Below are 72089 nucleotides of genomic sequence, written 5' to 3'. Positions count from 1 at the left end.
GTTTCCCGATTTTTGGCCAAAACCGGGAACCGAAACCAGGGTACCCCAGTTCTCGGTTTTGAGAAACCAGAACTGGAACCGGGACCCCAGTTAAGCAGGGTCCCGGTTACCGGCCGGTTCCTGTTTTACCCGGTCCGGTAACCGGTTTTTTAAGAAAAAAAAAATTTTGGCTTATTTTAGGTATTGGGCCTAAAATAAGCCCATTGTTTTCATAAGTAGGCTCATTTTAAAAAAAAAAAATCTATTAGTCTTTTTGTTTCAATTAAATGAGCTTTGTTGTGATTGTTCCAAATAATTATTACAACAATAAATATAAACTGCCAACAATAAATACTTTATATATATTCAAACAGTATATTTCATTATGAGCCTAAAAAATTGTAAGAACCAAACTTTATGCAAAAAAAAGGCATCAAATAAGTGACCCAATTGACCAAATTTTCAGATGCTTAAGACCCCAACATCAGAAAATGAACAACTACTACAATCAACCCAATAAACCCAACATCAGAATTCCATCAAATCTTGTTTAGATATTAATATTATACACTAAAGTAACAATATATATAAATATTACAACAATAAATATAAACTATTAACAATAAATATATATGTATATAAATATATTCAAACAATATATTTCTTTGTTTTTCATTTTTCCTACTCTCCAAACTGACTTTCTGAAAATTTCAACTTAGTATAATAATATATATATTAATATATAAATATTATTAAATAAAATGGGAACCCAATTCCCGGTTTCCTGGTAAAAACCGGGTACCAAAAACTAGGTACCGAAACTGGGGTACTCGGCTTTTAGATTTTTCAAACCGGAACCGGAACCGGCTCCCCGGTTTCCCGGTTCCGGTTTCGGTTTCCCGGTTCTGGTTTCGGTTTCCTGGTAATTTTTGACACCCCTAGTCAAAACATGTTTTTCATAGTTCAATGATTACGTCATTAGGTGTTAGCCGAAACACTTGCTGCCTCAAAAAAAACAGCCTCACTTGATTTAGTGTTTGGCCAAAATTTCACATCACACACATCTCTTCTCATTCATGGTTTCTCCAAGCAGCAACTTTTTCACATTTTATTCAAAAAATCCAGCATCTCTCTCACTCTCTCTCAATAATTACTTTTATGGCAAGTGTTGTCAACACCAGCCAGCATATCATCATCTACGGCTATTAAGTATTAAACCTTCCTACGTACTCATAACTAAAACCTAAAATTTGAGAATCATATATTAATGGCCCAACCCTATTAAATGGTTCAACAAATATCCGTACAAGCTTTTTACCACATCATGACCTTCTCTCCTTAATAAAACCAGCAAGCCAATAAGGGAAAAACCCTAGCTTTTCTCTATAGCGCCGCACAGATAAGGTAAACTCAAGTTTGGGGAGGAGGGATGGCCGCCAACTGCCTCCCTCCTCCCCTCGCCCCTCCGCGTGGTGAGCTAGCTTATTTACTTAATGCCCCTAACTTCGTTGCCTCCTCCCTCCTCCTTCTCCACCGTGCCGTCTTTTTTCACCGCCATCTGTCTCTGCCTTGCCTTCCTACTCTTCGCATCCGTCAATGTCCATCCCACCTTTTGCATTGGATCTGTCGCTTCGGTTGTGGTTTGTTTCTATTCTTTTTTGTGGCTTTTTTCCCTTCCTCATTTTGCCTGTTATTTGCCATTTGCTTCTCGTGGTGTTTGTGTTTGTTTCTTGTTGTTTTTGCTTGTTTGGCACACTTTGTGGGTGTTGCTCTTGGGGGATTCACTCAAACTCTCCCCCCAATTGCTTTAAGTGCGCCACCAATCTCCCCCACGCCTGCTTTGCCGTCCACTGTCCACTACTGGGTCTTTGCACGTGTCCCCCCACGATGAGCTTCTAATGCCACCCTCTGCGTTAGTTTTCAACCAACACGCGATCAGCCTTCTTTCAGCTATTGTCATCCACTTTGTGTGCTTCTCCTATTATTTTCCTTGTATTGTGGTTTTCATTTTGTTGCATTTTCATTTTCCATGTATTTGTTATTTACTTTCGTGTTTTATTTCCTTGTACGTTTTTTCTCTTCTGTTTTTATTTGTGATAAGGCTCTGTCCTCCCTGTATGATCTGCCCGTTTGCTTTTGATCTAGACCTTTGGGTTGTAGATGTAAATGTCATCCTGGCTTTCGGGTCAAGGATGATGAGTTTCGGCATGGGGTTCTTTGCTCTCAGGGCCGAAGAATAAGCGCTACCTATACATTGGATTGTGTCTCTTTAGTGTAGATTTGAACTTAAACCTGATTAATAGTCATGGTTTAGCGGATGTTGTTGCCTTTGTTTGGCCTATTTGGTTGATGCTTGTAACTTTAGCTTCGTCTATGATTTGTTTCAGAGCTTTTTGCTCTCTTTATAAGAGCTCTTGCTCGCGACCTTTTATCAATGAATGAGTATAGAATGTTTTCCCTTTCAAAAAAAAAAAAAAAAAAAAAAACCAGCAAGCCAACTCAATAACATTTCAACTTTAAGGACACGTCACTTTATTATACTAGTTTGTATAAATTAGCTAATTTCTGTAATAATTCTAGAAGTTACTCTTGTGCCACCCCATGAATGAAATGGCTTTTAATTTTAAAATCACAATTTGATTAAAATTCAATAATGATCAATCACAAGCTAGCGGAATGGTGATTTTAGAAGCTACATCATTTTTAGAGTGACACGAGTGACTATTGCATTATTCTAATTTATGTCCTATGTCTATGTCTAGTTTATTTTCTAAATTACCATTAAACAGCAACCTAACCTTATTCTATATTTCAATTGGACAGAAAGTTTTGGGCTTTGTATTTAACATCAAATTTTGGCTGGAACGCCGATTAGGTTTGGTGGCCGAATGCATCCTTTCTTACCCGGACAACAAGGTTTATTTCAAGTTCGAAAATGTTCGACCCTTTCCCAATTCAAGCTATCAATATCCTATCAAAATTTCAGAGTTTGACTAGGATTCCTAATTTAAATAGGATTTAATTGGAAATAGTGGGTTAGGGCAACATCAAAATTGCGATTGGATTACAATTGGTTTAAGAAAACTTATATTATTTCAAAACATCAAGTGAGAGAGAGAGAGAGAGTCAAGAGTTGAGTCTCATGACCTCCTTCATTGTTGACTAAGTTAAGGTGATAATCTCCCTACTGGTACTGAAGTTCTCGTTTTATCATAACTCGGAATGGCAAATTATTATTGTTTGGTATGTGATACCAAGATGACATTAATATTGAGAATAATTCTCTCCTAGTTATTAATAAACAAAAATATGGTGCTCTCTTTCATGAATTAATTACTATAACTAGGTTTCTGAGAATAATGGTCGCAGAACACACGGCTGCTATTTAAATGATGCTTATTTTAAGGCCTCATTGAGAGATAAGTCGTAAGAACTTAACACAAGTTCTTGAGTGCGAGTATACGTAGTTTGTTCGTGTGAAACACTGAAACTGAAGAATCAAGCTACGGGTTTAACATGTTAATTATGTGACTACACAAAACATACACAATTAAGTCTATTGATAATGATTGCACTCTCAGCTAACATGTTCACTTGTTGGAAGTCACCATCTCAATAGAGCATTAAACGGCAAAATTACGACCTAGATATATAAAGCAACGGAAAATACCCTACACTTGCATTACATTACACAGCAACACGAAGATAAAAGGTTAATCAAGAATTGTTAATATAAATATAGATGATGGTGATCACCAGAATCAAATTGAAATAACGCTAGCTAGCTCTTTAATTACCGTAAGGAATTCCTAGTCTCCATATATATATATATATATAATAGATATGGTATCTGATGAGAAAGTCTCTTCTGAAAAAAATGAGAGAGGAGAGAAGGAAGAAATGAATTAGTTACCACAAAGAGCTACAGAAAGATCTAAGTTAATGGCACGCTTTCCGGAAGAAGTGGAGCAGTCTTTATAGTTAGACCTTGAGTATGACGAGATTGCCTCGCTCATCTCGCTCATGGAATTAGAAGCATTAGTTCTGTGGGAGGGATTTGGCAATGACAGCGATAATGACAACTCGCATCCACCGCCTCCTTCTTCTGCTGCTGCCGTCTGCTTTTCATACCCCCGGCGGTATACCTGCATCTTTGATATCTACCCACCAATAATATATTACTTTTTGTATCAACCATGGACAAAAAGAATAACAAAAGAAAAAGAAAGACAATAAATTGATGAAATGCCTAGTCACTGACTGAAGAAAGGGACAAAAGGAGAAAAAGAAAAGAATAAAAAGGGTTTCCAACTGACGATCCCATCGGATCAGCTGGGGGGAGAAGGGAGCATAGAACGTACTACTACAAACACTCTTTCCCAAAAGCTGTGTGACAATACAAGTGACGCTGTTGACCTAAAAAGCATGGATATATATTCCATGCTTTGACAGATTCATATAATCTTGCTTGAAATTTGAAACCAAGAACCAACATTACACTCAATCCATTAAAAAAGCTGGCAAAAAGGAAAATGGCACAGAGAGAGAGAGAGAGAGATGTGGTGTACCTTAAGGAAATCAGACTCCTGCAGTGCGTATTTGAAAGGGTTTTGTTGTGGCAGAAAGAAGCTGGGTGTGGATTGAGGCTGTTGTTGTGTCTGCCATCTTGAACCACCACAACCCTCCTTTATTCCCTTGCGCTCACTCATGGCCCGCATATAATCATCAAAATAGTACGGATTCGGAACTGTCTCCCTTATTCTTTCGCTGCATTGCAGGCTTTCACAGATTGAACTCATCGTTTCAATTCTAGCTCTGAGGGAGAGAAAAGATATTCATTCATTCAATATATATATAAGAGAAAAAGCATAAATCATGCAAAAAAATCCCTTTTCTTTTTGTTTCTTTCTTGACATTTTGAAAAAAGTCTGAAACCCATATAAAGCAAAGCTGACCTTTTTGGGGGAAGAGGACTACTGTAGCTGAAGTGAGAATCCGATTCTTTCTCAAAGGCTTTTTTTGAAGATGGGTAAAAACCCACATCATTCTCTTCATCAACGCACCCATCATCATGCTCCTCAAAAGCTTGTGTTCTTTGCTGGGTACAACTCTTATCTGTCGCAGGACACCAGCATATACACATTTCAAGCACACAAAAAAGTTGTTTCAAAACAAATGGGTCACTAGCTAGCATTTAACAACCCTTTGATTTGAAAAATATAAAAATAAAGAAATAAATGCCCCGATTTCATCGGAAATGCCAATACTAGAAGATGTGATATTATAATGGTTCTCTTATGATATCGTCTATTTTGGCATAAATTAAATAAGAAAGGGAATAATAAATGAGGTTCATGCAGGCTACAAAAGCCACTCATTACCAAAAGATATTCTACCAGGCGAGTCCATTAACGAGTACCAATTGAGGAAAATATATAATGTAAATATAATAGGATGGATCTAAACGTAATTTTAGAAGGAGATAAGGAGCTACATATTTCTGCCAAAAGAGGAGAGGGAAGGGAGGATACCTTGTCTGCCCAGGTCACCCCTCATGCTTCTATACATCTGTTGGAACAAAGAGAAGCATGTAAACCAACCAAAAGAAGAAATTTTATTTATTTGTTTTACGTAAAAAATATTAAGGATTGAAAAATTAGAACCAGCACAAAAGAAAATGAAGATAACCTGGAGATGGCTCTTGACATGTGAGATTGTTAGTCCTTTGACATCCATTAATTGAAGAACAAGCTTGGGTGTAGCCTCTACACACACCCAAAAAAAAAAAGGAAATCAGTGAAAGAAACAAAGAAAAGGAGAGAGAGAGACAGAGAGAGAGAGAGTTACTTACTGTGCTGGCCACCAAGCCTCTCAATGGCCTGAACAAAACAGCGATGGAGCTCAGGAGTCCATCTCAAACGAGGTACCTTTGATCTTATATACTGCCTCACCGCTCCATTTCTCCCACAACTCATTCTATCTTCTTGATTTTAAAATTGCTCTTTCTCTCCTTTTTAATCGAAATGGGTACTCCGATTTCCTCCTCTATAAAAAAAAGCTTAGATCCCCCCGAAAAGCTCCACCTTTTTCACCTTCTCTTTGATCGTCTCCCCAAAAAGTGAAAACAAAAAAAACGCCGCCTTTGGTGTTTGCTTTGTCTTCTCGAACGAGTGCTACCTATATACTCTTTTCAAACCCTTTGGGACAGTCTCGCTTCAGAAGCAGCAAAGCAATATATATTGCACACAAAGGGCTTGAAAAGTAAGAGGAAAAAGTAAGAGAGAGAGAGAGAGAGACGATATGAGAAAAGGAAAAGACGAAGGGTGAGGGTGGGAGAGGGTCTGCAAATTCCTTAAAGGCTTCTGAAAATACCTGCCGGCTTCTGATTCTACCCCCCTCCTGCTTGCACTGCAAAAAAAGAAAATATAATGGACACTCGTAGTTGAAGAAAATGAAAAAGAATAAAAATTCTGTTTGAAAATATTTACATATATCACGAGCTTCTGAATTCTCATCCTGCCATTCCAACCAAAATCATTACCCCTGTACAGTGCCAAAACTGCCTTGCTTTGACCTTTGTTCCTTTTTTTTTCTCTCTCTCTCTTATAAAGTCTATCTCATCTATCGTACGCCAACGTCGTCATGATCACCAAAAGCCCCATGAAATTATTCTCAACACATTCATTTTCCAAATGAGGGGTGCCCATATCTTTTTCCAAAAGACGATCCTACCCCTTTGTTGGATCTCCGATAAATTTTTTCTTTTTTTTTTTTTTTTTTAAGGATTTATGCTCTCTTATTTGAAGACAAAGAAAAATAAAAAAAAAATGAATGAAAGATTTGAATTAATGATATTCGCTTTTTGAGATGTAATTTTTAGTTAATTAAACTATCTTTTAAGAACTAGATCTTCAATAACTAAGCTCTCTTAAATGCTCTTAATCTTACTTATTCAACTAAATCACAAAACACGTGGATATTTATATTATATTAATGGCACATTAATATAAATACGGGAGGGGGTGCGCAGTTTAGCTTAACCTACGCCTCTCTCTCGTTCCTTTTTGAAAGAAATGGTCAAAAGCCGGAAACCATTGCCCCTTGCTGTCTGTCTTGGATTCTTGGGGCTTTCATGTCAAACTAAAGCTAACAAAAAGTCAACCATTACATGCAAAGGTAAAGGTGTATTCCATGAAAGCCAAACAAGACAAGCTACAAAAATGACAACGATTTCCAGCGCAAAATCCTGGCCGTCCACTCACACTCTATATTAGCTGCGGGGTTTCCAAGGTAGATCAACGGTTGGGACCGTAGGAAAGACGAGCACGTCAAGTGGGACAGGAGGATAATAACTAGTTTCCGTACGTGGAATTTTGGAATGCAATTTAGAAATCTGAATCACGTTTGCTCTATTTTATTTTATTTATATTCCTCTCTCTCTTTCTACACATACACATATGCATATTTAGATTTGTAGACTTGTAGCCGGTGCCGACTATTGAAAATGCTACAACTGAGTCTCAGTGTGCTACAAGCTATTAAAAACTAGGCCGTATATATATATTATGAAAAATTATAGGCATACAAAAATATATTTTATAAAAAAAAATTTACAAATTGTTATGGTATAACATGTTTGAGTTTTTTAAAATTTAAATTGATCTCATATTTAATTATATTGTGTCACATTAATTTGTAAATTTTTTTTCAAAATATATTTATAAGCATTCAATTGCAGTTTCACTTATGTATCTCATTTATCATTCTAATTTTATTTATCAGAAAATTTCATATATCTACTTTAATAACAAAAATACTCTTATTAAAAATAAAAAATAAAAAATAAAAAAACTTATCGACACCAGTTCCTTATATTTTTTTGAAAAACAATATTCACATAAGATGAGGAAAACACTAAGAGGAACCGTAACATTTCCCTTGTCAATTGGGTAATAGTTTAAAGAGGATTCATAGATTTTTTCCTTTATTTATGTGGTATAACCTTGGACTATCTCTTAATTAAAGAGTTTATAGGGGCATATTAACCTAATTTTCAAAACTTTCTAAATATATGTCAACAATTTTGATCAATTAATACACGGGTTATATGTGTCAATTTCTCCTAGTACTACGGAAATAAGAGGACACTGATTATAGTTTGGTATTTTGATAGTCATGTGCCAAACTCTCAAATTTATTCTAGCTTTGAAAAATATGTGCCGAGTTCTATTTCGTTTTGAAGTTTGTATCTATTTTCAAAACTTGCAACCAAGGTGACTGACAAATAAAGGTATTATAATTTGCTGAAAACAATTCCTTTATTTTTGTTTATATATATATATATATATATATATGTGTGTGTGTCTACATCTAAGATATGAATAATTTATGTTTTAAACAAGTCAAGGTGTTTCCTTTATGTTGTTACCGTGCACAATAATTGATGAACAATATAAAATCGAAAAGAGAGATTAGGGTTTGTTTGGCAAACCTCAACACACACCCCAAGACCCAGGGCACTGTTCTTTGTTTGACTATCATGTTGTTGCCTACCTGCAGCCACTGGCGTGTGGGAGAACCCAATTGTCTTAAAAGACAAAAATGCCCATACAGCACAATAGAAAACAAATGAACTAAAGAGTGTTTTGAAGGGACAAAATAGGCATTGTTTACAATGATAAGGGGTAAAATAGGAAATGTTGGTAATAAACCCAACCACTGTCAGCGTGCAGCAGTCTTTTCTTCAGACTGTCTTCGGCTCAATCACTTAAAGCGCTACAGTACCGTGGAAGGTGAACAGTGCAAAGGGGTTTGCCAAACAACCCCTAAGAGAGAGAATCGAGACACAAATTTAACGTAGTTTGGTAATTTGCCTACGTCCACAAAGAGGCAGCTATTTTTTTTTTTTTTTTTCTCTTAATGATTCAAGGTTACATCATAACATATATATAGAAAAAAATTCTAAGCCCAACTTGTATGAACATATTAAGGAAATTGCAACATTCATTCTACTCCCATCTACTTGGCCTTCCACTGGTATTAATATGACCTTCTAGTTCTAACATTTTTCTATGACTTATGGCTATTGGTTTTCCTGTTTTGGTGAAACAAAATATCCGTGTCCAACTTTATTCTATAATTGACATTACAACATGGAACTTGGAATTGTGGGTGGGGTCAAACACCGTTTACATGTTTTCCTCTCAGCCTAGGATGGGGATATCGTCCTAATTCTCTAATTATTAGTTTGGTATACTTTTTCTTTTATTTATATAATCAATTATACTATTATATTTCTCTTCAAAGCCAATGATTTTCTAAAACTTATGAACTTACTTTTGTTTTTCAAGATTTATCACATTTTTATTCAGTTGTTATAAGTTTTGGTTAATGTTCGATACGTGTTAAGTAGGAGTTTTAGAGTTTTACATGCATTTTGATGCTCATCGAACGTTCCATGATATTTAGTTGAATGTTCGATATTGAGACAAAACATTTGATAGTACCCAAAATATATGAATTAGGGTTTTTAATAATGGTTTAGCTTTATGTGAATGAAATAGGTTTTTCAAGGTATTGTGAATAATGATAGATTATGTTTTGCAATAGAGGGAGTTTGAGATGTTCAAGTTTATGGAGAAATGGATGAGGTATGAAAATATTTGTAACTGTGTAACGCCCCCAAAATCGGCCTTAACCAGTTTAGTAGGGTTACTGGCAATTACCTCAATTTAACTAACTAGTAGCTAACTGGGGAACTGCACATCTAAGTATAATCAAAGTATATGCATAGGAATATTAAATAAATACGAAGAATCTATATATATAAACCGAATCACTCTTTAGATGTAGTCTATAATTATGATATGTGGCGTGAACCCATTTTTTTTAAAGATATGCTAGAATCTAATACAAACTCCATATTTTGTCCATAAAAATCCATGTGGCAAGATGCACATCTTCTTTTTGTATTGTCTTTTTCCCTCCACCAAAAATATGATGTAGCATCTAGCCACATGAACTTTTATGGGTAAAATATGAAGTTTTTATTATATTCTAGCATTTTTTTTTTTCCTTTTTTTAAGGCTAGACCGGTTTTTTAAAACATAATTTTTTAACTTGTTTTTTAGGTAAAAAATCGGTCATTAATTAGCGTAATAATTGCGTTAATTATATTCAAGAGTTTTTCATATATAAATTATTCAATAAATTAAGTATTGTTAATGTAAGAATCAAATAAGGAAAAAAAAAAATATACATCAAATTATTATGTATTAATATGTTTAGTCAATTTAATATGTATATTAATGGGTTTAGGATTCTCAAAAAAAAAAAAAAAGAAAAAAAAAGAGTCATATATATTGGCCTAAACGTCCCTTAGAAGTGCCTTAAAATGACAACATGTAGCGTAAACCCGTATTTTTTAATGAGTGAACTGATTCTTTAAGTAAAATTGAACCGGACTATATATAGATAATAGCATCAAGGATTATATGTGTTAATACATTACTTAAAAAACCATAAATAGACATATATAGAAAAATAACCAATATATAAAATTTTAAAAATAATCATATAAAAGCCGAAACCTCTTAAGAATGACTTAAAATTGTGTCTACATCTTCTACCTAATATATGCTCAGGGCCGGCTCAATGGCTAGGCCATTGAGGCGGTCGCCTAGGGCCCCTAGTTAGTAAGGCCCAAAAATTTTTTTAATAAGGCCCAAAAATTTTTTAATTAATATTTAAATATTTAAAAAAAATAAGGCCCAACTTCAAAATTTCGCCTAAAGCCTTCAAATACATTGAGCCGGCCCTGTATATGCTTCGTGATTGTGTTTGTTGAAAATACAACATACAGATTTGCACCATCTCCAGAAAACAGAAAAAAAAATTGTTGTTAAGGAAAGACAGTCTTTTATGCAAATTTCCGAAATTCTTATAGTAAGTGCATATTTTTGTCAATACTTTGATCTTTTTCACTAATTTTTTTTTTTTTTTTTTTCACTAAGGTTTTCTTCTCTTTCTTTTTCTTTTTGTGCTTCATAAGGAAAATAAGGCTCACATCCGTACTGTTGTTTTTCCCCCACCAAGCATAAACATCCTATACTACAACAAACAAAAAGAAAATCATCTTTGTTAACATGGTTCTCTTCTCTTTCTTTTTCTTTTTTTCTCTTGCGTCCTGTTTCTATTGAAGTGTTTTGATCACCGTTTTCTTTCTAAATGGTTTTAATATATATATGACGTGATGTGAACCCGTATTTCTTAGAAATGCCTTAAAATTGCGACATGCAATGTGAATCTATATTTTTTAGTGAGTGAACCGGTCTTTTAAGTAGTGAACCGGCTTTGACTAAAATTGAACCAGTCTATTTAATATATATATATTAATACTTAGGATTTTAAAAGAAAATCATATATAGAAACAATTGTAGTATATAAAATTAAGAGTTATATGTGTTAATGCGTTAGTTAAAAAACCATATATAGAAAAAAAAATTTAAAAAAATTGGAGAACAACTATACAACTTTCTAAATGTGATTTTACAACTACAAATACAACTTTTATAAAATGTATTTTACTACTCCTATGGAAACAAAGATTTTAACAAGTTTTTACTTATATGAATTAAACTAAAATTAAGGGTTGTATGTTTAATTCATTTGAATATTTTATGTATGATTTACTCGAATTTTCAGGCATGTTTTAGAAATGATTTTTCTACTTTTGAAAGCAAAAAAAAAAGTAAAAACTTATTTGATTATTGTGTAGAAATGAATATAAGCACTTATAAAACACCAAAGAGATAATTAAGTATTGAATTTAAGGTGAGAGGATCTATTTGATTTCATTAAATGTAAAATAGAAATGCGTTTTTTTTTTTTTTTTTTTTTTTTTTAACATGTCCGCACAAGAGAGAGAAAGGAGATTCGAACTAGTGACCTCCGCTTCATTAGGCGTGGTCCAAGCCGATTGAGCTACCTCTTAGGAACTAGAAATGCGTTTTTTCACCTATAATGAAAGCACGATGATTTTAAATTATAATAAAGAATTATGTGCATTCCGCGAGTTATGAGCTAGTAATCATAATAATAGCACCCACTATCCCCAATCATAGATATTGAGCTACTAATAATAACACATAGAATATAATCAAACCTGATATCAACAAGTGAGTCTCTACTCAACTTAATCAATCAACCCGAAGTGGCAACCTTGCCACTTCCCTCTTCCTAGAAAGAGGTTTCCTACAAGATGTAATAACCGCATAAATCTAAAGACTTAATAAGTAAATCTCAAAGTTGAGTATTAAATGATCCAGTTATTAATGAGCAAAAATAAATGTTTAGTTTGACAAGAATTTAAAAAAGAGATGTTGTCTGTGTTAATACACTATAAAAGTATCGTTTTATTTAAAATAAAAAGTTGTAATTCCAGCAGAAATTCCCTAAAAGTTTTAATGCATAAAACTAATGTTTTAATAGATCATAACTATCATATATGGTCTATCCGAAATATTATCCATTTTCAGCAGGATTAGCGCTGTCCCGAAGGACCTGTAATACAATGTTGGTGCCCCGCCTATTGTACGCTACCGTTCATATGTTAGTAGCCCAACCGAGTCCGACCTCGAGTGGCCCATGCTACTAATAATGTACGTCTTATAGTGACCCGCCAATTATGGTTGCACCGGTCACGAAACAACCATTGGATCAGAGACCCATATATCACATCCACACACACGTTTGATCCTATAATCAAGTATATATAGTAAGTTCCTAGCCATTATATATACTGCACACACCGGTCGCCTCCGATTCTCGGCATAACTCTTCTGCTGACTCTGGCCGCACTCATCCTTTGTCTAATCATAAGAACCTTGTCTCGAGTATCCTGAAATAGTTCCGGCCCCAACGTCTGCCTCTCACCAACATTGTCCCAATCCAAGGGCAACTAACACTTACATCTGTAAAGTGCTTCATGAGGCAGCATTTCAATAGTCGCGTGATAACTGTTGTTGTAGGCAAACTCGATCAAAGTCAGATACTGAATCTAACTACCCTTAAAGTCCAATATGCAAGCCGGTAACATATCCTCCAAGCTTTGGTTAGTGCTTTCCAACTGACCATCCATCTGCGAGTGAAAATTGGTGCTAAACTTCAACTCCGTCCCCATCTCCTTTTACAAGCTTTGCCAAAATCTTGAAATAAAACGAGAATCTCTATCTGAAACGATTGTCGATGGTACTCCATGTAATCGGACTATATTCTGAACATATAGTCTGGCCAAGTTGTTCATCGGATCCTTGACCTTCATGGGAATAAAGTGAGCACTTTTCGTCAGACGATTGACTACTACCCAAATGGAATCTTCTCCAATGGGCGCCTTGGGTAACCCCAAAATAAAATCTATGGCGATCTCGTCCCACCTCCATTTTGGTATAAGCAGCGGCTTGAGCGTTCTTGCCAACCTTTGATGCTCCGCCTTCACTTGTTGGCAGATTGGGCATTGTTCCACAAACCTTGCAATGTCCCGCTTCATATTGTTCCACCAATATGACTCTTTCACGTCCTTGTACATCTTTGTACTTCTAGGATGTACAGTATACAGAGAGCAATGAGCCACGCTTATTGTCTCCTTCCTTAACCCTCCTCCTTCCGGTACACACACTTGTTTAAAATTGGTGAGCAACCCATCCTCCTTAAGGAAAAATTCATGTGACCTTCCTTCTTCTAACAATTGCTTGATCTTAGCACACTCAACGTCCTCCAGCTGAGCGGTCTGAATCCTTACAAGCAAATCCGACAAAATCACCAGGTTAGACAAGTGTGCAGGCGCACCCTCGTCTATTTTGTATACCATGTCAGACGATGTAATTTATCTTATCTGTATTTTACATGCATGCTTTACAAGTCTCACTTTCGGTAACATGTTCAATACAGCATTTTTCACAAATGCTAGAGTTCATGTGCAGCAGAAAATATGTTTCAGTGAGAATTTCAAATATGCATGTTTTGGTACACAAAATAGACGTGCAAATGTGAAAAAATAAATGGCCGAGCATTATGTAAGTTAAAACTCACCTGGGTCAATTAAAGTCTCTGAGTAATCCTCCAACAAGTTCGGGTTCTCCAAATCTTTGGAAAATCCTCTCATTAGTCCTAAGTTTGCTAAAAACAAATCCTAGCTTGGAAACAGGGGGTGTTAGGTGCTTGGTCAAAAAGGCCATCTCCAGAATGTCCTTGGGCCAGCGCTCGACCTAGGGACGAGCGTTCATCTAGTGAGATTCAGGTGGAAACCTCATTTGACTCACTTATTTCCCGAACTTTCTAACGGTCTCTTATGCTATCAAAACGATTTCTAACACTATTCTAAGAATAACAACGTTTCTAACAGTAAGATTAAGTCTAAATAAGAGGAAACACTAACCAACAATAAAGCTTACAACAACTAAGCTATTAGAACGAAACTCAAAGAAAATGGTAAAGATTACCTCAACCGAGCAAGACCTCCAAGTGACTCCACCAAACACTCACAAAATCTCACTCCTCTCACAAAACCAAAATAACAGAGTTTCCCTAAGCTTTCGGGGTGAAAGAAATCGAATGGGGTAGAGTGGTATTTATAGGGATGAGTCTGACGGAAAAATGGTGAATAACAGGAAAGGGGTGAGCGCTCGTGGTACTACAAAGAGCAAGCGCTCGTGTACTGTTGCTCAGAGGGGTCAAGTGGCAGGTGACACGCTTGGGTAAAAACTAGCGGTCAATAAAAGCTCAACGAGCGCTTGTTGTTCACAATTACCTACCTAAATTAATAGGCAAATAACTTGATGTTTTACCCGCAAGTGCACGAGGTCAACATAGTAGTATAGTGTGCAAATACGAGGTCATTCCCATGCGGATTGCTGAATCTTGTCTTAAAATCAATTCCAAAGTAAAATAAAACGAGAGATTGGATTTAAATTAATAATGATAAAAAGGTAGGGCTTTGATATCCACCACTAATTATATTAAGCTAATATATCAATATGCCAATGCTTTGATTAAGTTATGTTTATCTAATGTTTGTCAACCTAAGGGCATTTGGGTATACTCCTTAAGTTATAGATTTTCCTAAGCAACGAGTTAGGCATGGGTGTATACTCTAACTCTTTTCTTCCCTAAAGGATTTAGCATGGTGTATACTAAGTTGTTATCTAGGAAAGCATATATTCTGTGAAAATCGACAAACACATGAGGCCTAGGGCATAGGTGTATACTCCCGGTTTCCCATGTTGATTAACCTAAGAACCCGATGTGGATTACTTTTGTTACTTATGTTAAACACAGGACTCAGTCATCCAAATTGATTTCACTAACTAGTCCATACCACATGCACATATTGATCAAGCATATACATATGAGGAATTCATGAAACTAGGTATTAATCAAGTTAGATATCACAACAAGATCATCACAAAGATGTCAATATTGAATATTAACAAAACATAACTAGGACTTCAATCTAGTCCTACAAATAAAATTAGTTACACATAAAGTTGATGTTAAACATCTTCATAAAATAAAATAAAAGAAAGGAAAAGAATAAACCCGAAACTTGAACTTGAAGAGCTCCAATTCTTCTCTTTACAGAGCATACCTACTCTAGAGGCTTAATGGTCTATTTATCTTGAACTTGAAGAGCTCCAATTCTTCTCTTTACATAGCATACCTACTCTAGAGGCTTAATGGTCTATTTATAAGCTTTAGAAGTCCTTGACAAACTAGTAAACTTAGGAATTTCGTAGGGTTTCAAAACCTATAACAATTGGGAGTTGGAAAACCATAATATGAAAAGAATGACAATCTGGCCGCCGCTTGATATGTCCTTTGCGCATGGGTGCGATCGATCGCAACTGTGTGCGCTCGATCGCAGGTTTGCGATTGAGCCTCATCTGTTGTGCGCTCGAGCGCTCGTGGCCTGCTTCATACTTTGTCTTCTCTGGTACTGTACTCGATCGCAGGGAACCTATGATCGATTGTAGTGTCAGGGCTCCCACTTTTCCCATCTTCTCTCTTTGAGCCCAAATCTTTCAGATTTACTTCATTTTCTTCCAAAAGCCTACAAAAGTATAGAAAACACAAAAATGAATTAAAATGACCTAATTAACTAAAACCAAAGGATTAAAACATGTAAATTAAGGGCTGAAAATATGAATATTTTAGTATTTAATAACGCTCAACCTGGTCCCCACATGAGCGTTCGTATACGGTTGCTAGGCGAGTGCTCGTATGTGGTCCCCCACATGAGCATTCGTCTACTGTAGCTCAAAGATCCAAAAATTCTAAAAATGCCCCTTCAGGTGTCCCTAGTGACCCAAAGCTTAATTAACCTTCTAATTAAGCTGTTTTAAGCCTAATTGATTATTTGGGTCACTACAACTAGCCATTCTTCTTGAAAACTTTCATCACTAATTTTCTTCCTTTGATGAAAAGGCAATTGGGCTCGTGTAATGTCCTCTAACTCCAATGGCTCATTCCCCCGTGTCAAAGTTGTAACCAAATTCTCATACGTAGGAAAAGTTGTGAGTGAATTTAATAACATCAACACCTTCTCTTCATCTTCGAACTTCCCATCAACCCTTTTCAAATTGCCAATTACTTGATTGAACACGTTGATGTGTTTGCTCAAATCTAAGCCTTCCGCCATCTTCAAGCCTTACAACCGTTGTTTTAGATATAGTTTGTTCATCAACAACTTTGACATATACCAACTTTCCAGTTTCAATCAAACTGCAGGCGTAAATTCTTTATCCTTGAAATGATACATCATGTCATCCCCCAAACAAAGCCGAATAGTAGCTACCACTTTAGCCTCAAATTCCTTACAATCTATGTCTGACATACCTTCTAGTTTCATCCCATATAACGCCTTCACCATCTCTTGTTGCACCAACAAATTCTTGACACGTCTCTGCCATAATCCAAAATTACCGGTTCCGTCAAACTTCATCAAGTCGAATTTCACAAAAGATGTGTCAAACCCAACCATCGTAGAACTAGTCTTTGATGCCAATTGTTGTTACCATGCACAACAATGATGAATAATATGTAATCAAAAAAAGAGATCAAGAGAGAGTTGAGACACAAATTTACTTGGTCTAACAATGTGCCTACGTCTACAGGAGAATGCGGCTATATTTTACTATTCAATGATTTAGGGTTACAACATAACATATTTATAGGAAAACCCTAATTGTAAGTATTTTGAAAAATCTCAAAATACCCCTCACAACTTATTTGTCCACAGGCCCACATAAACTAATTACACCCAATGAGCTAGTCGTAGAATATGAGCCACTTGTTTCAACATTCGCCAACACGTTGAACAAGCTCTTTTGTCTAAAGTGTTAATTGTTTTGCAAGTTATTATTTGTTCGGTTTGCACAATTCATTAAGCGGGAAAATGTCGTAACAATGTCCATGAGTGTGGAGAAAAGAGAAGAAAAGTAAGGTCCTAATAAGGCTTGGATGAGGTCAAGGCGTTCAAGCATCGTTAATGAGTGGTCTATAGGGTTCATTCATAGGCGGTGGACGGCGAATAGCTTTAATTTGAGGAGTCAGTAATGGGAGTTTTGTGGGATCGCCGATGTTTGTGTTGCAGTTGTGATGGATTATAATGCTTATAAAATGAGTAATGCTATAACTCTTTTTTTTATCTTTTAAAAGTTGATGTGACTTTTAAAATTATTATTAAATTTTAAATGAATCATATTTAAATTTTGATCTAACGTGATTTTAAAAGTTATATCAATTTTTGAGTAAAAAAATAACCCTTTTCATTACTCGTAATGATATGGCTTAGTTGACCACCACACCCAAAAAGTTTCTTAAATGATCAAATAATGTTGAAGCCTGAAGGAGGATAAATTTTATTTGGGCACTCCCGGTGAACCTTCGCCACAGAAAGAAACAAATTTAACAATTTCAAGAAATCAAAAAGTAGGGAAAAGGAATCAGAGGTGCCAGAAAGTGCAGAGTTGGATGGGATTATGGGGGTAGGGGAGAAAAGGAGCCCCCCTCTCTCTTTCTCTTTCTCTGTGTGTCTGTTTGTGGCAGCATGATAATGATGGAAATGGCAGAGGAATGATGGAAATTCCTGCACAAATGGAATGATGAATACAGAAAAGTCCAACCCAAATGGTTAAATATGAAATCAATACTTATTCTGATGAATCTGGTTGCAGAGTAGAAGGGGCTTTTTATCCCACAAAGTTAAAAAGAAAAAAGAAAAAAAGAAAACAACAGTGCAAAAATATTAAATACTGGGGTTGGGGGCGGCTTCGAGGACGCCGGTATTTTTGGCGTGTGCAGGTAATGTTTTGTGTTTTACTAACATGCCTCGACAACTGCGCTTCTCTCTCCCCCTCCCTCCCTCCCTCCATGCATGATCCTGTCGCATGTGCCTCCCTTCATTCATATTATTTATTTAAAATAACTTAAAGAATGCAATGCAAAATGAAGCAATTAATTAATTCCCCTCAGCAAAAACACCAAAAAGAGAATGTGAACATGAATGAACGAAATTAACAAACAACCATCTCTCTATCTTTGATAGGTCTCATAGGATTCAAGATCCACCTTATCATTATAGGTAAAGATATGAGTGATAGTTCGTAGCTTCAATTATTAAATTTATTCTTTAATATTAATATTTGTTAACATGAGTAGTGGGTAGTTATCTTTAATTTTTGACATGCTCGCAGAAGAAGGGGGAGAGGAATTCGAACTTGTGACTTCCACTTCATTAAGTGTGGTCTCAACCGATTGAGCTACCTCTTGGGGACGGTAGTTATCTTTAATTAAGTGGGTAATTTACTTAGATTGTGAATAGTTTACTTTAATAAAAGTAGTAGCCGTTGTTGTATTAAGTTTATATACATTTATGTCATTAGAATGAGAAGGGTAAAGAAAAAAGTGTTTGTATTGTGGTATTCCTCCAACTCCAAGTGAAGATTATCAATCTATCTTATTGACTCTGACTGAAACTATTAATTGGTATCAGAGCCAAACCTTCATCATTCCAAACAATCTTACATCTTAGCCATGACCATGTGGGAAGAAATTGAAGCTATCTTTGATAAGATAGAGGAAATGCACCATGAATTCCAGCTTCAATTTTCCCAGCCCTTCTATCCACTCACCAAAAAATGGCCCAAAATCAGCCATTGTAGAAACCACTGCACTCTTCGCCAAACAGCCACACACTGCAGCTCCAACCATTCCGCTGCACCGATGGATTTTGCACCGCAGCAAAATCGTCTCCTCATCCCAGTTCCACATCTTCCTTTGTGGCTCAGCAATTGCAAAAAATAGACTGTGCTTTCTTTATTTGGCTCGGAACAAAAAAAAAAAAAAAGTTGACGATGATCTCAGATGTACCTTTCACCATAGCAGTTACCGCACCAATTTCTGCACATCAACCTTGCAGAGAAGGTTCCTCTTCAAGGGAGGGCGAATGATAGGTCTCATAGGACTCAACATCCACCTCATCATCATGAATTAAGACATGGGTGGTAGTTCTTAACTTCAATTGTTAACTTTGTCTTTTAATATCAATATTTGTTAACATGAATTGTGGGTAGTTTACTTAGATTGTGAGTAGTTATCTTTAGTTAAGTGGATAGTTTACTAAGATTATGTGTAATTTTTTTTAATAAAAATAATAATTATTATTGTATTAAGTTTATATATATTTATGTCATTAAAATAAGAAAAATAAAAAATAAAGTGTTTGTATTATTCCTCCTACCCAAGTTATAGGATTGGGGCCTATCACCCTTTCTCTTCTTTGACTGACTGAGTGGCTCAGTGATTTCTAGAGATGGAGAAAGACATGTTGAATAATATGTTTTGTTATTTAATGTTTTGTCATGAGTTGAGAAGTCTCGTCAAAAGGAAAAGAAATGACGTATATATGTAGGAGCCTCACCCCCAGCCTATTCCTAAAATCTCATTCTATACTTTTTTTTTTTTCTTTTCTATTCATTCCATGGACCACACACCCAATAATAATACGGATACCCACTTGCTTCCCTGCCTCCCTACTCACTACACCCCTTTATTTTTATTTAAAAAAAAAAAAAAAAAAAAACTATTAAGATATTTTCCCGACAACAATTTGGAAGATTCAAAATCTGATCTGCTATTCGTAGCTAGGGAACAGCAGGAGTATTTAATTCTTAGTAAAGGCCTCTGAATATATAATCTAAATACATGAAAAAAAACACAAAAACAAAAAAACAAAACAAAAATATTTGTCAAACTAGATGGTACTAATGAATGGTTTAATGCATATAAGTTTTGGGTGGTCCTCACCCTCACCAACCACCTCCCCATTATCTTGTCGCAGAAGAAATTTTATTTTGTCGGTCGACAATTAACCGATTTCTCAAGTAAAGTCTGAATTTATATAATAGATTTTTTTTTTTTCTAAATTTATTTTTATTGTTTTGTCCTACTAATTTGTGGTTATTTTTTTGTCCGTGTTTCATGAATTTACCTTATTTTTTTATTTTTTTTTTCATTTATAATGCATATGCTTTACTAATTCTGTAATTATAAGAAAAATTGATAAATTTTAATATAAAAACTTATAACTGACAATTAACTATAGCCTCAAATGGAATGACTCTTCTGAATGTGGTCCACCATCTCCCAAAACACTCTTTTCTAATGAGAGATGACCGATGACTAGGCTCGGACACACTATATTATGCATCTTGTAATGAAATGTATTATTCATTTTCGGATTAAAACATGATTTACAAAAGAAAATTGAAATGGTGTTTCATTTTTAAAATAGTCTACAATTTACATTAAAAGTGCATATCGTTTTTTATTTTATTTTATAGAAGTATTATTTCGTTTTTCTAAACAAGATTATAGTAATTTAAAAATATTAAAGTAAATTTTCATTTTTAAGAAATTAATATTCATTTTCAGATATCTTCAAAGAGAAAAATAAAACTTTAGTTAGAGTAGAGAAAACACAACATAATTGAGATGAAAAAAAATGTGAAATCCATCCAGAACTGTTGTGTTAGGGGTCTAGTAATAGAAGTATTTTAGGATTAGAATACCTTAGGATAATATGTTATCTATATAGATAATGTTGGAATTAGGGATTATAATTTAAATATTAAAGATAAGTATTATCATTAGAGTAGTTTATTCTACTTAGTCTTTTATTTTCACTATACATTGTAATTGTCTATTTAAAGACATCATGCTCATTAAATAAACTAAGCAGAATTAATCTCAAACCTTGAGTTTGAAAATGAATTTTTAGGTCTCTTCAAAATCTAAAAGATTTAAGTTCTCTCAGAACCTAAATTTTATCCTCGTTACGTATTCACGTAACATTTGGTATCAGAGCCTCGTGCGTTCGTGTTCAATGGCTGACCCAAGATTGGATCAACTTGAGTAGCAGCTTGGAAACCTGATAACTATGTGTGAAGGCTTGATGAAGAAGATGGAAGAAAATAATGAGACGATGAATGCAAATAATGCCAAATTATATGTATTAATTGCCAGATTCGACGATTATTCAGATGATAACAACGATGAACTTCATTGCTATGAGTAGCCACAAATGGTGCTATGTTATGCCAAATACCCACTTAAATTAATATGCGAATACTCGGTACGTTTTACTCGCAAATGTACAAGATCAAACGATATTATAGCAGGCAAATACAAGATCATTCCCACGAGATTGATAAATTATGCTTAGAGTTGATTTCCTATTTAATAACAGATTATCACAAATAGAATTGAAATAAAGGAATAAAATAAAAGATAAACTACGACTAAAAAGGATTAGGGTTTTGATATCCACCATTAATCAGACTAATTAAGATAACAATACGCCAATATTTCAATCATATGGTATATCTAATACTTATCAACCTAACGACATGGTATCTACTCCTTAAGTTATAGATCTCCATAGGCAATAAATTAGGCATGATATCTACTTTAATTTTTTACTTCCCTAAAAGATTTAGCATGGTATTTACTACGTTGTTCTTTAGGGAAGCATAAATTTATGAAAATCGACAAACATATGAGTCTTAGGGCATGATATCTACTCTTATTTCCTATGTTGATTAAGCCAAGAACCCGTGATGAGGTTCTTTTGTCACTCTATTAAACCCAAGATTCGGTCATCTAAATTGACTTAACTAACAAATCCATGCCATAAAATATGAGGAATTCAATAAACCAGAAATTAATCAATTAAAATACCAAAATATGTTTGAAACAAAGGCATAATTGAAATCCTAAGAAGACATTATTAGGGCTTGAATCTAGCCCTAATTAAAATACTAACTACATAACAAAATAAAAGGTGGAAGAGAAGAAAAACCTAAACTCCTCTTGATCTAGCTTTCAGTTTATTTCCAGAACTTGTGCATTTTTCTTCACACTTTTTTTTAGAGGCTTAGAGGTCTATTTATAGGCTCAAGGAAGACCTAGAAACCCTAATACAATTGTAGGTTAGTCTAATCCAACTAGGAGACTAGAAACCTAAACTGAGGTGGAACATGACACTTTCCGCATCTAGGCTGCATGAGTATGCTCGTTCTCAGGTCGTTGCGCTCGATCGTACGCCTATGTTCGATCCTTGTGTTGGGCATTTGAACGTATGCTACGCTCGCGCTTGCTTGATATGTGATCGAGCGCTGGTGCGCTCGATCCTGGCTATCTTGCGCTCAAGCCTAGATTGGGCTGCGATCGATTCTATGACTTCTAACGTTTTTTCAATTTATCTTTTAAGTTTGAAACTTGCTGGAAATACTTGCTTTTCTTCAAAAGCCCTAAAAACATAAGAAAACACAAGAAGAAAGCAAAACATCAAATAATAACAAAACTAAGAGCTTAACATATGTAAATTAAGGGGCTAAAATATGTATATTTTAGTACTTATCATGCTACCACCATATCCCATGGCATCGCTGAATTTCCAGCCAACAGAAAACATCCACAACCTTATCAAACCGATATCTTCATCACACTCCTATCCAACAAACCAATTGTTAGCTAGAGAAAATTCAATGTGCAGCCCACAAAAACAGTTGACCAAGAACCAGAGACCCACCACATCGGAACCACCGAGAGTCCCAGCACAAAATCGTTTGCATCTCAGCAACCCACCTCCCAACAAACCCGTTTCTCATCGAGAAAATGCATCAAACCCACTCAATACAAAAGCTCTACCTCGTGACCCAGAGAGCAACCACCGTCTCCAACCCACACAGAACCATCGAAAGGCGCCGAATGGTGCATATGTGGATTCTTGATGACAGAGAAGTGATTTCCCCTCCTAAATGGCCACCAAGGGAATGCCTGAAGCAAGCGACAAAGAAAGAAGTGAAAATCGGCCCTATTAAAAAATTAAGTAGAATTAATTTCAAACTTTGAGTTTGAAAAATGAATTTTAGGTTTTCTCAAAATCTAAAAGGTTTACGTTTCCTCAGAACCTAAATTCTATCACCGTTATCTATTCACATAACATGTTGTCTCTCTCTCATTAGTTCATACTCATCACATAATGATCGTAAACTTTTTCTAAACTATTCTTAAACTCATTTTTTATTCTTTTTAAGGATATATGTATCTACTAATTATGAAACAGAAAATGAAAATTTCAGAGCTAGTTCTACATTTTACAAAATTTAAAAAGCTCAAAAAAATTAAAAATCTGTTTATATATACTATTTATGGTTGTACGAGTTGAGATTTGCTAAACATTTTATTTTATTTTTAAAAATACTGTTAATTTTATTGGCTGACAAGCCACCATGACCGAAATATACAAAGCCACCCACTAACTCGATTTTACCTCTCTCTCTCTCTCTCTCTCTCTCTCTCTCTCTATATATATATATATATATATATAGGGAGAAGAAAATTCGAATTAGTGACCTCCGTTTCATTAGGCATGGTCTCAGTCGATTGAGCTAACTCTTGGGAACACCAAATATACTACTACTAGTGGCGCCTATGCCAGAATTTTGGTTCAGGGGCTCAATATTTTAAAAATAAAGTTGAACAAAGTTTTATTAAAAATAGGGGAAACTTCACTTTGACCCCCTGAATTTCTATTCGATTTTACAAACCTCCGAACTTCCGAATTTCTCATTTTGGATCCCTGAACTTTCAATTACTCTCAATGTGGACCCCTCCGTCAGATTTTAAACGTTACATGACGTTTATACCCTTAACTTTTGTATAAAATTTCAACTTCCAAATTGTTTTTTTTTTTAAATGAAAATCAAGAACATTTTGGTCTTTTTTTTTTTTTTTTTTTTTGTATTTTTAACGGCTAAAATTAACTGAAGAGTTATAATTGAGAGTAATTGAAAGTTTAGGGGTTCAAAATGAGAGATTTGAAAGTTCATGGTGGAAGTTTAGGGAGCCAAAATGAAGTTTTTCCTTAAAAATATAAATAACGAAATAAATAAATAGGAAAAATTCACTTTACCTCCTGAAGTTTCAGGGGTTTTTCAATTGGAACCTTAATGTTTAAAAATTGGCAATGTACCCCCTAATGTTTCACAAATTTTCAATTCAGACCCTCTGTTACTAATTGCCATCTAATTGGACGGAAATCATCCCACGTGTGTCTCACGTGGGATTTTGATGCTCACGTAATTTCATAGGTTTTAATGAGGGAAAAAAATTGAAATAGAGAGCATCAAAATCCCACGTGAGACAGACGTGGGATGATTTCCGTCTAATTAGACGAAAATTAGTAATAGATGGTCTAAATTGAAAATTTTTGAAACATTTATGGGGGTACATTACCAATATTTAAACATTGGGGTTCGAATTGAAAAACTTCTGAAACTTCAGGGGGTAAAGTGAATTTAATCCTAAATAAATTAATCAAAAAAAATTTAATCATTGTTTAAAATAGGTAAATCTAACTTGCAATTTATTTTGTCACACCTAGCATTAATTTATTTAGTTATCCTCACAAATTTTCATATTTTGAAAACGCTACATGCCTGCATGATTTTTTTAGTAGTATTAATTAATGTCTTAATTATATTATTCTCAATGTACATAACTAGATAATCATTCATCCACTGATATTTTATTCGATTAGTAAATAATTTTTAACAATATTTATTACTAAAAATGCTTTTTCAAAAAGTAGTTGGCATAATCGAAGATAATATTAGTAATCTTCAGTAAATTGTCCAATGTTTTGTTAAATCGGTTGAGTTTATTCAGCTGGACACATGGTTTACATAATTGTATAGATGTGCCTTCGCGTGCATGTGGTTGAGGTTTCTCATCAACAAGGAAATCTGAAAACACCTATTGGTTTATACAACATAATTAATTAATCACCGTACGTACGTCCATCCGTGGGACTGGAAACATAGGGAAATGCTTTTTTGCATTCTACCCACCATTTTTCCACCAGCTCTTCTCTCTTTACTTTTTTTGTTTTTTTGAAAAAATTAAAATGCAAGTGAAGAGATGATGAGCAGATGGTGGGTAGAATGCATTGTAGCATTCCTTGGAAACATAATAGTAATTTTGTGTCCACTAATGAGTGGGTGAGGATTAGCAATTAGGATCAGAGAAAACTTCTACAGAGAGTAAAAGAAAAAGTTGGGAGTCCAGGCTAAGGAGAACATTTGACCCCTCTCTCCGCCCTTAACTACATGACCATTTAATTGCCACATGGGCCATGACTTATAAACAAATTGTGTGATCCAAACCTTTAAGGGGAAAACATTTTTTAATAACTGGATATGAGATGAATCATCCTAAAACAAAAGATTATGTAGAAACTAAAAGAAAGTAGTTAATTGGAGGTCAATCATTATAAAAGCCGACAGACTTTTGTCTCTTCTCGAAACCCTGCTATATTTTCACTTAAAAAAAAAAAAAAAAATTCGCTGTACGTTAATTAAGTTATACCATCTACTGATAGCTTTGATCTTTTCTCTTTTGTAGGTACAAATGCTACTAAAACAGAAAACAAAAGATGTACCAAGTTGTGAAGTGTATATCAACCACGTTGTTAATTGTTTGAAAGCATGCACCAATATCTATCTACCCCTACCAACTTGAAGTCGGAAATTAAGGTGCAAATATTATTTTATAATTAATGTTGACAATTTGTCCAATTAATGTAGGTATTATCCAAAATTATTTAGAATTAATGCAGCTAGCCTCTATAATTAATTTAACAGTAATTATTAATACAACAATTGTTTGCTTTTATTATTTCATTATATAGTCAAACACCACACATGATTTCGGTCTCACGGCTGCATGATTCCCATTACTGCACAGACGTATATAACAAGATGTCACATCGAGTAGTTGAGTTGGATAAATCATGTATAAATGCTTTATTTTTTCTTTGATCGATACCTTTAAAAACAATGGATGATCATATAATTTCCACGTATTTCATATATGGTGACAACAATAGTTGTATTTGACCTTGATCATTATTTGTTTCTTCGCTGGGTTTCACATTTATCTAACATACTTTTTCCTTTTTATAATCAATCATAATATATATAAAAGTATAACCTGCTACCCTAGCTAAAAGGGATTTATAATCAAAGTTTGACATTCGTTACCGGCCATGTTTGTCAAAAAAGGGTCTTTAAAGCATGCACGAACACTGTCACATTTTTTCTATCCCACATTCTCAGCCTCACCTAATACACTTTCAATTATACAAACCTTGAAAGAGACCACTCCAATCAATCCAGGCAATTACGACCCACTTTTTGCCCATACCCAAAAATCATGATTTTACTCTTGCTAGGAAAAGCTATTTACTTTGACCAATATTTTGTCCTTTCTCTTGCAAAACGCAAGAGCATGGCAATTCAGCATACATCCTTGAGGAGACTTGAAGCCACTTTTTGTCCATAGCTTTTCCGAGGTACTATTTACGGGCCATAAGCCACATTACTTTTATTTTTTTATTGTTAAATCATAATTCATAGTTAAGGATGGACTTGGGAATTTCTTAAAATAGTTTTGTTCATATACTCGCCTTTAAGTTCAATTATCAAGTTCAATAATAGAACACCTTACTTAATTATTAACAAAATAAGAAAATGTGTAGCGATTATTTTAGTGAAATCAGGGAATGATATATATATATATATATATATATATATATATATAGTAATAATTAAGAGATAGTCACATTAAATGCATTAGTGCTTTAGGATTTACCTTTGTTTAATTTAATTAGTTATTCATGGTACGAGACAAGTTGAAGAAGAGAATTGACAAGTGTTGTGCAGATTTCGTTGGATGGGACACAACACAATGCTTATATATAGTTTTGTTATTGTTTGGTTTTGATTGTTGTTAAAGTGATCGATTTGGGGTTTGGTTTAAGTTATTGTTAAAGACACTGTCACCTGTTGTAATTTCTGATTGTACTTGTATATTTCTATTCACGTAATTAATTAGGAGAACGAGGAAGTGACATTTTATGACTTGTTATACTTTTTAATTGGGATGATTTATTTTGAGTAATGTGATATATCTGGTGAAACAACCAAAAAAGATCTTCAGAAGTGCAATTGAACAACTTATATGATGTCAAAATTTCAGTCAAAAGTTATCGATGTCAAAATTCAGATGTCAAAATTCAGATCAAAGTAATTGATGCCGGCTAAAAAGTTGCCGATGTTCAAGTTTCGGCCACAATTGTCAAAGTTCAAGTTCAAGAGTAATCGATGTTGTTTCAAATTAGGTGCTATCAACTCCAGCCATTTGATATGTTCAAGATCAATAATTACTAACGGATCGTTATTTTACCAATTAAGCCAATTAAGCAGGCCTTGGTTGACTGATAAAAAGGAAAGGTGGTGGCCATTGAAGCGCTTTTGAAATTTCTGTGATTGTTGGACTTTACCATAATTTCTCCGATCTTCAATTTGAACACTTGATTATATATATATATATATATATATATATAAAGAAGAAGAAGAAAACATAATCTGGTGGGCACCCACCACCATGGTATACACGGTTTGAGTCAAAAATAGCAGCTTGATTCTACGTTGAGCTATATATTTCTATTATTTTAAAATGGAAAGTGGAGTTGGAATTAAGACTGCTTTGGGCGGTTAAAGTTAAACGATTGATGGTTCATGTCCAAAAAGGTGAAATCCAATTCCAGGGAATATATACACGATGATGATTGAAGAAGTAGGCCACACTTGTTTGACTTATTTTCCATCCTTAAAGATTGGAATTAGGTACAGATTGAGAATTATTATATTATTATTATTATTATTAAGGAATAAAAAGGAATATATTATTGGATTTTTTTTTTTTTGGTAAAACAAACCCATGCACGTAAGGGGCACACCTGGCATTGATAATTCTTTGGTTTGGTGAAGACTTGAAATATCTAAATTGCTTCAGCCTGGATAATATCATATGCTATTCAAGTTTCTTCTCGAACAAAAGAATAATTCAAAGGGTTAGGTATATATATATTAACCAATATTTTGGGTTTCTCAAGACTTTACAAAATATGGCCCACTTATCTTATCAATCTTCATAATCATAATATTTTGTCAAATTTATTAGAGACAAAATACTAATATATATATATATATATATATCGTCACTTGTCTTTGATAGGATAGAGGGGCCCAATTTAGTAAGCAAGAAAGGTCAGCGGCCGTTTGAGCTTCTGATACGAAAAGAAAAACAAAAGGCCGACGGCCCATTAGACATCGTCTTGAGTACGCGCACTCTTGCTTCAATTTTGCTATGAAACCAAAATGTCTAAGCGAATCGCAATTCATGTTCATAAAAACTAGTAAAATATCCCTCCATCTTCTTTGTAAAAAAAATAAAGTAAAATATTCGCAATTTGAAAAACACTTTTGAGGTAGCATGTAGGTAGGTGTATTGGTGTTGTGTTTGCTCACAAAAATGGGTCACTTTTTTTGGGGTTAGAACGAATGTGTAAGGGTTGGGCTGGGTTGGGTGTGAGAAATGAGTTTGATGGATGGAGAGCTGAAGAGTGGGTTGGATGTCTAATCTCAATGGAGTGCAAATGGAGGGAGGAGGAGGAGGAGTGGAGCCTCTCTCTAAATCGGATTAGCTTTCATGATGATTTCCACAGAGCTTCAATTTATTTATTTATTTTTTTAAAAAAAATTATTATGAGAAGCATTTTCGTCAAATTGGTAAAATTACAAGATTAAGCAACAATGCCTTTCATTCCTAATCTACAATGCAATAGCAAGCAAGCAAGCTTATCATCAAACATGTCATGTGATTGTAACTGAGGAAATTTTTATTCCATATGTTGCAAACTGAGGAAACAAGAGCAATTAAATGCAAGGAATCACTCGTATTTGTTTCAAAATAACTTCCCATCAATAGCAGTGAAAAACATCATCAGAGCCTCCACATTTGAGCAGTTTCAACATGCCTGTCAGAAATTAGAACCACTGTTATATACACACATAATAATAATAATAATGATAATAAAAATAATTAAAAAAGAAAAGCTAAAAAACTAAAAATATTGAACAACAAGAACAATTATATCATTAAGATACAAGAATTGAATTAGTGAGACAACACCTCTCTGTCTCTCTCTTCTTTTTCCTTTCGAAAACAAATATATAAAGTGAATGAATGCACACCAAACTTGGCAATTAGCTCCATAAAATTAGAGCACAAGAAGATGTGGTTGAGAGAGAGAGAGAGAGAGAGAGAGATGCACAAGTCTTTTCTTCTAGCCTTCCAAAAAGTATCCAAATCAAAACAAATCTTTTTTGAGCTGTAATGGACCTTGGATCATTGATTTCAAAGACAGACATCATAACCCATGTTTGAGTGCCTTCATGCACTACGAAAAAAATGAAATAACTACCCTATTATGACACAAAACATTAGGCATCAATCAAGCTTCAGGTAATTAAAACTCACTTTTCAACTCTTTCCTACTGTTTAATAATTAAGAGAAAAATGCAGTTCTTGCCAAAAAGCTCATAGATTCTTTTTTTTTTTTTTTTTGATAAGTAATGAAAATATTATTGAAAAAAGCGCAGAGGAGCGCAACCCTAATACAAAAGATATGTACAATAGAAGCCACTACGAAATATACAAAGAACACATATTCAAGAACTCATCTAAATTCGGGACCACACTACGATGATGAGCCAACACCCACAGGTGTAGCATAGAGATCATATTCTTCCTCAACCCATCCACCGAACACTCCTTATCCTCAAACGTTCGAGCATTCCTCTTCCGCCAAACACACCATGTGAGACACAAAGGAACCATCCTCCAAATGACTTTAGAGATAACCCTACCCCCCACTTGATTCTAGCAAGACAACAAGTCAATGAACCGTTGCGGCATGACCCACTCAATACCGAACAAAGTAAAAACATAGTTCCATAACCGAGTAGCCACTTCACAATGAATCAGCAAATGATCTATAGACTCCCAATTCTTCTTACACATACAACACCATTCCACTACCACAATTCTCCGCTTTCACAAATTGTCATGTGTCAGAATTTTACCGAGAGCCGCAGTCCACCCAAAAAATGCCACTTTCGAGGGCACTTTAGAGCGCCAAATACTCTTCCATGGAAACCCCCCACAATCTGGATTGGACAAGGCCTTATAGAACGATTTCACCTCAAACGTACCCTTTTTAGAAAAGGACCATCGAATACGGTCCGCATTACCATAAGAAACCTCACAAGAGTACAACAATCGCAAGAAAGATGAGACCCCATCCAGTTCCCAATCTTGGGTGGGGCGTACAAAAAGGACATTCCACTCAACCCTCCCATTCCTCCAACTAAAATTATCCTCCACCCACGCGTCCTTGTACCTCGCCATACCAAACAAGGAAGGGAAAACATGCTTCAACGGTTGATCATCACACCAAATATCATGCCAAAAGCGAAGTTTCGACCCCATCCCCACCTCAAACCGCACACCTTTTACAAAAGTATCCCAACCTCTTCTAATATTCTTCCACAAACCCACACCATAAGACCCCGACACCAAGCTCATAGATTCTAATAGACTAATATCTTATTACTAGCCCAATGGATGGCATGAAAAGCGGAAAACAAAAAACCAAAAAAGAGTCCTTGATATATTCAACTTGCCATTTTCGGATGAGATCTTGGTCTAATTAAAAAGGTTAGAAACATAAGCCCGGATAACCTTTATAACATCTAGTATCTTGCCAATTTTTCTTCCAAACGGCAACAAACAAAACTTCGGGGGAAGCCTTCCACTGCACTTAACATGTAAACTAACAGCAACTATTAAACAACTATCACTTTCTTAATAACGGGGAGGACAAGTGTCTCTACATCCAATGTTATGCCACCATGTCACCACTTAGATTATTGTGTGATAGGTAAAGGAAAAAGCCAATGGCACCTGTCTCTCACGGTAGGTCACTTAGATGAGAACAGAGCATCGATGCTTCTCATCGAAGAGTTTAATAATCTAGTCACATAACATCCCAATATTGTCACTGTGAACATACAGTAGTCAACATAACATATTCAAAAGTCATTCCATTATTTTTCACCAGGCCCAGGTCATAAAAGATATAACATTTATAAACTTGTATCATTAAGCAATAGCCTCCCTATGACCATAACAGTCTATTTTGAGAAGGTATTTTAAAGATTCAAAGAATTTTGAAGATAAGGGAAGTTTCAATCCTATGTTCCAAACCTCCAGTTGCAGGCTTGGTATTCGACATCTCTTAATTCACCTCCAAGGTAAACTCGCCATAAATCAAGAAAAACATTTCCAACCAAAGAAAATCATCTACCTCATTCCCACTATCTCCCCTTCTAAAACACTCGTAACATGTTACGTTTTCGGGACTTCGAGCGCGTAACTAGTTTATGAACTGGAAAATTACCAGGATCGTCTCTCCTTAGCTTCCCTATTATTGAGAAAATAAGCAAAACAATTCTAGCGGTAGGATTTTCGAGGAATCCTGGACCTCCTTTGGTAGAGCAATTAGAGAAGCTCTTAAACTCCCACAAACACAAGGTTTGAATAAATTCTTGAATGACTTCTTATTCCATAGCAATGCAGTATTTAAAGAACAGAATTACAGCTGAAATATAGTCTCACACGTGTGTGACTTATGACTCCTAAAGCAATAAAGATAAGAACTCCTAAAACAATAAAGATAAGACTCCTAAAGCAATAAGGATAAGATCTCCTCAAGCGATAAGAATAAGAACTCCTAAAACAATAAAGATAAGACTCCTAAAACAATTAAATAACTAAGCTACATGACATACCATCAATTAGCGATACTAACAAACCTAATGGAAATAAATTACTGCACTATCCACGTTGACACACCCACCAACCCTTAGCCACTTATACGTAACGCTCCCTTCCCCTTGAAATTGTCCTTGTCCTCAAGGACAAAGGATGGAAACCGAAGCTGCATGTCGTTGAAATTCTCCCATGTTGCATCAGCAGGAGAGAGCCCCTCCCAATGGACTAAAACTTCAGTAATTCCCTTCCTGGTGCGATACTCTAGTGCCACTTTAGGCCTTGGCAGCACCCTTCCCTCTGCATTATCCACATATGACAGCGTGTCTTGTACCACAACAGTTGTCCCCACTTGCTTCTTCAACAACGATACATGGAAAACATGATGTATTTTGGAACCTGAGGGAAGATTGAGCTTGTAAGAAACAACCCCCATTTTTTCCAGAATCTGATATGGCCCATAAAATCTAGGAGACAACTTCAAGTGTTTCCTCACTGCTACCGACATTTGTCTATAAGGTTGTAGGCGCAAATAGACCCAATCCCCCACATTAAACTCCCTCTCTTGGTGGTGTTGGTCATAGATTTTCTTCATTCTTGCTTGTGCTTAATTCAAATGCTCCTTGGCTTCTTTAATGATGTCATCGCGATCCACCAAGAGTTGTTCCACTGCTGCTACCTTTGAAGTGCCCGGCATATATGACAACAAAGTAGGTGGTTCTCTACCGTAGACGACCTAAAAAGTAGTGCACCCCAATGTTGAATGTAGACTTGTATTATAACAAAATTCCACCCATGGCAGCCACTGAACCCAACCACTTTGCTTGGAGCTTGTCAAACACCTTAAATACATTTCAATGGTGCGATTTACTACTTCTGTTTGACCATCGCTTTGGGGATGGTAAGGAGAACTGAAATTGAATTGTACTCCATTCAAGCGAAAAAGTTCTTTCCAAAAAGAGCTGGTGAAAGCTGGATCACGATCACACACAATAGTTTTTGGGATTCCATGCAACTTGAAAATATTTTCAAAAAAAACTTGGGCCACAGCAGGGGCTGTATAGGGATGGCTAATTGGAGTAAAGTGACCATACTTTGACAATCTATCAACTACCACAAATATGGTTGTCTTACCCTTGGAGGTTGGCAACCCATCTATGAAATCCATAGAGATGTCAGTCCAAATTGCTTCCAGAATGGGTAAGGGCTGCAATAGTCCATTGGGTTGAGTAGTAGCTGCCTTGTGTCGTTGACACACATCGCATTCTTGTATAAAACTTCGAATCTGACTCCTCATTCCAGCCCAAAAAATACTGACCTTATTCTATGAATAGTTTTGTGGAAGCCTTCATGGGTGCTAGAATGGTATTCCCTGATGATCATAGATATAAGAGGAGAGTTACCATCAAGGTATATTCTGTTTTTGAAGTAAATCAGCCCTCCTTTGTACTCCCAAGGCCCTACTGCCTCGTCCCCCTCAATCTTCTTCACTAACTCTTGCAATTGTGGCTTTGTAGCAACTTCTTCTTGAATGGGTTCCAACTAGTGTGGTATGGGATGAGAAATGGCAGCCAACTCTCCATATTTTGCTCTCCTTGAAAGTGCATCTGCTACCGCGTTTTCTACACCCTTCTTGTACTCAATTGAAAAATCATAACCAAGCAATTTGACCAACCATTTTTGCTGCGCTGTAGTAGTGATAGCTTGCTGCCATAGGTATTGTAGACTTTGGCGATCGGTGCGAATAATGAAATGGTTGCCCAATAAGTACGGTCTCCACTTTTGCACCGCTGTGACTAGTGCAAGCATTTCCTTTTCATAGGTTGATAATTGAAGGTTCCGTCCTTGTAAAGCTTGGCTGAAGTAAGCAATAGGGCACCTTTCCTTCATTAACACAGCCCCTATACCACTCCCACATGCATCACATTCCACTACAAACTCCTTAGAGAAATCGGGCAACGCTAAGACGGGAGCTCAAGTCATGGCTTTCTTCAATTCCTCAAAGGCATGCTCCGCTAATGGTGACCACCCAAAGGCATCCTTTTTTAATAATTGAGTAAGAGGCTTTGCTATTTCCCCATACTTCCTAATAAATTTTCGGTAATACCCCGTCAATCCTAGAAACCCTCGTAAAGCCTTTGTGTTTTTAGGGATAGGCCAATTTATCATGGCTTCTATTTTTTCTAGGTCCATGGCTACCCCCTTTTGGCTAATAAGGTGGCCGAGATACTGCACTTCTTCCAACCCAAACTGACATTTCTCCCTCTTTACAAACAACGTGTTTTCTTGTAATATTTCTAACACCCTATTTACATGTACAAGGTAGTCCTTCCAATTCGCACTATCAATTAATATGTCATAAAAAAAAACAAGAACCAACTTACGGAGCAATTTGGAGAAGATGTCATTCATGAGTGCTTGGAATGTTGACGGTGCATTTGTGAGGCCAAATGGCATAACAAGGAATTCGTAGTTCCCTTGATGAGTTCGAAACGCTGTCTTTTCCACCTTTCCGGCGTACATCCTGATTTGATGGTAACTTGACCTCAAATCCAATTTAGAAAAAAATTGTGCCCCATGTCATTCATCCAAAAGCTCATCGATCACTGGTATAGGAAATTTGTCCTTGATTGTGATATTGTTTAAGGCCCGATAATCAACACACATGCGCTAAGAACCATCGTGTTTCTTTACTAATAAGACTGGTGATGAAAATGGGTTTGTCCTAGGTCGAATCACCCCTGACTCTAATAAGCAAGAAACTATTTTCTCAATTTCATTTTTCTGGTAGAGAGGATACCGATATGGGTGTACACTGACTGGACCCGTCTCTGGTTTGAGTGGAATGCGGTGATCATGTTGTCTTCTAGCAGGCAAACCCCGAGACTCCTCAAAGATTTCTGGAAAATTGTCTAATATTTTTTTTCAAGTCTGAGTTATCTGAGCTGAGACCCCCTTGGGAAGTGCCTAGGTTTATTGAGAACAAAATAAATCCTAATTGCTGATTTTGGATTCCCTACACGATTCCTTTAGAATTCACCAATCTATTCCTAGGTACGGTCAGTCCCCATAACTCTACCTCCTTTCCCTTCCACATGAACTTCATATTTAGTTTTGAAAAATCCCACAGAATTGGTCCTAAGACCCACAACCATTGTGCCCCTCAACACTGCTTCATAGCCCTCCATTGCAAGCAAAAAAAAAATCCATCACAAAATCAGCCTTATTGAGACATACCTGAACTCCATGGCAGCGACCTTCACTGCGAATTCGTTCCTCGTTTGCCACAGCCACTTCGAAGCACTCAACAGCTTTTAACGGCAGACCCAATCATCTCGCCACACAGATGCTCATGAAATTGTGGGTGGAACCCGTATCCACGAGTATCACGGCCGTGCCTCCCTTGAATTGGCCCCGTACTCGCATCGTCTAGGGTGTTGAAACTCTAGTCAGGGCGTTAAGGGAAATTTTGGGAACCCCATATCCATCAGCCATGGGTTCCAACTCTTCGGCAGACAACTCTGTTTCCCCATCATTCTCTTCTTCCCCCTGCGTAGATTCCCTCAATTATGAACAACTTCTTGCAGTGATGACCTGGACAAAATTTTTCGTCACAGTTGAAGCAAAGCCCCTTCTCCCTTCCATCTTTCATCTCCGCTTCATTCAATCTTTGGGTGGGTGTGTTACTGTTGCAAAAAGAACCAGAGCCTGGTGTTTGAGAAGATTTCAGTTTGCTGTCTAGCGTGGAGGTTGGCTTTTTTTGAGCCACAACACGAGCCTCATAGAGTTTAGCTAGACCCACAGCAGCAGTCAGGGTACTTGGCTTCACAGCTTGTACATCAGTCCTTATAGGCTCCTTTAATCCACTCACGAACCCTCCTACCTGGTGCACCTGAGAAAGTTTTCCCACTTTACTAAGTAGTTTCTCAAATTGACACTGGTATTCTTTGACACTACCGTTTTGTCTCAGTTTTGAGAGATCTCCATAAAAATCTTCAAATTGTGTGGGCCCGAATCTAACATGCACAACTTCCTTCAAAGTTTCCTATGAAATATTTTCCACGTCTTCTTTGAATATCTGGTACCATAATTGTGCCTCTCCTTCCAAGTGATACACCGCTAACATCACCTTATTCTCATCCTCCGTCTTCTGAAATTCAAAATATTGCCCAACCCTACAAATCCAACTAGTTGGATCATCCGCCCCATCGTAGTGTGGAAACTCCAATTTGGCCACTTTTGAATTTATTCCTCCCTGTGTTGAACCAATGACTCCCTTATTCTTACTAGTTTTAGAGGTAGATGATGTATTGTCATCTATCTTTGCTACCAATTGCTGGATTTGAGCACTCAATCCTGCAATTATTTCATGTAACTCGCGATTATTTGACCCCATTTCAGACTCTAGTCGATCCATGCGTGTGTCTGACATGGCAGGCTCTGATACCACTTTGTTACGTTTTTGGGACCCTGAGCGCGTAACTAGTTTATGAATTGGAAAATTACCAGGATCGTCTCTCCTTAGCTTCCCTATTATTGAGAAAATAAGCAAAACAATTCTAGCGGTAGGATTTTCGAGGAATCCTGGACTTCCTTTGGTAGAGCAATTAGAGAAGCTCTTAAACTCCCACAAACACAAGGTTTGAATAAATTCTTGACTGACTTCTTATTCCATAGCAATACAGTATTTAAAGAACAGAATTACAGCTGAAATATAGTCTCACACGTGTGTGACTTATGACTCCTAAAGCAATAAAGATAAGAACTCCTAGAACAATAAAGATAAGACTCCTAAAGCAATAAGGATAATATCTCCTCAAGCGATAAGAATAAGAACTCCTAAAACAATAAAGATAAGACTCCTAAAACAATCAAATAGGTAAGCTACGTGACATACCATCAATTAGCGATACTAACAAACCTAATGGAAATAAATTACTGCACTGTCCACGTTGAGACACCCACCAGCCCTTAGCCACTTATACGTAACATAACACTCTACAGTTCAGATTTTGGTCTTCGTGAAACCATGGAGAAGGCAAGCATAGCAATGGAGGAGAGAGACTATTGATAAGGGCAATTCATTGGTTACTTGGATAATGATGATTCCCATAAGTGTGCACAGGGATTTCAATGGATGCCTTCCAACAGGGCACCAAGAGAAGATATTATGCCAATTACCTTGGTGCATGCTGAACATCATGTGGACCCACAGCTTGATTAGCATCAGCAAGTACATGGCCTTGAGCCATCGCCTGCAATGAGTGATATGCAGAAAGATGGGTTCCTTTTTATGTTCTTTTGTACATTGACCATCAGAGAGAGTGCAATGTTGTTAAAAGTGTGTATAGGTGCACTAAAAGTGAAATGTACCAGGGGAAAAACGCTTCTTACCCTAAAGCAAACTGCATGTAATCAACAACACCTAGAGTACAGAAAGTGCCTGCTTTTTAAAGAAGCACTAAACACTAAATAGTGCACTTTCTATTTCTTTCAACTAAAAAATGTAATTCCTTTAATAATAACCGTTCCAAGAAAATGTAGTTTTTAGGGGTAATTTCACTTACCCCATGAAGTTACGCGCCTTTTGCAAACACTCTCCCAATGTTCAAAGTCTCTCACTTTGGCGTATCAAACTTTGATTTTCTTCCACTTTCCTCATTCCATTAGGATTTTCTGTTAAATCCTAATGAATATGTGTGAAATTACTAAAATACCCTTACTGAAATTACTCATTCCACCGTTTAATTTAACTACAATATGTAACGGAAGGGGGAAAATGGAAGGAAATCAAAGTTCAATATACCAAAGTGAAAGACTTTGAACATTGGGGGGTGTTTGCAAAAGGCGCATAACTTCATAGGGGGTAAGTGAAATTACCCATAGTTTTTAAGAGTGTGCCTAGGTGCAAAGCACTGGAGGAAATATGCTTCTTACCCACCAAGCAAAATGCATGCAATTTAAATTCATCGAAAGCACCAAAAATGCGTAAGCACCAAACGCTAAAAAAGCAGTTTCTGAGTTATTTATTTTTTTTTATTATTAAAAAATTGTAATTCCTTTAATAATAACTGTTGGATTTGAAATCTGAAACCGATTAAAAGTTACTGATGATTAATTATACAAACTCTATCTTATGGCATATTCCACAAAGCACTTTTTTTTTTTTTTTGTGATAAGTGATTGAAAATATTATTAAAAAGCGAAAAACGCAACATAGGTACACAAAATATACAAGAGAAAAACCTAGTTAGAAGGAGAAAAAATAAGAAGAAACTCGTGAAAATTAAACAAATTAGGAAAGACAAACAATTGTCCAAACGTAAAGAGTATTGAAGAAAAAAGATACAAGCTCTACCACCGTCCTCTTGTGGTCCTCGAAACTTCTATTATTTCTTTCCCTCTAAAGGAACTACAAAAGGTATGAAGGCATCATCTTCCACACAGCTACTTTCTGAGTGCTACCAAAAATCCCCCTCCAACAAACAAACAAGTCTACTACTGGTCTAGGCATAACCCAAGACAACCCAACACGAGTAAAGATAGCATTCCACAAGGCACGAGCAACCTCATAATGGAGAAGAAGATCAACAAACTCTCTTTTCCTCTTGCACATACATCACCAATAGATTACAATGACATGCCATTTCCTAAAGTTATCCATAGTAAGAATCTTTCCAAAGGTGGTCGAAGCTGCAATCTAGGTATCCAAAAGATTCTCACACGGAGCCTCTCTCTCATCTCCTCTCTCAGCCCCCCCCCCCATCACTCTCCTCTAGCAGCGGCACGTGCAAGAGCGTCTTGCTGGGTCCCAGGTCCGACTCATCATCCTCTAGCTCGATAGGCACTGGTTGTAGTCCTCGCTGTTGTGGGGGCTTGTTCAGAGGTTGTGGTGTGAGTTTGAAGATGGAGAGGCAGTTTTTCGTGGAGGCCAAATATTTCGAGTTTTCGATGATGGAAGGTGCTTCGATGCTTCGAGTGGAAGAAATGAGGAAGGGTTTCTCCAGTGTTGTGTATTTGGGTCCCTTATGCACTGCCCGGTTGGCTTCGACAATGGAGTTGTTGTGGTGTCTTGGAGTTGAGGATTTCATCAAATCCTTTCGGGAGGGTTCAAAGGTGTTCATTGTACGAAGAGGTGGCAACAAGGACAGCCGGTTTCTGAAGGTGACGGTTTACATAGTGAATGGTTGGAGAGGGATTCTTCTGCTCCCTAAGGGTCATGAAGGGCGGGGTTGCAGCCGATTTGCCGGTTGAGTTGAGCAAGGTGAAGGTTTTTTTTTAAAGTCATGATAGGTTCCCCCGCCATGGTGCTACAACCGTCGTCTGGTACTACTTTAATGGGGAAGAAGATAGTGTTGGGGTTAGATCCAGCTACTAAGGGTGGGAATGGGTCATTTAAGGAAGATGGCGCACTGTCATATGCTGAGGCAGTGCGATTGGTGGCTAAGGGGACCAATTGGGCAAAGACCACCATGTCGTTGGTTTATCACTGCGCAAGGACCTTCATGATGCCAAGCAGAAGTCCATTGCTCGAGGCAACGAATCTTGCATTGTCAGTGTTGCAGACACGTAGGGTTTGCAGCAAGGAAAGACGTTGATGCGGTCTCTTCTTTGGGCGTGGAAGGGTTAGCTCGTGAGGTTAAGAGCAGAAGTTGTCTGACGTGCAGACCAATTGAGCAGTTGTTTGACAATACTTGAAGAGGGACGGTGTCACGATGTTGTGGCTTCTGTTTCTAAACTGAAAAGGATGGAGCTTAAAAACTTGGAGGGATCCATTAACTTTAATGCTAGAGGTGATTGCTTTAGCCATGGCAAAGGCAAGAGGGTTTTGTCAATGTGATATTGAAGCCCATGGCTCTTCTGCAAGTTTAGGGTTTCTTTTGTGGGTGGTTTGTTGTAGTTCCGATCGTTTGGGTTTATCCAGGTAGCTTGTTCTTTTTTTGAAATTTTTTTTTTCTTTTTTTTGTTCCTCTTGTATACTTCATGTGTAGTTAAAGGCGCCTTACTTTTTTTTTTGATGAGATTTGCTTGATTACCAATACCACAAAAAAAAAAAAAAAGAACCTTAATCCGCCAAATACTCTTCTAAGGAAAAGGAGTGCCATCATTACAAACAAGGACACTGTAGAAGGATCTAACATTGAACAACCCTTTTTGAAAGGGACCCATTCTCAATCATGAGCTACTCTAACAAAGTTTACATTCCACTGATGAGAGCCACTAGAAAGCTCCAAATAAACCATTACAGAAGCATCCTTCACGCAAGCAATACTATATAAATCCGAAAATGCTTCTTTAAAGGCCTTATCTGCACACCACAAGTCCTGCCAGAATCTAATCTTGGAGCCACATCCCACCTCAAATCTGGTATGACTAGAGAACATCCCCAACCCCTCCCGATATTTTTCCATAGCCCCACCCCATACGACCAAAGAGGCCCATTAGACCACTCACCCCACGAACTATAAAATTTAGAATTCAATACAAATCTCTACCAAGCCTCTCTCTCATGCACATAATGTCATAGACATTTTCTTAAAAGAGTACGATTTAACATCATCAAGTTCTGAACCCCCAACCCTCCCTTAAAGATTGGAGAACAAACCTTAGACAAACTTACCAGGTGAAATTTGAACTCTCACCAAACCCACGCCATAAGAAATCTCGATAAAGCTTCTCTTCCCAGTTTGCAACACCATCAGGAGAGGAAAAAGATACATGAAGTACGTAGGCAAATTGAAAGTGTGCTCTTAATAAGGGTAATCCTAGTACCCATATTCAAGTACATCCTTTTCCAACTAGGCAACCGACGCTCTATTTTCTTGATAATACAATCCTGAATAAACTTGGCCTTATAAGAGGCCCTCAACGGAAGACCAAGATACTTTAAAGGTAAAGAAGGAACCTCCCGGCCTAGAATGCTAGTCAACCCATTGACATTACCAACATTACCCATAGGAACAAATTCTAACTTAGCCAAATTAATCTTCAAACCGGAAACAATTTTGAAACATAGAAATAAGGCACGCAAATAGCATTGGTGGTCAAGATTGGCCCCACAAAAAACCAAAGTGTCATCCGCAAACAAGTGTGATCTGTTAACCACACCAGAGTGCCTAGACCTCACAATAAAGCTCGAGAGAAATTCCCCATTTATAGTTACAGAAAGCATTTTACTTAAGACCTCCATAAAGATAACAAACAGATACAGTGATAGAGAATCTCCATGTTTTAAACCACATGAGCTATTGAAGAAACCTGACGGATTGCCATTCACCGAAATGGAAAATCGGAGAGACGAAATACAATGCGCTATCCAAGAGCGCCATTTCTCCTCGAAACTGCACCTTCTAAACAAATAAAGTAAGAACGCTAACCGCATGTAGAAGTTTCAACGCGATTTCTTATGGGGAGGTCTTGGCGAAGAATTCAAATATCACTTGATGAGTTGGTCGAAGGTTTGTTCCCCGATCTCAGTAGGTGGATTGGGTATAAGGAAGATGAAGGATTTCAATCGAGCACTGTTGAGCAAATGGTTATGGTGATATGGAACTGAGAGAGAGGCTTGGTGGAGTGTTATGATAGAAGCCAAATATGGAAGCCACTGGGGGGGATGGAGTACCCGAGAACATGTAGGCTCGTTCGTGGTGGGGTTGCGGAAACATATTCAGCTAGGGTGGGATTCTTTCTCACGCTCCACTAGACTTGTAGTTGGGGATGGAACCCAGACTAGATTCTGGCATGACTGGTGGTGTGGGGATTTGACTCTTAAGTCAACCTTTCCAGTTCTTTTCAGCATTGCCCGTGAGAAGGATGCTTTGATGGCGGCTAATTTGGAAGTCCTTGGAGGAGCTAGCCAGTGGAGTGTTAGATTTAATAAATAGGCGCATGATTGGGAGGTAGAGGACTTTACATCGCTCTTCAGCCTTTTGCATTCAGTTACAGTTAGAAGAGGGTGTGAAGATAAGTTGTGGTGGATTCCCTTCAAACAAGGTACCTTCATGGTAAAGGCTTTCTTTCACACTTTAGTCAATGTCGAAGGTAGAGGTTTCCCTTGGAAAAGCGTCTGGAGGACAATGGCACCCTCAAGGGCGGCCTTTTTTTTACATTGACGGCAAGTTTAGGGAAAATCCTCACTTTGGATAATCTAAGGAAAAGGCGAGCCATCTTCATTAATAGATGTTGCATGTGCAAGAGAGACGGGGAATCTGTAGATCATCTACTTATTCATTGTGACGTCACTTCATCCTTGTGGAGTGCGATCTTTAGCCATTTCGGGCTGGCATGGGTCACGCCTAGACAGGTCCCGGATCTTTGTGCAAGTTGGTGGTCCTCAGGAAGGATGAGGAGTGCCGTAGTGTGGAAAATGGTGCCCTCATGTTTGTTTTGGACTATATGGAGAGAGAGAGAAATAATAGATTCTTTGAGGACATGGAGAACGCTGTGGAGGATATTTTAGCCTCGATGTTGAATACTTTGTACATGTGGATAGTGGCATATCTTGCCCCCATCCCTATAACTCACACGGACTTCCTTGTCCCTTTTTCCTTTTCTAGTTAGGTTTTTTTTCTCTTGTATACCTCTAGTGTACGTAGGGGCGCCTTACGCTTTTAATAAAACATACTCATTACTTATCAAAAATAAATAAAGTAAGAACTCCCAATCGACATGAAAGGCACAAGTATGTTTTCCCATATATATCTAAGTCTATGGTATTTTTTTTGATAAGTAATAAGTATATTATCAAATGCGTAGAGGGGCGCAACCCATGTATACATGATATATAGAAAGAAACCCTTACTGATTAGAAAAAGATTTACAAAGCTTAAAGAAATCAGAAAAAGTAGACTCATGCGAGTGAGACCAAGTCACTCTCCAAGCGAACAAAGTATGTAACGCCAACTTCCTCAACTCAATCATGCCGTTCTCATTAGAGAGAGTGCTTTTAATCAAAGTAATCTTACCACCCTTAGACAAATAGAGCCACTTCACGCCAGCTAAGCAACATTTTATTTTCTCAATAATACCATCCTAAAGGAATAATTGGACACTTCATAGGAAACGAGGACACCCTATAGCCAAGGACGCGAGCTAAGCCTTTAACATTTCCACAGCTCTAGCTCTGATAGGGACATGCTCTGATTTAGCCAAATTAACTTTCAATCCAGAGACAATTTCAAAGCATAGAAAAAGGCAATGCAAATTGTGGAGACGCTTAGGCTTTGCCTCATAAAAGATCAAGGTGTCATGCACAAATAGGAGATTACAAGGAGAGATCATCATTATTCCTAGACCCCACAAAAACAACCCGGTGAAAGCCCCTTATTCACCATAGCGGACAACATTCTACTCAAAGCTTCTATAACCACGACAAAAAAGTAGAGGAGACAAAGGATCTCCTTGCTCAAGCCACGAGAACTATTAAAGAAGTGAATGGAAGTAGCATTAATCAAAGCAGAGAAACAAACTGTAGAGATGCAATGTGCTATCCAATCACACCATTTCTCCCTAAAACCACATTTCCTCAACATATACAGCATAAAACCCCAAGCAATGTGATCATAAGCCTTTTCTAGATCCAATTTACAGAGTACAGCTAGTTCCTTGAATTGGATTCTACTATCAAAGCATTTGTTGGCAATATGGATTGAGACTACTGTCTATCTCCCCCTGAGGCATTTTGAGTCTCTGAAATAACCTTCCCAACATTGCTTCAGCCTGTTAGCTAGGACATTGGAGATAATCTTGTAGACACCACCCAATATGCTAAGAGGAAGAAAATCCTTAATGTACAACACCCCTGTTTTCATGATTTTATAGCCCAAATATGTGGTGTACCTACACCATTGCCATCTTAGAACCTAGTATAGGGAAACATCTCAAGAGCAGCCTAAGCCTGCACATGATTATGATTACAAAGTCCTTTTCATACAAACACGTTGTTCCAAGGATTATATAGCCTCTATTATAAGTCCTTTTCATGCAATGTCTTTTTGCAACAATTTAAGAGATTATGGACAGTTTAATATTCTGTTCCAAGGATTTCCCCTTGATCACAACACACAGCTCAGTACCTAATCTCCAACATGTGTTTTCACACTATTATAGCTCATTTCTTGGTTATCTTCCAGCACAGCAGCTTCAATCTTTATAATCTTGCTCCCAAGTAGTGCACTCTTAATCATCATTGAACATGATTAAATCATCTAATCCATGACAAGGAACCTCTTACCCTGATTATATCCATCTATTCCCTCACTAAACACTCAACTCGCAAAAGTCAAGACCACTCCATTTCTTATTTCTTTTTCTATTTTGCTTGCTTGTTTCGAGGCCAGTGGTACCAGTTATTGGTCTCTAAATCTAACTAACCTGAATAAAATCTTTGAAAATCAGCTCGTGACAATAATGCAGTAGTAGCAGAGACTTTCAAATGGCTTCAGAAGTTCACTATTGGCGATTTTCTTATGCTTTGTATTTGTAAGACTACTCCCAGCATATGATTGCCAGCTATCCTATCCAGAGGCCTCCATTTGATTCCCAATGAAAGCAGCAACTATTGATTGGAACAAATTCAAAGCCCTAAATTTAGATACTTTTCCAAATGGTACAAACGAAAAGCATAAGTATTCACATACCAAATACCCCTAATTTTTCATAATTAAACCCTGCTCATGCTTAGCTTTCACAAAAAAAATGCCTAGACCAAACACAAACTTGTCATTAAGAACTCACCAATATAACCCTCAAAGTCTTCATAAATCAAAACCTCCTTCAATCATTTTCCCAAAAAGAAAAAAAGAAAAGAAGAAAACAACATAATCCAATAATAAATCACCAACACAAACTCCATAGATCAACCAAAACCCCATAAATAAATAGGATCCACAAACAAAGACACCTGATGTCCACAAGCAAACCCTAGATCATGCAAAACCCGCTAAATAAAATGAAAACAAAACAAAAAACCCACCAATCAAACCCATAAAATAAAAAGGCAGGATTCAGACTGACTAACCGATTTGGGATTTGTGTGTCTAAGAAGCAGTGGCAGTGTTGGGAATGAGAGGAAGTGGCTGCTTCTTCTGATGCTGTTTCAACTTGGCCTCTTCTTCATGGATCTTCTGCATCTTGAGCATCCGCTCAATGATGAGCTCATACTCGCATTTTTCGTAGGAGTTGCGCTCATTCTTGTACTTCAAGGGGAGGTACAACTCAGCCTGTTTGCACTTGTTGAGAGGGATCAGCAGGTGGGTGCACTGGTCTCTATAAGGAAGCGGGACCGTGGCCTCCACCATCTAAGCTTGCGTTGCTATCATCTTCTTCGACGATCCCTCCAGTTCCATGGCTTGGAAAAATGGCTTCGGTTTGCGTAGGGACTCAGGAGCTTTCTCTCAGCGTCTGTTTAGATGGCAATGACTGATGGGATGTGCCCTCGCTAGTGGCATTTTGGGTTCACTTGGCTAATTGTTAACTGGCTACCATGCAGGTAGGGCTGATAAATCAACCGAGACGGCTTGGCTGAAAAAAACTTGATCCCGTCTCACTTGAGTAAATAAATTATGGAAAAAATATATTTTAGCATCTCAACTAAATGCCACTTTTTGGTTGAAAAACAAAAAAAACTAATTACCACTTTTTAATTTTACGTCATAAATTGACAAATGTGATACTTAAATATATTAAGTTATTAATATATTGCATTTAAGCCACTCCATTACACTCGGCCGTCTATTTGGATCAATCACGCGCATGGTTTATTATTGAAAGGGGTTTTGTTAAGCCCGATGGTGACATTGATAAATGGAGTAAGGTTGATGTTGTCAATAGTAACTGTAATAATCGTGGCATTAGTGTTATTTTCAATTGTGTTTCTCCAAATGAATTTCGTCGCATCACTCACTGCGAGACCTCCAAGGAAGCTTGGGACATTCTTGAAAAGACCCATGATGGTTCCAAGAGCATGAAGAAATCCAAGCTTCAAATGTTGACTTCTCACTTTGAAGTAATTAAGATGAAGGAAGATGAAACCGTTGGGGAGTTTTGCATTCTGCTGAGTGATATTGTTAACTCCATCCATGGTCTAGGCGAAAAGGTCTCTGAAGTAAAAACTGTTGAAAAGATCTTACACTCCCTTCCTCCTCATTTTGATTCCAAAGTCACAGCCATTGAGGAAAGCAAAAATCTAAATTCATTGGATATTGATGAGCTTGTAAGTTCCATGTTAACCTATGAAAACAGAAGATTTTCACCTAAGGCTAAAAGTTCCAAGGAGGAAAAGGAGGTTGATGTGGTTATTGAAGAATCCACTGATGAGGCGTATCCACACTCAAATCCTTTAGCTCTTTTGACTAGGAACTTTCACAAGTACCTAAAGTCTTCTAAGAAGTTTAGCAGAAGCTCCTCTAAAGTTCTGTTTGAGAATGAGTACCATAGTGATTCAAGGAGTAAAGAGCATAAGGAAAGACAGCACAAGAAGTATCATGGTCCTAAGTGTTATGAATTTTGAGGAATGCCATGAATGTTGTTTTGAGTGATGAGTTCAAGTCAAATGACTTCGAGGATTCAAAGGGAAAGAAGGTTGTGTATGCCTTTCCCTACCACTGTGGAAAATCCGGATGTGTCTTCAATGTCTGATGCTAGTGGTGAATCTTATGTTGAGGATTTAGATGAAGAATCAGAAAAGAACCATAGCTGATGTACAAATTTAATTGTACTCGCAAGCGCACGAGTCGTGTGCAGTATAGCGTGTGCAAGCGCGAGGTCGATCCACAAGGATTTGTGTTGGGTAAACCAATTTCTATTTAAACCAATTCTATTTTAACCTAGTTCCGAATTTCGTGATTTTTGTCGTGCAAAAATAAAACATAAACTAAAGAAAATGATGAAATAAAATGGTAAAGAACACTAAGGTTTTAGAATTCACTTCTCCAAATCTTAACTCTGTATCCTCGTATTTGTTCCTACAATCGACAAACTATTGTGCTCAAACTGTTGTTCGATTTTTTTACAAATATCAAGTTTAAATCATTTAATGAATCCACCCATTTTTACAAATCACAACAATTATCCGATTTGAAATTAAATCATCCTATGTATCCGTTTGGTTAACGAATCACAACGGATATCGGATTTCAATCGAATGAATTGATGTATCCGAAGGATGAAACACATCAAATATCCAACTCCAACACATGACAGTTCATCACATTCAATTAAAAGATATAAATCAACCAATTGAGTGAAAATCTACAACATCCTTATTCGAAGTCAAAATTGTATAAACTAAATACGAGAATACATGAGTTTGTCAATGACGAAGCTTCATCTTCAACCTTAGTTGAAAGATTTAGCCTCTCATAATAACAATAACAAACAAAAATTGAATTGTCATCATTAGAGAAATAAAACTTACAATGGAAAACAAAGCAAAAGCTTCCCCACGGCAATACGTCGTATTTTAGCTTAAAACGGCGTCTCCCAATACCCGTTACAAGAGAAAAAGTTGTATATAAATAATAAAAAACTAGGGTTCAGCGCTGCCAGGTCAGCGTGAGTGCGCTCGATGTGAGTGCGCTCGATCGCACCCAAGGTGCGCTCGAGCGCACTCGGTTTTTCTTTCAAGGCTCCTGCGGCGCTTCACTTAAACGATGCGTGCTAGGGCTGACGTGGTCGTGCGCTTGAGCGTGCCGTGCTTGCGCTCGAGCGCAGGTGCGCTCGATCGTCCCTCTGTGCACTCGATCGCACTTCCAGGGATCTTCAATTATTTTGCTTATTTCCACCCTCAAACCGCAGTTTTCTCTTAATGACCTGCAACACATCAAAACACCAAAACTAACAAAAAAAATCAGAAAATACTAAAGCTAAAGGCTTAGCAAATGCAAATTAAGGGGTCCAAATATGCAATATTTGGCACTCATCAATAGCCAAGTTGTGACTAGTGATAATCTTGTGATGAAGTGCATTGATGTAGAAAAGAAGTGCAAGGTCCTTTTGAAGAATTTGATTGCTACTAAAGAAGAAAATATCTACCTCTATGATTTGTTGGACTCTGCCATCAAAACTAAAATGACATTGAAGGTAGAAAATAATTATTTGTGCACCAAATTATTTGATCTTAACAATGTTTTTGTGAAATTGCAGGATGAAAACACACTCTTGTTGAACAAAGTGGAAGTGTTGGAGGAGACCATGGGCATCTCTAAGGAGGAACCCCGAGTTGAGTCTGCTACCTCTAAGCTTAACCCTACATTGAGTATGCAAAAATCTTTTGGTGACAAACATGAGCTTGGCTTTGACCAAAATGCTTCTTTTTCTCATATTGATGTTGTTCCTAAAGGATTGTTGAATTTTGTTCCTGCGTCGCATGTTTCTAATGTTAACCCTAGAGTTGTCAAAAAGGGTATAGGGAAGATTGTGGATTGTCCTCTAAAGTCCATGGGTCGAGAGGAACTAAGGGTCCCAACCCTTCTAGCAGACCATCTTTTCAAAGGCATGTCCCTACTTGCCATTTGTGTGGCAAAGATGGTCATATCTGACCACATTGTAGATTTCTTCTATTAAAGACCCCTCTGAAAGAGACCTCATCTCAAGGGAATGTGAACATATCTCCTAGCAGTGACATGGAGATCATTATCTCCATGATGAAGGACATTGCCCTTAGGTTGGACAAACTTAAGGGTGATCGTGGACCCACCTAGAGTAGGTTGGGATTAGCATGGCTAGAATTTTTGTTGCATACCTCATTGCATTCTAGCGCATGTTTTGTGTGTTTTCCTTGTGTTTATCTCCCTTGCCTTGTTTATTTGTTGTGTTTTTTGTTGTTGATTCTTTTTGATTGAATTATGTTATATGCTTCTACTTGGGAGTGCTCTCTCCCTAAATCATAGTTGAGTGCTATCTTCAAGCGCTTACTATGCTTTATTGTGAATCTCTCAATATTGCTTACCTGTATTTTGTGGGTTATTGAATTTGTCTTATATGATGGTTTGAGAGTTTATGTGGGTGCTTTGGCGCTTAATGTTCATTCTAAGCCTTGTCATATCTATACACACTATTTCACAAGTTATGAGGGATTGTGCATATGTTAGATTGGGCAATAACTCTTATGAGTATTTTTTGTTTTCCTTGTGTAAATTGACCTCGCAGGTCGACCTTGATAATTAATTGTTAATGGCATCACCTCTTTTAATGACAAGCAAATGTGATTAAAGATCAAAATGTGTATCTTCTTGAAAATTACATTGAATAAACATGAATACTATCTTGCTTTTGAATCCTTATAGAATGAGCCGGTATCATAATCATTGCTGAAAAATGTGAAACATCCACGTGATTTAACTTGTAAAAAATTCTCTTGGACAATTAAAGAGGAATGGGTGTGTGGCGTTCTACAAAAGTTCAGGAAAAAATGTTTGACTTTGCACTAAGTGTTACCTCTTTTTCTTATGACATGTGATTACTCCATGCTTATGCGACTTGTGCCCTCTCTTGTGAAATAGTTCAAACACATCTCTATGACATGTTTTAGCTTGATCATTTGCATTTTTGCCATGAGTATTTTTTGAAAAACCATCATGTGTGTTCATACTTGGATTGGACTGAAGTACATGTTAGACTTTGATGAGATAGTTTCTCTTATAATTAACTAAATGTTTGTAGTAAGTGCACACTATGATTCGGTAAGAGTATTTGAGTTTGTTTTGCTTGTTGAAATACCTATAGCCTTGTTTATTCTCTTTCTTGAGTTGATTCTCTTAGGGTTTATGCCGCTTTTAGTGGATATTGAACACTAATATGCTCTTTGTTGAGAATCATTGTTGGGTTTATGCTTTCATGATTGACGTTTATTGATTGTGGAGTTTTGTTTTAGCTTCCAAGCCTTGAGCTTGTTGGAGTTTCTTTTGAATTTTAAGGTATTTGAGATTTGGAGTTTCTTTTGGGGTTTTTGTTTTTGATGTTTTGAACATGATTTTTTGTATTTTTTGTTATCTTAACGTGCATTTTGTTTATTCTGCCCATTGCCCATCACATTGTTGGCTACTGAATTGTATTGTGTTCATGTCTTGAACTTGATTGGATCGCATGTTTTGGCCGTCATGCATTTCACACTTTTAGGCTGGGTTGGGTTGGGTTGGTTTAGGACCTTTCCCTTGTGATTTTCCATGTTGGAGAGTCTTGTGTGTGATGTTTTTGTAGAGATGTATTCTCCACCTTCAAAGGGTAAGAATCCTTTTGAAAGTGTGTTGATCTGGTCGTTTTGGATGAGGAGGACTTTTCTTTGGATTGAAGAGTTGCCTACTTGAGTTTCACTCCCTTTGACCATTCAGGCAAAAAGGGGGAGAAGTTGTGAGAGTAGATGTTCACTTTTCTAAGGGGAGTTCTTTCTGGTTTTGCTTTTTGTGTAAATTTCTAACAATGTTTGTGCCTTGACTTGTGATTTGCATATAATATGAGTTATATGCTTTTTATAATGTTCATGCCTTATTGTGTGATTTATATATAATATGAGTTATATATTTTTCTTGATACAAACTCATGTGATTGGTTATTGGGATTATAGTTGTTAGAGGATTCTCCCGCTTTATGTTTTAATGAGACGCTTTTAATGAGTTTGTTATTATTTCTAAAGAACATGTACATTAACATATTAGATCAACCAAAGTCTAGTAGTAGTTTGTTAGGCTGACGTTGGGGTTGTAAATTGTTATTTACTTGTAATTATTGGTGTCTTTGATGTATTTTGGGTTTTGTGATTGAACGGCCAAAGGGAGAGATTATTAGGTTTATTTTGGCCTTATTCAATGATCGAAACATGTGTTTGTAATTTCTTATTCCTTTCCCAAGTGTCAGGGTAAAGATTGGATGTATTTTGGGTTTTGTTATTGAATGGCCAAAGGGGGAGGCTGTCAGGTTTATTTTTGCCTTATTCAACGATCAAAACATTTGTTTGAGAGAATAAGATATTGTTTTGGCTCAAGAATTCTAAAGAAACTCTAAAAAATAACTGAGAAACTGCCTCTCTAGTAGTATGGAAGTTGTGAATTTATGAGACTTATATAGATCGGAAGGAAGCGGAAGTTTTGAGGCTAAGTCAGGCATGTTAAAAAAGTTTTCTCACTAGTGATGTTCGAAGGCGGCCCAACCATGCTCCAATTGAGCCAATTTGTCCAAATCTCATTCAAATGGCTTCCAACCGAGACTCCAACTGAGCTATTCTGTCCAGATTTTTAGACTAATATCGACTACCTATTTTCACATAGTAAACATTGAAATTAGAAAATTATCATGAAGTATAAAGTTCTAGCCCTTTGAGTTAGCTTTCCAATGCCACCATGCTTGCCTTTATCTGATGTTGAAATCTGATGATACGACTATTCTACTCCCACTATGTTTATGTTGGACAACATACACAAACTTGAAATTTTATGTCTTGAATCAGCTTTTACATTGACTTAACTCTAAACCTAAAACATACAACCAAACATGTTTTGACACCGAATTTTCCAATCACTAAAAACCTAACACACAGAACAAGAGTTTATAATTTATTTTTATAGGGTTAAAACAATATTAATTAAAAAAAAAAAAAAAAAACAACAGTAGAGGTATTACTACTACTATTACCTACTCATTACTCAGAGTCAACTTTTTAACATACGGAGGAAAAAAACAAAGAAAAAAAAAAGGGACTTTTAGAGAAGAGGCTATTAAAAAGCAATAACCAAACATATTAAAGTTCAGCTGGGGTTCGGGGTGGAATTGAACTCTTAGCTCCTAGCTTAACCTCAACCAAGGTTCAGCCCAAAACTTTGTAGTAAAAACCTAACTTATACCAACAAACAACCTGTTTGACTTCACCATCACTAGCTCCAATACTCTGGCCAATCTTCTATTGAATCTCCTCTACAGCCCGAACTCCATTGGCTTAAAAGTTTAAGAATTTATATGGTTTAAAGAAACTCTAAGAGAGGTAAGCAACTAAAAGCATAAAGATACAAGGGCTTACTCTTAGCTCACATAATATTGGCCTTAGGGCCTTCTGAAAGTCGGTTTCTGAGAAAAACTAAGGTTTAGGTGAAAGATGATGCCTGAGAAAAACTGAGGTTTAGGTAAAAATCGGTTTCTGAAAACACAAATAGAGGCAGCAGTGTCTGAATGAGTTAGTAGCGCATTCGAATGCATGCTAGGGTTTCATAGTTTTCTCAGCCGCAGCTGCATTCAAACTTTGTACGATTGCGATTGCAACCAAATGTCTTGGATCTACAGCAATGATGATCACATTCAAATTGTCTTCAAACGGGCTTGCGATCGAGCTTTTCTGTGGCACTTTGAAAAACATATGTTCAAACGTTCTTGCAACTGAGGCTCTCACATTCGCTTGTTAACAACCTTACTTCTTCTTTGTTCAAACTTGATTCAGCCACCATTTCAATTGATCTTCTCATGAACTTGAATTTCGGAAATATTTTTTTGTGATAAGTAGAATTTCTGAAATATTAAGGCCTATGTTTGAACCTTCTTCTACCAGAGCTCTTGGATCTCTGTTATTTTAGAACACTTGAAGGTCATGTTCGGCTAGCTAGCAACCGAGGCTCTTTGATAGGTTTATAAACCACTTTACTTCTTCCCGGTTTGAACTTGATGTGACCAACCTTTTTGGGAACTTAATTTCTAAAGTATGAAGACCTCCATTTGAACGTTTTTGCGACCAAAACTCTCAAATCTCAGTTCTTTTAGAACATTTGAAGATCAAGTTTGACCGGGTAGTGGCCGAGGCTCGCAGATAGGCTTGTAAACCACTTCTTCCTGGTTCAAACTTGATGCAACCACCATAGGAACCAACCTTCTCGGAAACTTGAATTTCTAAAGTATGAAGACCTCCGTTCAAACCTTCTGCAACCAAGACTGCGACTGAAACTCTCAAATCTCAATTCTTTTAAAACGCTTGAAGATCATGTTCGAATGGCCATTGACCAACTACTGAATGATAACTTTTATACTTCAACTTTAAGAACTAAATCAAGTCCCAACTTAACAAATGAATCTAGACTTACAACCGCTTTAGTTGTGACATTGAATTAGCTAACATAAAATCAAACAAACTTCATAGTCCTAGACAGGCAAACCTAATTTTAACTGCTGGTACAATAACAATGAAAATGGCTCCTTTTATGAGATTATATGAACAAATTCCTGAGTGTATCCTTAACTTAAACTATGATGTAGGCAATTGATGGGCAAAGAACTGTCTGGTTTAAGTATTGAAGATCTACAAAATCTGGAAATTCAACTGGAAATGAGTTTGAAGGGTGTCCGAATGAAGAAGGTATAAGAACACTAGCTTATTTAAATTTTACTCCAGCAATTCAATGATCAATGTATAAATATCACATGTTGGAACCTTGATGAAGCTATTCTTTTTGCAGGAGCATGTATTAACCAATCAAATAAAAGAACTAAACCAGAAGGTTTTCCAGGAGAAAATGGCTGAACTTCTCCCATTTCATGTTTAGGTTCAAATTCCACTTTCATCCGCTAATTTTCTTTCATTTCATTGTAGGGAAATCTCGTTCATCAAGAAAATACAGAACTATACAAGAAGATAGACCTTATTCGTGAAGCGAATATGGAATTGAAAAAGAAGGTATTGATTGAAGTACATCTGTAAACTTATCTTAATTTTTTTTTTTCCTTTCAATACTTAAGTACAGACAAGAACCTTTGCTGAAGGAAAGAAATAACCCAATTGAATACCAATTAGCTAGCTATAGAAGGTGAAGGTTTTTCTTCTAGCCAAGCTTAGAAGAAGCTTTGCATTGTAGGTTTATGGAGTAAGGGATATGAATGAAGCAAACGGAAGTCTTACTGCTCCATACACTATCAGCAATGGATACGATCTGCACACACCCATCCATCTCCAGCTAAGCCAGCCGCAGCCCCAAAACAATGCAGCACTACAAAAAGCAATTGAACTGAGGTATATCCTCAGTTTATTGACATGCCATATACAATTCTAGAGTACTAAGGCAACTATATAATATGTTAATCCTATCAATGTCTCCTCAAAATTTTCAACAGATTACAATTGCATTAGCAAATCCATTCGACAACTCTGGATGGCTATCTGTCATTATCAATCAACAACTTGCTCCACAGTCGAAGATCAAGCTTCCAACCGTGAGATTTCGTACTTCAGCTATTAGATACAGTAATTAAGCAGGACTGTAAGAATATGTTTGAAATTTTCTTTGAAGTTTGCCACAGAATTATGGTACAAACCATCTATCCATGTATATTTAAGCAATAATGGGAAAGCACAACATGTGCCATGTGTTGTTCCAGGCTTCCAGCTGTCTGAAAATTTGTTGTGATCAATCAAAATAACTATTGGTGTAGTTGTGGTATCTAAATAATCAAAATAACTATTGATTAATCAGCATCTCAAACAAGAAACTCTCAGATTGGTCATGACGTTTTCAGTAGCAGAAGTTTTTAACCTTTCGTGAAAATTTCAGAAAAGGAGAACGTAAAAGGTAAAGAAAAATAAAACAATCGCATGAATGAAAGTTATGGGGTAAAATCTTTAGAAGACAAAATGTAGCTGAAAATTGTTGAAAAAAATTACGGTTTCTCGATTTATCGTGCTTCACTTATAAGCTATAAGCCCACCAATGTAGTGCAAATATGTCCATCCGAGCACACAAAGCGTACAGGGATAGCCACCCATTCAGAGAGAGGAAAATTATAGGCAAACACTATTTGTAGAAATTAGAATACCAATGAAGCAGAAAACTGTGCTTTGAACAATTAGTGCTTGATAATTTCTTTTATCCAATAATTTCACATTAAAGTGTTCATCGAGAAACATTTTATTAACATAAAACATCTAACCGAGTTGATAATCAGCATTTGTTCATAAAAAATTATGTTCTAGCAACCTGGACAAGAATAGATCCTGCGCCAAGAAAAAGACTACAAGGACAAGGAAAAAAAAAAAAAAAGGGAAAAGGAAAAGGAAAAGAACAAAAGAAAGGAAGAAAAACCAACCTTTATAGCTGGCAGAAACATTGGTCAGGTGTGTAGCACCAAATTTTATAGCATTGAACATCATCCAAGTAATTAATCTCATGCAATTTGCCCCTTCATGTTCAGTAAGTTAACTGTATGCTAATCAGTGATCCAGTATTATAGAATAGAAGAAAAACACTAATGAATTCAAATAATTCTGAAACTCACTGCCCAAGAAGTGGATGATTCCCCATGAATGTCGTATGTAATTCCTGTAGCCATGTCAAGCAAAAAGCACTGCACATTTGTGCTTTGTGCAGCTCAGGAAGTTCGTTTGGATGTGAAATGAACAGAGGCCAGCAGATCTAGCTCTTTGCACCCTGAAAAGATTCGTTTAGAGTACCCACAAGGCTTATATGTACTACCTGCTGGTCGAGCGATCCCTTAGTATGTGTCTTGAAGAAAGGCCAGAATTTATGTCTTTGGCATCTGTTTTACATTCTTTTATCATCCCTGCCTACAATGTTATCTCCCGCCAAAAAGGTAACTGGTTAAAATTTTTCTGCCAAAATAAATTTCAGACTACTTGAAAAATTAAAATTACACTTGCAACAGCTTATGAGTATGCAAACCCAAAGTGTCAATTTATCCAAACTAAAATCGTAACACATAAAAATAAAATAAAGGATGAAAACATGCTGAGAATCCAAAAATTAGGAACATAAATGGTAAAGACAAAACATCAGCATAGTTTGGTAAGCAGTTTTGATCATTGAAGTCAAATTAAAGAAAGCATGCTGTCATAATGCACATTGCATCTGTCTAATGCACTCATATAGACATACTGCAGGATGCCAAGATGACATGGCAATGAGTGAACGTGAGATTTTGGACACTTCAGTTTTTCCCTCTTCATCTAGGAATATGTTAATTAGACACACTGGCTGGTACAGCATAACATAGACATTCTAATTGGTTTGAGCCTATGAAAAATCAGATGGGAGTGCTTGTTTATGATGCATTAGACACACATAGAGAAGAACTCTTGTTTCCTTGCAGTATTTAAGGGGATTTAAAGTACCAAGTTCTAGTGATTTGAATGATCAACTCATTGAAATTTAAGAGTAACAACATAGTCAATTGGAATTTCCTTCTAGAATCTCAGAATACTTGGAAATGCCTGCTACAAATGGCCAATCAAAGCAAGTCTTGGATCAGGTCTCCTATTTATTCTGTTATAGTGAGTGACAGGATAGAAGTTTATCATGCAAGCACCAGAGGTTCAAGACAGAGAGAGCCTCTGTCCTCTTATAATTATTGTGACAGTAATTAAATTGCAGTTGGGTTTCCTTAAGAAAGATGTACACATTATTTGTTTTCTAGCTAGTGCAATGCTTTAAGGTCAACAAGACAATGTTAGGGTTTATGCTCTAAAAGCCAATTCCTATTATACGACATTTTGGTTTATTAAATAAATTTGTTTATTTTTATGAATTTTATTAAGAACATTGGGCATATAGTTGTACATGTGCATATTATTTTGTATATATACATGCAATCTTTAAGTTATATTGAATATGGTTTGGGATGCATTAATGAGATTATCATACAGTAGATCTAAACCATAAACCTTGTAACTTATAAACTACAGTTCGTAGTTAGTAATGGAATTTGGCATTCAATTTGATAAGATTACAACATATCAATCAAGAGGATCTATCTTGATCATGGAAATTGAGACTACTGATTTATGTGTTGGGGTGAATGCATTGAACGGATCACATGAGTTGTTATTCTATTATAACTGTTGTCAATGTGAATAACTTGAACTCACGATTGCTTAAATCATTGACTCTCAATCCAAAGAAGAATGTGAACTCAAATTTGAAGTATAGGTCACTTTAATCACATGTAGCATTGTGGAAACGCTACTCCTCAATATGGAATTCATAATCGTTTGATTTAATCAAAAACAACATGAAATATCTCATTGAGATAAATTTAATGAGAATTGATTATTTTGAATCTTTGGCCAAAGTGTTTTAGTAAGGATTTATTAAAATTAAATGTACTAAATGAAAAAATATTTCAATAGTACAAAAATAATCAAGAGACTAAATTGGGAATTCAAGAATTTAAAGACGGTGAATTAGATTGATAGTTTTACTTATGACTTTAATTTGAATGTGGATAATTTCATGGAGGGGTCAATTGCAATTATAAGATATCACTGGGAATTTTGATTAATAAAAATAAATACTAGAGTGCAAGAATTGAGATGACAAATGCCCTATGCCTAGTGGAGTTATTTTTATTTTCCCTTTGAAAGAATACGACGATCATGTTCTACCTCCAATCACCAAATTAACAAGACAGATTATGCAATCACATAAATAAACATGCACAACAAAAGTTTAAAACATAACAATCACAACAACAAAACTCGTTGACGAAGTGGAAAACCCTTTGAACCAATCAAAGGGAAAAACCACTTCAGGGCAGCCAAACACGAGAAATCACTATATGAAGATTCAGATTACAGACAATAAAAAATACTCACAACCATTGACAATCTCTAGACACTGTATGAACAACAAGCTCCTTGCTTGTTTTCTAGCTGACCATCTTCATGTTCTACCTCCAATCACCAAATTAACAAGACAGATTATGCAATCACATAAATAAACATGCACAACAGAAGTTTAAAACATCACAATCACAACAACAAAACTCGTTGACGAAGTGGAAAACCCTTTGAACCAAACAAAGGGAAAAACCACTTCGGGGCAACCAAACACGAGAACTCACTATATGAAGATTCAGATTACAGACAATAGAAAATATTCACAACCATTGAGAATCTCTAGATACTTGAAGAACAACAAGCTCCTTGCTTGTTTTCTAGCTGACCATGTTCATGGAGTGCATCTCCTCACCGACCCTTCGGTAGACTCTTTTACGTTGTATCAATGAGAACCGTTGTATTGTGGAACGAAGATCAAAACCCACAAGAGAAAGGACAGCCCGAAGCTTTCACCACGTCTTCTCTTGCAAAACCAACTCACGAGATACACAGTTCAGAGAAAACCTTTGAAACTACTCAGAGAAAATTTTCCCAAAATGTCTAACTTGAACAGTAACAAGAAAATGCCTTTATAGGAAAACATTTTATTCTTCACGTCTTAACGAGACTCATTTCTTATTAACAGATTTGAGATCTGGAAATGTCCACGTCTTAATGGGAAAAGAGTGTTTTCATGACTTGAAGAACAAAAGAACTCATCCTCGTTACGAGTCCGTCCTAATGGGGCATCCGACTAGATACCAGGGAGCTTCATCTTCATTTGCGTCATGTGTCCCGTCCTGACAATCCATCTAACAAGAAATAGAGAGTTCAACTTCAATCCCATTACGAGCCCGTCCTGACGATACAGCTGACGAGAAAATAGTGAGTTCACACTTAGGTTTCGTCACAAGCCCGTCATGACGTAATTCCTGATGGGAAAGCAGAGCGCACTTCTACAAGTGCCGTCACGAGCCCATCATGATGTGCTTCTTGACGGGAAAACAGAGTCCATAAAAACACAAAAAACTTACTCCCTTAACCCATGGCTTTAAACAACAAACTTAATACAAGATATTTTGCATTTAAGAAGGCCAATCTAAAACCTAACACCCTTTAAATCCCTTCTCAAGCTAATTATTATTCCTTATTACGCTTGACCTAATTACACAAGGAGAAACCTTAAGTGGTTGTGTATTATAGTGAAGTGTAGCTAGGTCTTCCAAATTCCTTTTTTTTTTTTTTGATAAGTAATGTTTATATATCAAAAGCGCAAAGGGGCGCAACCCTAGTACACAGGAAGTATACAAGAGAAACGCCTAACTAGGAGAAGAGAAAAGAACAAGGAAATCAAGATAACTAATCGCTAAAGGGGCGAGCCAAGCTGTTGTCCAAGTGAAAAGCGTGTAGAAAAAGAAGGCCATGAGTTCCTCCAAGGATCTCTCTGAATCCTCAAAGCATTTCGTATTCCTTTCTACCCATAAACACCACACAAGGCATAGAGGAACCATTTTCCACACAACAGCACTTCGACAATGACCTCCTGACCACCAACAAGCAAACAAGCTCACCACCTTACTAGGCATGGCCCGTGACAATCCAAATCAACTAAATATAGCATACCATAAAGAACGAGCGATATCATAGTGGAGAAGAAGATGATCGATTATCACCCCATCCGATTTGCACAAGCAACATCTATTAATCACGATAAGATTCCTTTTTCTAAGATTATCAATAGTGAGGATCTTCCCTAACACCGCCATCCAGGTAAAGAAAGCCTCTCGAGGGTGGTTTGGTGTGCCAAATACTCTTCCAAGGAAAAGGACTAGCCTCCTTACTTGCCAGAATATTATAGAACGATCTAACCTCGAACTTTCCTTTGCTAGACGGAACCCACCAAATTTTATCCTCCCCTTCCCTACTCATTCTATGGGAATACAGCAAAGTATAGAATGAGGCTTGCACTTCCAATTCCCAATCATGTACCAACGGAAAAAAGCTAACATTCCATTGAAAAGCTCCACTCGTGAAGTCCATATTGTCAGCAATAGACACATCTTTTGCACTAGCTATGTTGTATAGGCCTGGAAAAACTTCCTCGAGACTCGCTTCTTCACACCAAACATCATCCCAAAATCTGATTTTGCACCCATCACCTCAATCGAATCTAGTGTGGCTAGAAAACAGCCGCCACCCCCTACTAATATACCTCGAAAGTCCCACCTAGATCGCTTCTCTCATGTACATAACGCGACAGCCACTTCCCTAACAAAGCTTGGTTGAACACACTCAGCTTCTTGATCCCTAAGCCACCTTCAGAGATAGGAGAGCAAACCTTATCCCAGTTGACCAAGTGATACTTGAACTCTTCGTTTAAACCACCCTATAGAAAATCACGTTGGAGCTTCTCTATACGCTTGGCCACAGAAGCAGGTATAGGGAATAAGGACAAAAAATAAGTAGGAAGATTAGAAAGAGTGCTCTTGATAAGAGTAACCCTACCTCCCTTAGAAAGATACAACATTTTCCAACTAGCCAACCTAAGATCAACCTTTTCCACAATACCATCCCAAATGGGTTTGGCCTTAAAGCAAGTGCCCAAAGGGAGCCCCAGATATTTCAAAGGCAAAGAGGCCGTTTCACAACCGAAAACACCAGCCAATTCTCCCACATTAACCACATCACCTACCGGGACCAAAGCTGATTTAGTCATATTCACCTTCAGACCAGAAACGGCTTTCAAAACAAACAAGTAGGGCTTTAATGGAACGAATTTGATCAAGATTCACCCCACAGAAAACCAGCGCATCATCTACAAATAATAGATGAGAAATGTTAACCCTCTCAAACAAACTAGCTCCCATTGACAAGCCCGAGATAAAACCACTATCGATAGCAGCAATAATCATCCTACTAAATGCCTCCATAACAATGACAAACAGAAACGGAGACAAAGGATCCCCCTGCGTCACCCCTTGGGAGCTTCTAAAGAAACTGAAAGGAGTGCCATTGATCAACACAGAAAAGTGAGCAGTCGAAATACAATGTTCTCTCCAAGAACACCATTTTTCACCAAAACTACACCTCCTAAGTAAATACAAAAGAAACTTCCAATCGATATGATCATAAGCCTTCTCCATATCCAGTTTACAAAGCAACCCTGGTTCCCCAGAATTAATACGACAATCCAAGCATTCACTCGCTATAAGAACCGAGTCCGTGATTTGCCTTCCTTTAACGAACGCGTTCCGAGGCTTTGAAATCACCTTATCCACAACCCTTCTCATCCTATTAGCAAGAACTTTAGCAATAATCTTATAGATTCCACTTATAAGACTAATAAGATGAAACTCCTTAAGTTCGGCCGCTCCAGGCACCTTTGGAATAAGAGAAATAAAAGTAGCATTAAAGCTTGTTTCAAACTTACCACGAGCATAAAAGTCTGAAAAAACCGCCATAATGTCTTCCTTGATCACTTCCAAATTCTACTTGACAAAGAAACCTAGTCATACCTTGACTTGGAAATACAAGTCTATTTAAAGGGTGCTTGTGTAGACATTAGAGCCCATACTCTTAGTCTTATAATCAGAATTCAGGAGAAGGTTTAGAAGTCTCAAAACCCTAGCTTACATGTGTGATCTGAAGGAGGAGCATGTAACACCCCCCAAAATTGATGAATTAAAATAACAAATTCAGAGTGTTACTTGTAGCACCCTCCATACTAATTAACTGGTAATTAGCTAGAAGTAACTAATGTGGAAAGCGGAAAGGAGATGATCTGGCATAATTCTAAATATCTTTAAGTTCAACAATCACAAACATCAATTATCAACACAACACTTCCAAGAATACAAATCTATATATTTAAGTACTAGTAAACATTCTAATCATACCTAACTATAATAATGTAAAGTAAAGCACCTTAGATTGATGCATAATCTCATATGGATTCGATCCTCGAGCCCCTAACAAACTCATTTAATCAATGCAAACTTAATGTTTCCATGAGAAAAAAAGGCTTACACTTTGTTTGAATTAATGAATGAGCTTGTCGCAACGAAATACATCTTGAAAGCCAAGGCTAGCATTCATATAGCTCATACATCTTCTTCTAAGCCAAAAGGTGGGAAAAAGAAGAAGGGTTCCAAACATGAGGGCAAACCAATTGCCACAAGGACAAATAAAGCAAAAAACAAAGCAGCAAAGGCTAAACCAAAGGGAACTTGTTTTCACTCTGATGAAGCAAGGCATTGGAAGAGAAATTGCCAAAAGTATGTGACTTTCAAATGCAAAAGTATTAATTCTTTATTCTTTGTTGAAACATGTTGGTGATGAATCCCACAAGTTCTTGGTGTGGGGATATAGGGTCCACTAATCATGTCTGCAATACGTTGTAGGGGTTTCAGGATGCCGAAAATTGAGTGATTGGGAAATGTACCTAATGCTTGGAGATGGGACGCAAGCTCCAATTTTAGTTATTGGAGTTATTAATTTGTGTTTTGGATCAAAAGTTTTAATTTTGCCAGATTGTCCCCTTTGGCCACAGGTTCAACTACGTGTTTCAATGCTTTCAACCATGTTTTGATCACCGAAATAGGTTAACACTAAAAAGATAACAAACTCCCTCCTTTACCATTCGATGACAAAACCAAAAATAAAAGAACAACAAAAAAATTACAAGTTAAGAATTTTTACAATCCCAACCCAAGCCTATCAAACCACTAAGTAGACTTTGATTGATTGGCAATTTTTCTTGTACTTGTCTTCTGAAACCACAAAGTAAACTGATTACGCATAAACCAACTCAAGTAGATAATCAACAGAACAATCCACAAAAATATTCTCCCCTTTTTGTCATGAAGGAAAAAGGGATAACATACAAATAGTTAATTGGGTCAACATGCAAAATCCAAGATGCTAAAATGCACAAATGTAAGAACACAACTCACATAAAGAATACTCCCTTCAAGGAATTGGCACTGATACCATGCACAAAAGATAATATAATAACTTCTTTGAATCTAAATGAAGAGATAGCTCAATCCATATAAGTCAAACATGTGTACCAAACGCATAAGTTGTCAAAAAAATCTCACACCAAACATGCATAAAAGGCATCATTAAGACAATTAGTTGTGTGTAGCGTGTGAGACCTTCATTAATGAAATTAAGACCTTCAATTAATGAGAGGGTCAGACTTTGACAAGAAACCTCACATATGAACTGGGTATTCCTATGGACAAAAAGTGAAACCTTATATATACTAGGACCTAGAGACACTTATAGAACTCACTCCCCGTTAGTCTTAACAGAAGTTTAAAACCATTTCCATTGATTGTCTTTTTCCGCAATGATTTTAATCAATGGCTTTTTCTATACGGACTTAGATTCAACTTTTGAAAGAGTAAGAGGGTAGTATATAAAGTTTAAATTCTCGGTTCAACTAGCATATGGTAAATTTGGTCTTAGAGACTACTCAGTCCACACATGGTTTTCGACCAAAAACTCACTCATGCAATCAAGCTAAGCTTTTGAAAGAAACAATTTGCCAAAAAAGACAACTTAAGATTCATAAATCTACATTTAGCACACACAAAACAACATAATCCATCAAGTTATCAATTCTCATGCATCGGAAACACGTGGTATCCCCATTGAGTGAGATCAATAAATTAAGTGCAAATGAGAATACATAACTGTAAGGGTGAATTTACCAAAGTAAATTTCATCTGGGATTTACACAAGCACAAAAATAAACATGCAATGCATGTAAGAAAAATTAAGGAAAAACACATAAACAATTAGCGTTACACCTAAGCTAGGTCACAAAAACCAAAGATTTCCTAAGAGCGTCAAATCGAAGACCATCCAACAATTCCGTAAATTGGTAAGCTAATTGTTGTTCAGTAGAAACAAAATCTAAGGCAACCATCTAAGATTCAACCAAGTCACAATTAAAGTGACATCTGATTTCAATTTGCTTAGTTCCGAGAGTGTTGCATGAAATTCTTGAAAATGTTACTCGCACTTGCATTGCCACAAAAGATCATCATTGACAACAATAGATCATCATTGTGCCTTGATCAAATTCATAATCCGTCAATAATTGTTTCATCCATGAGAATTGAGTGCAGCAACACCCAACAACAATATACGCTACTTCAGCCATGAATAGAAACATTGAATTTTGCATCTTGCTCATCCACTCCACTAGATTTGTGCCCACATAGAAACAGACACCTGAAGTGCTTTTTCTGTCAATAGCATTCCCCACCCAATCAGCCTATGAGCACCCAACAAGGTTTAAATTAGTTTCTCTAAAGTACCATACACCATTATTTACAAACCCATTGAAATATATGACGATCCTCTTCGTAATTGTCAAATGTGATTCTTTAGGCTTTGATTAAAAATGAGCACATACTCCAACACTGAAAGATATATCCGATTTACTTGTTCTCAAGTACAACAAGCACAAAGTTTAATACTTGTGCTCATGGCGGTGCGAGCATTAGACAAGGTCCTTAGCATACTTGGATTGTGAAACAAAGATTTCTTCCTCAGATTGCTGGACTTGTTAGACCCAAGAAATAAGTCAACTCCCCAATCATGTTCATCTCAATTTCTTTCTTCATTTTTGAGGCAAACTCATGTGCATGGGAGTCAACTGTGGCACCAAAGACTATGTCATCTACATAAATTTGAGCGATCAATAGATTCTTACTGCTTTTTGGATGAACATGGAAAGATCCGCATGACCTCTTGTACAACCATAGTCTAAGAGATAAGAAGTGAATCTTTGATACCATGCTCTTGGTGCTTGTTTTAACCCATACAAGACTTTCTTCAACTTGTACACATGATGTGGATATGGGATTTGTAAAGCCCTTATGTTACTCCACATAAACTTCTTCTTGTAGAACACCATTAAAGAAGGCGTTCTTCACATATATCTGATAAATCCTGAATCCCAAATTTCAAGTGATCGCCAAAATTATCCGGATGGACTCAAGTCGAGCAACTTGAGCAAAAGTCTCATCAAAATTGATGCCCTCAACTTGAGTGTAGCCTTGCTGTAACGTGCATAAGTCAAAGAATTCCTTAAGATGCAAGTTGGGACCCTCAGTAGCTGTGGCTCTGAAGTGAGTCAATGCATTGAGGATTGGGGGAGAGATATAATAGCTGCCATCCACCTCCGGTTGATATGCTATGCATGAGGGTTGATGGAGGTTTGCTGGAACATATGCCTGCTTCATTGGTCTCCTCACCCGTGGTGGATTTACCTCTAATGGTCTTGTCCCAATTGGATTCTCTTGCAAATCTTCCATCTCAATTTCTTCTTCTTCTTTGTCTCTAGGTCGTTGTCGAATTGTGCGCTCAATTTCAGGATCGAGTGGTAGAACGGTTGAGGCTTGAGATCGACGACCTTGCATTAACTGAATTGCTTATTCAGTTAGGTAGCTTCGGATACTCCCGGGAACTGTGCTCGATCGCAGGTTTGTGCATTCGATCGTAGTGCACTTGATCGCACTTGACTGGCGATTGATCGCAATCATAGAATGCCAATCCGCAACCTGAAACAGAATACAAAAAATTAGGGATAACGAAAAATAATTTTGATTTTTGCTAACAACTAAATTAAAAATTGAAAATTAAAATACAAAGCTACAAGAAAATAATTTTTAAACAAAATTCGCCGCAATCCCCGGCAACGGCGCCAAAAACTTGTTCTGCCAAATACTACCTAAATTAATAGATAATATTTAGTACGTTTTAACTTGCAAGTGAACAAGGTCAACATATTAGTATAGGGTGCAAGTACAGGATCATTCCCACGAGGATTGCTGAATTTCCGTTTAAAAATAAATTCCTTAAGTAAAATAGAGATGGAGTTGATAATAGTAAAAAGGTAGGGCTTTAATATCCACCACTAATTATATTCAACTAAATTAACAATATGCTAATGCTTTGATCATGTTATGCGTATCTAATGTTTGCCAACCTAAGGGCATGGGTGTATACTGCTTAAGTTATAGATTTCCCTAAGCAACGAGTTAGGCATGGGAGTATACTCTAACTCTTTTCTTTCCTAAAGGATTTAGCATGGTATATACTAAGTTGTTCTTTAGAAAAATATATGTTATGTGGAAATCGACAAACACACGGGGCTTAGGGCATGGGAGTATACTCCCGGCTCCCCATGTTGATTAACCTAAGAATCGCGGTGTGGATTCTTTTGTTACTTAAGTTAAACCCAGGCCTCAGTCATCCAAATTGATCTAACTAACTAGTCCATACCATATGCACATGTTGATCAGGCACACACACATGAGGAATTCATGCAAGCAGGTATTAATCAAGTTAAATAGCACAACAAGACCATCACAAAGGAGCCAATATTGAAATATTAATTAAACATAACTAGGGCTTCAATCTAGCCCTACTAAGTAAATTAGCTACACATAGAGTTGATGTTAAACGTCTTCATAAATGAAAGAAAAGAAAAGAAAAGAATAAACCCGAGACTTGAACTTTAAGAGCTCCTCTTCTTCTCCTTCTCAAGCCTGCCAATTCTAGAGGCTTAAGGGTCTATTTATAGGTTTTAGAAGTCCTAGACAAAGTAGTAAACCTAGGGATTTCATAGGGTTTTGAGACCTATTAGAATTGGGAGTTGGAAAACCCTAATATGGAAAAAGTGACACTTTGGCCGCCACTTGATGTGTCTCCTGCGCACGGGTGCGATCGATCGCAGCCCGTGTGCGCTCGATCGCAGGTCTGCGATCGATCCTCTTTTGGCATGCACTCGATCGCTCCTGGCCTGGACTGTGCTTTGTCTTCTTTGGTTCTGCGCTCGATCGCAGGTACCTTGTGATCGATCGTAGTGTTAGAGAGCTCCCAATTTTCCATCTTCTCTCTTTTGAGCCCAAATCATCTAGATTTACTTCATTTTCTTCCAAAAGCCTAGAAAAGTATGAAAAACACAAAAAGGAATTAAAATGACCTAATTAACCAAAACCAAAGGATTAAAACATGCAAGTTAAGGGTTAAAAATATGAATATTTTAGCACTTATCAGAGCGCACGTCACCCACACATGCACAGCCTTGTGCAAGTGTGATCGAGTGCACCATGCGTGCGATCGAGCGCACTTGGGCAGCGTCCCATAGTTATCTTCTTATTTTGTTTTGTTTAGTGTGTTTTAAGTTAATCTTTTTATTTTATCTTTATTTTTGTTCCTTTTTACTTGTTTGTGTGTTTTTTCTATTTTGCAGGGACAAGTGTGCTTCACTTCAAGTTTGGGGGTGTGCTATGAGCCATGCTTCCCAAGATCATGTTGACCATCTCCCGGGTACATTGTTTCCTTAATTTAGACACATTGAGGACAATCTGTCATTTAAGTTTGGGGGTATGGGCATACATGATTGATTGTTTACACAAACTTTGTCCCAATTTCAAGTTAATTGTTTGTTTTCTGTGTTTGTTTGTTCAAAAAAAAAAAAAAAAAAAAAAATTTATGCATGTTCATGTTTGCCTTAAAATTTTAGGTTGATCTAAAAGAATTGTGGCTTGAATTCATCAGTGAGCTTAGCATTTTGAACACATGATCTGATGAGTGAATCTGTTAGTTTGGTTACTTGTTTAGGACGGTTGAAAAATCACATGTTTAATCTGAGCACTCAAGCACATTAGCACATAAGCACATAATTTGTGAGGTATGACATGAGATTTGATATGTGTGTTTTTGCCTCTTGGATGAAATTGGATGACTTATTAGATGACACTATGGCATATATAGTGAAGAAAAAAAAAGATGTGAAATAAATGATCATTGATGGCTTTTCACTGAGTAACTGGACCTGTTGCCTCAAAGCATTGAGTATTCACGTCAAAAGGTGAAAAATGATGATTTGATCAATGTCTTGGTTAGTTGGTTTTGTAGCCTTTTTGACTCGAGTTAGTAGGTCCTTAGGGGCGTCTCTACACCTAATGCCCTAAAACCACCTGGTTTGGGAGTCATTCTAATCGGAATTTCAGTGAATTCTGAGATAAGGAGACATTGCATATTGGAAAGATTTGGAAGCCTCATAATTTTGTACTAATTCACTGTACACAAATTTCAAACTTGTGATGATTTAGCATGTCCTTTGTAAGTAATTGTACTTTGAGATTCCAATTCATTGTGAAGGTGGAGTTCATGTTTTTAAGCTTGCTTATGAATGAAAATCATAATCTTGAAGTGATGCTTTAATTTTTGGAATAACATGTACTCTTGCATGATGTTTGTAGGTAACATTTTTGGAAAACCCTCACGAGACTTCACTCGTCCTCTAGGAAATTCCTAGAGATTTAAAAGGCTTATTGCATATGCTAAATGCAATCATACATCCCACGAAAGATGGATTTATCTTTTTGTTTATTGTTTTTCCATTTTTGTTTTTTGTTTTTTGTTTTTTTTTTTTGTATTGTTAAGGGACTAGCAATATGTAAGTTAGGGGGTGTGTTAAGTGCTAAAATATTCATATTTTCAGCCCTTAACTTGCATGTTTTAATCCTTTGGTTTTAGTTAATTAGGTCATTTTAATTCTTTTTTGTGTTTTCCACACTTTTGTAGGCTTTTGGAAGAAAATGAAGTAAATCTGGAAGATTTGAGCTCAAAGAGAGAAGATGGAAAAAATGGGAGCCCCTAACAGTGCAATCGATCGCAGGTTCCCTGCGATCGAGCACAGTACCAGAGAAGACACAGAACGAAGCAAGCTATGAGCAATCAAGCGCATAACAAAAGAGGATCGATCGCAGACCTGTGATCGAGCATACACGGGTTGCGATCGATCGCACCCGTGCGCAAGAGACACTTCAAAGCTGCGGCCATGATGCGAATATTTCCATATTAGGGTTTTCCAACTCCCAATTGTAAAAGGTTTTGAAACCCTATGAAATTCCTAGGTTTACTAGTTTATCAAGGACTTCTAAAGCCTATAAACCCTTAAGCCTCTACAATAGGTATGCTTTGTAAGGAGGAGAATATGAGCTCTTCAAGTTCAAGTCTCGGGTTTATTCTTTTCCTTTGTTTTCTTCTATTTTTTTAAGATGTTTAACATCAACTTTATGTGTAGCTAATTTATTTAGTAGGGCTAGATTGAAGCCCTTGGTATGTTTAGTTAATATTTCAATATTGGCGCCTTTGTAATGATCTTGTTGTGCTATTTAACTTGATTAACACCTACTTGCATGAATTCCTCATATGTGTGTGCCTGATCAACATATGCATGTGGTATGGACTAGTTAGTTAAAACAATTTGGATGGCCGAGTCCTGGGTTTAATAAAAGTAACAAAAGAATCCACACCGCGGTTCTTGGGTTAATCAACATGGGGAACTAGGAGTATACGCCCATGCCCTAGGCCTCATGTGTTTGTCGATTTCCATAGAGTATATGCTTTCCTAAGGAACAACTTAGTATACACCATGCTAAATCCCTTAGAAAAGAAAATAGTTAGAGTATATGCCATGCCTAAGTCGTTGCTTAGGGAGATCTATAGCTTAAGAAGTATATGTCATGCCCTTAGGTTGACTAACATTAGATATGCATAACATGATCAAAGCGTTAACATATTGTTATGTTAGCTGAATATAATTAGTGGTGGATATCAAAGCTCTACCTTTTATTATCATCACTTAAAAAAATCAATCTTTGTTTTGCTTAAGGAATTTATTTTTAAGCAAAATTCAGCAATCCTCGTGGTAATGATCCTGTACTTGCACCATATACTACTATCTTGACCTTGCGCACTTGCAGGTAAAACGTACCATTATTTACCTACTAATTTAGGTAGATATTTGGCACAACATTTGATGGGATCGAGCAGTAGGGTTGTCAGTTCAAGGGGGCAAACTTACAATGCGTTGTAGTTGATGGGGGGAAAAGGTAATTACCCCTTATCTTAATTAGTCTGATTTGTGGTGGATGTCAAAACCCTAACCCTTTCGTTAACCTTTTTGTTCTTTATTATTTTATTTTGTGACAATTTTGTTATGTAATTTAGAAATTTAATTCTAAGCAAAATCACCAATTCTCGTGAGAATGATCTTGTATTTGCCTACTATACTATCGTTTTGATCTTGTGTACTTGCGAGTAAAATGTAGCGATTATTCGCCTATTAATTTAGGTGGGTAATCGTCACAACAAGTTTTTGGCGCCGTTGCTGGTAATTTTTTTATTTTGCTTAGAAAATTTTTCCTCCATAGTTAATTTTGTTTAATTTTGAGTCTATTATTTTTGATTTCCGTACGTTCAATCTCGTTTTGCAGCGGTACGATCGAGTGCACTGCTGCAGAGTGTTGAAGCTGTTGTGTTTCTTTTTTGTTTTTATTTTCTATTTTTCTTGCACGAGTGCGATCAAGAGCACCTACTTGTGCGCTCAAGCGCATTATCGCCTATTGATGTGTGTCAAATATTATATATTTGGACCCCTTAATTTACATATGTTAAACCTTTAGCTGTGTTCTAATGTAATGTTCTAGGTTAGTTTTATATTTTTAGCGTTTTGTAGGTTGCTATGGGAAAACTGCGGGTTTTATGTGGGAGTTGCATAATTTGGAGAAAAATTGCCAACATACGTGGGATCGAGCACAAGTCTCTACGATCGAGTGCATCTGCGCTCGAGCCCAGCACAGGCACACTCAAGCCCAGCCACGCTTAAGTCAAGCCCCAGCACGCAAGCATGCCTGCGCGACTAGAGGAAGTTGTATGCTCGAGTGCGCTTGAGCGCAGCAAGTGTGCGATCGAGCGCACTTGTCTGACTTGACACAATTTTTAACTCTAATTCCTTTGTAAACCCTAGTTTTTAAGCCTATAAATAAAAGAATATCATATTAGTTTTGGGAGGCTATGAATTACGAAATTTCAGAGGAGAAAGAAGAAAGTTTTAGGGTTTCCTAGCTTTTGGATCTAAATTTTGGGGTTTTCAACTTGTAAGTACTCAATTTTTTGTCATGAATTCCATTAATCTTGTTTTGTCTTTCAATACCTTGAGAGGCTAAACCCTCAACTAAGGTTGGGGATGAAGCCTCACTTATGGTTAGAAACGGTGTTTCATGTATGTAGCACTTTCCAATTTAATGATTTGATTTCCCTGTTGTTTTACTTCAAATCAATTGTGTTGAATGATTCTTGGATATCTTTTGTGATTCAAGGATACACTTGATGATTGGAGATAATTCAATACATTCGATTGCCTGGTTTTCTTTGTTAAAAATTGGATTTCCTTTGTGATTTATTCTCTGGATACAATTGATGTTTTGATGAATATGGGATATCTTCTTGGTCTACTCGGATCATGTTGCTTTGAAGTATCTTTTGTCAAAGAAAGATGCTAAATCTCGTCTCATTCGGTGGATTCTGTTGCTACAAGAGTTTGGCATTGAAATTTGGGACAAGAAGGGTTCCGAGAATGTGGTAGCTGGCCCTTTATCCAGACTGGTTGTGGACTTCAATGAAGATGTTGTGCCCATTGCTGAAACGTTCCCTGATGAACAATTGATGCACATCTCCTAGACTCCTGCACATTGGTTCGTAGATATTGTGAACTACTTTGTCACTGCTCAGATGCCCTCACATTGGACGAGGTAAGACAGATCAAAATTCTTGGTTGGGGTGAAATATTTCTTTTGGGATGATCCCTACTAGTTCAAATACTGCCCATACCATATTATAAGGATCTTGAGAGTGACCACAAAAATGTACTCTCCTTTTGCCATGATCATGCATGCGGAGGCCACTTCAGTTCTAAAAAGACCGCGGCGAAGATTTTTCAAAGTGGATTCTATTGGCCCTCCATCGTTTGTGATGCCCATGCCTACTGTTCAGCCTTTGAGAGATGCCAGAAATTAGGGAGTATTGGAAGAAGGAATATGATGTCGTTGAACCCAATCCTTATTGTGGAGTTGTTTGATGTTTGGGGCATCAGCTTCATGGGACCCCTCCCCAACTCCTATGGGTACCTCTACATCCTTGTGGCGGTGGATTATGTTTCCAAGTGGGTGGAGGCCATCGCGTGCAAGACTAATGATCATAGATTTGTGTTGCAATTTCTGAAGGACAATGTGTTCGCACGTTTTGGGACATCACGTGCCATCATCAGTGATGGGGGGAAGTGTTGTGCAAATTTATTTAACTCGTA

The 72089-nt window shown here is 36.9% G+C and overlaps 1 protein-coding gene and 1 long non-coding RNA gene across 4 annotated transcripts; both read right to left on the bottom strand.

Annotated features, from left to right (window-relative positions):
• Positions 1-3740: 3740 nt before the first annotated feature.
• On the bottom strand, positions 3741-6536 carry LOC132178847 (myb family transcription factor MOF1-like). Of its 3 annotated transcripts, XM_059591414.1 has the most exons (8): positions 6468-6536; positions 6352-6387; positions 5831-6232; positions 5668-5744; positions 5511-5547; positions 4935-5094; positions 4548-4794; positions 3741-4139 (listed from the first exon to the last, which is right to left on the bottom strand). In XM_059591414.1, the coding sequence occupies exons 3-8, from the start codon at positions 5952-5954 to the stop codon at positions 3885-3887; spliced, it is 900 nt and encodes a 299-aa protein (XP_059447397.1). In that variant the 5' UTR covers positions 5955-6232; positions 6352-6387; positions 6468-6536; the 3' UTR covers positions 3741-3884. The 3 variants fall into 3 exon arrangements, with proteins under 3 accessions (XP_059447397.1, XP_059447395.1, XP_059447398.1); XM_059591412.1 differs by having other exon boundaries at positions 5831-6387; positions 6468-6533; XM_059591415.1 differs by lacking the exon at positions 6468-6536 and having other exon boundaries at positions 6352-6406.
• A 22709-nt stretch (positions 6537-29245) lies between these two features.
• Positions 29246-45800, bottom strand: LOC132180035 (uncharacterized). Its single transcript, XR_009440008.1, has 2 exons — positions 45353-45800; positions 29246-29479 (listed from the first exon to the last, which is right to left on the bottom strand). It is a non-coding gene; the product is annotated as an uncharacterized LOC132180035 (long non-coding RNA).
• Positions 45801-72089: the final 26289 nt, after the last annotated feature.

The sequence above is a fragment of the Corylus avellana genome, chromosome ca4 (assembly GCF_901000735.1).
Source record: "Corylus avellana chromosome ca4, CavTom2PMs-1.0".
Lineage (NCBI taxonomy): Eukaryota > Viridiplantae > Streptophyta > Magnoliopsida > Fagales > Betulaceae > Corylus > Corylus avellana.
This window is presented reverse-complemented; position numbering and strand designations above follow the sequence as displayed.

Bases quoted from the DNA above. Each gene is read 5' to 3' on its own strand.
- LOC132178847 (XM_059591414.1), bottom strand. From the start codon at position 5,954: ATGAGTTGTGGGAGAAATGGAGCGGTGAGGCAGTATATAAGATCAAAG. The intron at 5,745-5,830 runs GTAAGTAACTCT...GGGTGTGTGTAG, and splicing joins GAGGCTTGGTGGCCAGCACA to AGGCTACACCCAAGCTTGTT. The intron at 4,140-4,547 runs GTACACCACATC...ATTGGTGGGTAG, and splicing joins AGGAGTCTGATTTCCTTAAG to ATATCAAAGATGCAGGTATA.